Here is a 59,834-nt window from a genome sequence, read left to right as displayed (position 1 = left end):
AGAGCCTGGAGCCTGTTTCAGATTCTGTGTCTCCCTCTCTCTGACCCTCCCCTGTTCATGCTCTGTCTCTCTCTGTCTCAAAAGTAAATAAACATTAAAAAAAAAAAAAAGTTCTCTCCCAACTAACCCTTGCCCTCTGCACTCTCCACCACCCCACTTTTCTCTCTACCTTATTGCTTTGCCATCATGCCACCTATCTGGCTTCTCGCACGAAATTTCCTTTTCTCAACCTGTTCTTCCTGCATTGTCCTCATACCACATTCAACAGTGTGCTTTCCCCCTTGAAAGTATTCAGTATTTTTTTACTGCCTGCAGGATCAAATTGGTGAAAAGTTAATTTAGGGGGCACAAACTATATTGGGCAAGCCCCAGGTTCTCCATGCCTGACCTAACCTACTTTTGTAGCCCTTTTCCACCGTTCTGGTGAGCCAGCCAGGGCGGTGAGCTGTGCCCTCAGCCCTTTGCTTGGCCCCCTTAGGTGCTCACACAGTGCTGTGTCCAGGCCACCTCCCCTCCTCTTCTTAGAAACTTTCCCTTATTTTTTTTAGTACATGTGCTGGTGAAGCAAGCACCTCCCTATGTTTTTTTTTTTAAGTTTATTTATTTAGAGACAGAGAATGAAAGTGGAGAAGGGGCAGAGAGAGAGGGAGAGAGAGAATCCCAAGCAGGCTCCATGCTATCAGCGCAGAGCCCAGCGTGGTACTCGGTCCCATGAACTGTGAGATCATGTCCTGAGCCAAGACCAGAGTCAGACGCTTAACTGACTGAGCCACCCTGGCGCCCTTCCCTTATTTTTTTTTTTAATTTTAATTTTTTTTTTAACGTTTATTTATTTTTGAGACAGAGAGCATGAACGGGGGAGGGTCAGAGAGAGAGGGAGACACAGAATCCGAAACAGGCTCCAGGCTCTGAGCTGTCAGCACAGAGCCCGATGTGGGGCTCGAACCCACGGACTGTGAGATCATGACCTGAACCGAAGTCGGATGCCCAACCGACTGAGCCACCCAGGCGCCCTGCTTCCCTTATTTCTTAAGACCACTTCTAGATCTTCCAAGCCAGGCTGGAATGGCCTTGCACATCTCTGAACACTTACAGTATTCACTATCTAAGCATCTCAATTGCAATAAAATGGAATTTGAGAGTTCTTTAAAAAGTTTGCTTATTAAGAACTCTTTGGCTACTTGGGCGCCTGGGTGGCTCAGTCGGTTAAGCACTTGACTTCAGCTCAGGTCATGATCTCATGATTCATGAGTTTGAGTCCCACTTCAGGTGAGCTTGAGCCCCACTTCAGGCTCAGCCCTGACAGTGCAGAGCCTGCATGGGATTCTCTCTCTCCTTCTCTCTCTATCCCTTGCTCACTCATGCCTGGTCTCTCTCTCTCTCAAAAAAAAAAAAAAAAAAGAGAAAAGGAAAAAAAAAAAAAAACTCTGGCTACCCAATTACAAAAACTAATTTTAATTTGCTTAAGACAATAAGTCATAACACCCCAAAACAACAGCAAGAAGACAATAAGTCAATTCATGAAATATCCCTTTGGTACCTAAGGTTGAGAATGAAGTGGGTCACTGTATAGTCAGGGCTTCAAACCCCACCAGAACTCTCTGCTCTCTCTCTTGTTCTGCTTTATCCATCTCTCTTGCTACAAATGATCTCTCTGTTTCCCAAACCACATACCACATGACAGTAAACATGACTGCAGATCAGTCCCAAGTGTTATGTTACAGACAAAATCTGTAAAGAAGCTAAACAATCTCTTCTTTGAGATAACTGTAGAGGGGCGCCTGGGTGGCGCAGTCGGTTAAGCGTCCGACTTCAGCCAGGTCGCGATCTCGCGGTCCGTGAGTTCGAGCCCCGCGTCAGGCTCTGGGCTGATGGCTCAGAGCCTGGAGCCTCTTTCCAATTCTGTGTCTCCCTCTCTCTCTGCCCTTCCCCCGTTCATGCTCTGTCTCTCTCTGTCCCAAAAACAAATAAACGTTTAAAAAATAAATTAAAAAAAAAAAAAAAGATAACTGTAGAGGTCAGGGCTCCTGGGTGGCTCAGTTGGTTAAGCGTCCCAACTCCCTTTTTTTTTTTTTTAATGTTTATTTATTTTTGAGAGAGATAGAGTGAGCTGGGGAGGGGCAGAGAGAGAGGGAGACAGAATCTGAAGCAGGCTCCAGGTCAGCACAGAGCCCGATGCAGGGCTCCAACTCACAAACTATGAGATCATGACCTGAGCTGAAGGCAGATGCTTAACCGACTGAGCCACACAGGTGCCCCAGGGTCCCAGCTCTTGATTTCAGCTCAGGTCATGATCTCAAGGTTGTGGGATCGAGCCCTAAGCCCCGCGTCAACCTCTGCATCGAGCCTACCTCTTGTCAAGCCCTGCAGGCATAGAGCCTGCTTAAGATTCTCTTTCCCCCTCTGCCCCACCCCCACTCATTTGTGCACACCTGAGTGCTCTCTCTGTAAAAATTAATTAAGGGGCACCTGGGTGACTCAGTCCGTTAAGCATGCGACTTCAGCTCAGGTCATGATCTCAAAGTTCATGAGTTCAAGCCCCATGTCAGGCTCTGTGCTGACAGCTCAGAGCCTGGAGCCTGCTTCAGATTCTGTGTCTCCCTCTCTCTCTCTCTGCCCCCCTGCCCACTCATGCTCTCTCTCTGTCTCTGTCTGTCTGTCTCTCTCTCAAAAATAAACATTTTAAAAAATTAAAAAAAATACCTATAAGGGAAATTAAATGACCTATTAAGTCAGGGGCCCATCCTCAGGTAATCAACACTACCCAGGAGAATAGCATCACATTTTAGGAACATGGTAGTCCCCACCAGGTGAACGGTAAGAGAGAATGGGGGTTCCTGGAAATGCAGTAATGAAGAACTACAACAGTTGTATCACTGCATCCCACCCTTTGATGTCTGGGGACGTGCAGAGGCATACCATTTCCCATTCATTCACATTTTTTCCTTTTTTTAAAAAAATATTTTGGGGCGCCTGGGTGGCGCAGTCGGTTAAGCGTCCGACTTCAGCCAGGTCACGATCTCGCGGTCCGTGAGTTCGAGCCCCGCGTCGGGCTCTGGGCTGATGGCTCAGAGCCTGGAGCCTGTTTCCGATTCTGTGTCTCCCTCTCTCTCTGCCCCTCCCCCGTTCATGCTCTGTCTCTCTCTGTCCCAAAAATAAAATAAAATAAAAAAATTAAAAAAAAAAAATTTTATTTTTTCATGTGATCTCTGCCCCCCAGTGTGGGGCTCAAACTTACAACCTCAAGATCAAGAGTCACATGTTCTATCGACTGAGCCAGCCAGTTGCCCCTAAATTTCCCCCTTCTAAATATGGATCAATAATCACGTGTCAAACTATAAATGCACTTATCTTCCCAATGTGAGATAATTCAACGTCATGACCAGATACTGCAGCCAGAGGCAATGACAGGGAGCCTCTGTTATCCAGATAAAGATTACTTTTTTTATATGTATATATCCTGTCCTTCTCTCCTTTGGTCCCAAAGAGTTCCAGATGTCGATACTCATAATTCTGTATCCCAGTGCTTAAATAATTAGTATTACTACCCCAGTACTCCCCAAATACTATTTTTCTAAATTCCATTTCGAAGAGAGAACAGGTGAAATATTATCTATTGGCCAATAGTCTAACACATAGAGCACACCTGGCTCAGTCAGAGGAGTCTACTACGCTTGATCTTGGAGTTGTGAATTCAAGCCCCACGTTGGGTGTAGAGATTACTAAAAAAAGGAAATTAAACAGGGTGCCTGGGTGGCTCAGTAGGTTAGGCATGTGCCTTTGGCTCAGGTCATGATCTAATGATTCATGGGTTTGAACCCAGCATCAGGCTCTGTGCTGTCCCAGCAGAGCCTACTTTGGATCCTCTGTCCCCTTCTTTCTCTGCCTCTCCCCCACTTGCATGCATGCACGTGCTCTCTCTGTCTCTCTTAAAAATGAATAAATAAAAACTTTTTTTAAAAATCCTAAAAAAAAAAATTTTTTTTTTAAAGCTAAATATTTTAGTCAGTATCCATTTGTTTACTAAATTCTTTGGCAGTGTAGGGAGCAACTTGGTCAGGCAAATGGCTGCCCCAAGGCTGGGCTTGCCGGAAGAATTTCCCTTGCCTGGGATCCTTCAAGTCCTATATATGGAGAGAACGGTGCCCAGGAGCGCCCCTGGTGGGAGGGTGCTCTGGAAGTCTATTCCTGTCAGGGCTGGAACCAGCAGGGACCTTGTTTTTGTTCTCAGCTGCATCCTGGCTGCCTGAAACTGTGGCCACTGGCACAGTCAGCACTCCCCACGCGTTTCTAGGGTGACTAACACTTGGGCCAATGGATTACCTGAGGTATTGAGCAAGTACGAACTCTGTTGCCAAGTTTGGGATTTGGGGAGTGATGACTCCTTTAAAACGTTCACTGGCTCACTGTCAGTTTCCTCTTTGTTGACTCCGTTTTGCTAATGTGTTTACTGGCGCCAGAAATCTTGTGTGGCCCAGTCCTTGAATACTAAGTCTGTCCAAGAGAACTGCCTGGCCTGGGACTTACAGTGGCATGGCCCAGTCCCATGGGGTGGGGGTGCTCTGCAGTGCGTGCCCACACTACACACCAACAGGCAAATGCACTTAGAGGTTGGAGACATTATCACATCTGCCTCGTGAAAGCACTATGGCCCTGGGATTCGGGTGTCCCTAATTTCTCTGAATTCTCTTAAATACCCCTATTCCAAAATCCAGTGAACCACAATTTATAAACTAGTAATTTTGTTCTAGAAAAAGCAGGGAATATGGCTGCAAGATTTTCAATTATTTGAATCTCTGCTTTCAGACTGACAGGGTTTTTTAAATGTCCCATTGTTTCTTATCTACTTTTAAGGTGCCGTTCCGGGATTACAACACATCTTTCTCTCATAACAACTTTGTGAGTGTCTCAAAGAACAGCTGACACACTTTAATTTCCTGACATTTTGTGCCTGAGTGGCTCAGTTGCTTAAGCGTCTGACTTCGGCTCAGGTCATGATCTCATGGTTCGTGAGTTCGAGCCCCTCATAGGGCTCTGTGCTGACAGCTCAGAGCCTGGAGCCTGCTTTGGATTCTGTGTCTCCTTCTCTCCCTGCCCCTCCCCCACCCACACTCTGTTTTTCTCTCTCAAAAATAAATAAACATCAAAAATTTTTTTCCTGGCATTTTCCCACAAGTTCCCTAAAGCTCCAGCTTTTGGAGGCACGTGGTTGGAGCCTCAAGAGTGACTGGGGGCACCACACAAGAACTGCCAGCCTCTCAGCCTGGAAAAGGGTTTCTTCACAGCCTGTTCCCTGCTTTCTCTGAGTCCATGCTTCAGGTTTATAATTTGCAAATCCTCCCCTCTCCTAGTTTAGGGGATAGAAGTCTCTTTTGGTTGGGAGTATCAGAAACACATTCTAGCAAGTTAAGCAATAATGACGATTGACAGGACTGTTGAGTGTCTCACAAAATCCAAGGACAGGAATGCAACTGGCATCCAGGAGTGAACTGGAAACTGGGATTTTAAACAACATTAGGACTATCTCCGTCTTTTGTTTCTCCTCCAGATATCTTTGCTTCACTTTTCTGTTTCTTTCTCTGCAGACCAGCTTCCTATTTCTCCAACAGATCCAAGTTTTATACATTCTGGGTCCAAACACCATGTTCGAAATTTCCAGTTTCTCAGACAAAAACTTTGGTGTCTCCTTAACTAGTCCCTTTGTCTCTCACATCTGTTCTGTCAGGAAATCCTGTTGGCCTTGCGTTCAACATACACCCATAATTAAACCATTTCTCACTCCCTCTCCACCCATATACCCTGAGCAAGCAGCCTTTTTACCTCTTGCCTAGATTCCTGCAATAATTTAATTGATCTTTCTGCTTTTATCTTGAGCCCTCTGTTGCCTATTCTCAACACAGCAGCCAAATAGTCCTGTCAAGAGCATGTCATTTCTCTGCTCAAAACTCTCCAGTTGTTTCTCTTTTCATTCAGAATAACAGCCAAAGAGCTTCCAAGGCCTTACAAGGTCATGCTTCTGCCCGTTATCGCTCTTTGTCTTTATTGCACATCCCTGTTCACGCTTCCTGGCCACCTCACTGTTCCTTCAACTCACCAGTCTCTGCTTACAGGGTCTTTGCACTTGCTCTGCCTTGAGTGTGCTTTCCCACAAACCCGCATGGCTTGCCCTCTCACCTCCTCTGAATGCTCAAGTCACCTCAATGAATCCTTTCTTGGTTAAGCCACCAAACACCCACCCCACTGACATTTTCCTATCTTCCTTCCCTTCTACATTTTTTTCTCCAGAGAATTTATCAGTATCTGGTTTAGGATTTACTTATTTCATTTTTTTTAAGTTTATTTATTTATTTTGAGAGAGCACACACATGGGGGGAGGGGCAGAGAGAGAGAGAGAGAGAGAGAGAGAATCCCCAAGCAGGCTCCATGCTGTCAGCTCGAACTCATGAACCATGAGATAATGGCCTGAGCCAAAGTTAGATGCTTAACTGACCAAGCCACCCAGGTGCCTGTTTTACTTATTTCATTTATTGCTTGTCTCCTCCTTTAAAATTTAAGCCCCTGACAACTAGGATTGTACTCTTTGGTTCAGTCTTCTATCCCCAGATCTGGAACAGTCAGTGCCTGGCACTCAATAAATTTTTTCTGCATGGGTCAATATACACCAAGAGAACTGATCTCTCTCTGGTCTTCCCCAAAACAAAACCCTTGGAGACAACAGAAAATTGCCAGCAGCCTCAGGGACCAATGAGGAGCATGGGAGAGGAAGGGGACCCTAACACAGCTTGAAGTGAGCCTGGAGAAAGACTCCTCAGAGCTCAAGCCAGCCTCCATGGGAGCACCCAGAGAACTCTTCCTGACACTGCCCCACTGGGGTCAAACAGGACCTCCCTCGCCCAAAAAAAAAGCTGCAATAATTACTATTATTGTAGCTTTGACTTTTTGACACCGTCCCTGACTTTTTGACACCTGCTTTCCATATGTATCCATTATACATAAGCCCCGAGACTTAAAGCAGCTTAGTCTTTCAACAGGATCATAGGAAGTTCAGAAAACACATTTTAAGAGCCAAAAAATAACTTCAGAACATTTCTGTGTTTTATTGTGGTTCATGGGCCTGACAAGAGGCGTTCCTAGTCCATAGCAACTCTTAAAATCCCGGTTTTGTACCATCAGCTTCCCTCACCACCGCTTCCAGGCTCTTCTTCCAAATGTCCCAGAACTCCTCTCCTTGAGCCTAGTTTGGGCCCGTTGTCCTTCTCTCTCATTGCCTTTCTTCCAATCTCAATCCCCAAAGTCCAAAAAGTTTCATGAAGGAAAAGTAACGGAGCCAGTTGGCAGTATTGATCCATTAATAATGTTCTGTCCCAGTACATGTAAGGTTTCTCATACCATGAGATGAGTGCTGTTCTGATCATGTCATAGAGGAGGAAACTGGCCTGCGGAGGCTCATCAGGAGGGTGGCTCAGGCCAGTCTCCACTGACACCCGTGTTCTCTCCACTCTGCTGCGGTGGGCCACAGTCCAGGACACAGGCACCACATCTGCCTCGGCCAGCCATCTCCCTGAGGAGCCAGCAGCCTGTGTCCCAGGGACCCACCAGCAGAATGTCCAGCCAGGATTTGAGGTAAACTGGCTGAGATGGCCAACTCTCTGGGCTGGGTTTCTGTGGTAACATGTGGTAACAACACATCATTCAGCTTCTTTACCAGATTCCTGAGTCCTGGGGAGGAGCAAGCGAGACTCATTTCCCCCCAGTATACTATGTGTGTGTGTATATATATATATATATATATATGTGTGTGTGTATGTGTATATAATATATAGTGTCATTGTTTGAACTACATCTTCTCAGACTGCAGAATTTCAGTCACAATTCTATTTGTTTTCACAAAGTTGCTTGTTTGTGAAATCAGGGTTCAGATGTGAGAAAATCTATTATCTATTCCTACTACTTCCAGGTAATCTACCTCCAAATATTTTGCTCACAGCTGCCCTTGGCCTGAAAGATAATGAGATATTACTAGGTTCCAAGGAGACTGAGGAAGCTTTATTTTCTGTTTTCAGTCTTTCAGTTTCTATTTTCAGTCTTCTAAAATTTCTGGATAAGGGGGCTCACATTATGTAAAGTGTGACTTTTTTTTTTTTTTTTTTACTTTTGGCTAGAATCAGATAATCTCAATACTTTAACCCTGGTTATCTTACGCTGACTAGAAGCAGGTTCTCTTATTATAAATAATAGCTATCATTTACCAAGTGCATTAACTTATTTAATCCTCACAAAATCCCTTGAGGCCAGTTTTACAACGGGGTGGGGGGCGGGGTGGACAAAGGATCAGAGAAGTGAGGTAACTTGTTTAAGTAAACAGCATAGCCAGGATTCAAATTCCATTCTGAGTGACCTTATGCCAAAATAAAATTGCAATCTGTTTGAAAACTTCCTTATGTGGCTCTAAAGGTGGGGATCAGCTGAAAAACAGGCCCTGGGTGGAAGCTGTGAGGGACTGCTCTGAGGTGAGCAGGGCCCCAGGGGGCAGAGTTGGCACTCTGGACCTCCTTCCCAAAAGCCTTTGCAGCATCCTAGCTTGAGGACCATTTTCCTGGAGGGGTTAAGATGCCTAAGTCCTGGTGAGTGCAGAGCCCCTGGAGGGGGCCCTGGCCCCCAGCCCCTCACCTGTCTCTGGGGGAGGGAGCCCCAGGTTAGGTTGGCCAAGGAGGTGCTGCAGTCAAGGAAGCAGGCTAAGAAGAGGGGTCTCTGGTGTGGAGCTGAGGTGGGGCTGCTGTTCCCACCCTCTCTGCCCCCACCCCCACCCCCACCCCCCATCTAGTCCTGGCTTTGTGCAGCTTTCTGCAGCCAGCCTCCCTCAGAACTCCTGTGTCTCTCTGCCTCCCTCACTTATTCTTTGCCTCCCTCCTCCTCACGGACTAGTATTACAGCAAAACTCATCAATGGAGGTGTGGCAGGGCTTGTTGGGGTGACTTGTGTGTTCCCCATCGACTTGGCCAAGACTCGGCTGCAGAATCAACATGGAAAAGATATCTACAAAGGAATGTAAGTATTGGTGAGGGGAATGGGGTGAGCAGGGAGAGGGGGACTCCCAAGGGAGGAATATGGGGCCTCATTCTTTCCCATCTCTTTATTTAGAGAGTCATGCATTGTGGGGGTAGAGTGGGGTCAGGGGAGGTGGTCAACTGGGGTGTGACCAGCAGGATTAGGACACGGGGGTAGGGGAAGCGGGGCTGATAGAGCAGCGTCTTGCTCACCACTGACTTCATTTTCTGGCCTCTGCTTCTAGGATAGACTGCCTGGTGAAAACTGCCAGGGCGGAAGGCTTCTTGGGCATGTACCGAGGTGGGCTTATCATGCATCCCTGGGGGAAGGCTGGCTTGGGTAAAGTGAGAACAGAGGGTGCAGTACAGGACACCAGACTTTGTGGGTTTATAGAACATTGGGAATTGGTGTTTCTTCTGCCCAGGGAGCTCCTGGGGCAGGGCCTGGGCTACCACGTGATCCTAAGCCACATTTGTTTTTCACAAGCCCCCCCACCCCCCTCGTTCCTTGGTGGAGACAGAGGCAGTTATGGTGAGGTTTTAGGGAGCACCAGTGAGCACACTGGAGCAACCCAGGAGCCCTAGTTTTCATCATGGCACCACTACTGTCTCACTGGGTGATGCTGGCCCCCACATTTCCCTTCCCCCCCACTTCTCATTTAGGGCTGAAGGGGGAGAGGCTGACAGGGAAGAGAATGGAAAGGGTTTTGAGCTCCTGAAAGGGAGTTACTGGATGGCTCTTCCCTGACACAAGCCAGTGCTGTCCCTGTACCTTGCAGTGTCCCCGCACAGCCATGATTACAGATTGGAAAGTGGATACAAAACTGGCGTTGAGAAGGAGCTGATGTAGAACCCCTGAGAAATAAAGTAAAAACCTCTGTGACTCAAAGAGCTGCCAGTGGGACTGGGCTAGTAAAGCACAGAGTAATGGAAACCGATCCCTGTCCCCCAGGACCTTCTTATTGGGGCTTGATTTGGGGAACTGTTCACTTATCATCAGAGATGGGCAGCACTAGCAAAGACAAAAATACCTTCCTTATAACTGCACTAATAAGCCCATAAAGGAAACACATACGTGAAAAAGGGAAATGTGGAGGGAGGGGAGTCAAAGTAGGGAGATGAAAAAAAAAAAATCATGTTTCTATAAAATAGGCAGAGGAGCCCTCCTCAACACCCCTTCCTCCCAAGACCCCAGTTACTCCCAGAAACCTACCTGGCTAGGTCTGAGAGGAGGTTGTTTATATGAGTGGAAGACTCAGATAATTGTTCCTTTTTAAAATAGTTTTTATTTAAATGTTTACGTAAACTCTACACCCAACGTGGGGCTTGAATTTGAACAATCCTGAGATCAAGAGTCATATGCTCTACCAACTGAGCCAGCCAGGTGCTCCAAGAATTGTTACTTTTCAGATGGCCTTAGCTCATCCTGGTTTTTTACTTGCAGGGGCTGCAGTGAACCTAACCTTGGTCACTCCAGAGAAGGCCATCAAGCTGGCAGCCAATGACTTCTTCCGGCAGCTGCTAATGGAGGATGGGTATGGCCAGGCCAGGGGGCTGTGGGATGGAAGTCCTTCACCCTATGTCTGTAGTTTGGGGGAAGGTGACAGGGAGAGGAATGTGCTGGTTTACCTGTCTTCATGTATCTAAACGTGCACACAAATGGCTGAAGGTTGGCTGCAGATGTTCGGGCAAGTGCAAACTCAAGGAGAAAATGAACTGTTGTAATTTGAAAGTTCTAGATGATAGGTGATAGATGATAGACCATTATAGAATATATATACACATATATTCATCAACTAGCTGATGAACATCTTTTTGGTTTTATTGAGCCATAATTGCAGTACCACACTGTATAAGTTTATACAGTGTGTAATGTTTGTGCCGTATAATGACCTGAGGTAGATATACTGTGAAATGCTTACAATGAGTTTAGTTAACATCCATGACTTCATATAGTTACCAAAAAAAGTTTTTTTCCTCGCAGTGAGAACATTTAGGATCTGTTCTCTTAGCAACTTTCAAATGTACCATAGAGCAGTGTTGACCATAGTCATCATGCTGTCATTACTTATTATAACTGGAAGTTTGTGCCTACAGACCACCTTCACCTAATTCCTGTCCCCCACCTCCCACCCCCAGCCTCTGATAACCATAAACCTGATCCTTTTTTCAATGAGTTTGGCTTTTTTTTAGATTCCTCATGTAAACAAGACCATTGAGTTATTCGTTTTACTCTTGTCTGCCTTATTTCACTTAGCATAGTGCCCTCAAAGTCCATGTTTAGATGGCAGGATTTCCTTGTTTTATGGCTGAATAACATTGTATTGTGTTATATATATATATATATATACACACACACACACACACACACTTTCTGCATCTACTTATCTGTCCATGAACACGTGGGTTGTTTCCATATCTTGGCTGTTGTGAACATGGGGGTGCAGATATCTTGTTGACATAGTGTTTTGTCTCCTTCGGATATATACACAGAAATGGAATTACTGGATCATGTGGTAGTTCTGTTTTTAACTTTTGAGGAACCTCCATACTGTTTCCCATACTGACTGCACCAATTTACATTCCCACCAGTAGTGCACAGGGTTCCCTTTTCACCACATCCATGCCAGCATTTACCATCTGTCTCTTTGATGATAAACATTCTAACAGGTGTGCAGTGATATCTCATTGTGGTTTTGATGTGCATTTCCCTGATGGCTAATGATGTTGAGCACCTTTTCATGTACCTGTTGGTCATTTATCTTCTTTGGAGGGGAGCCTGGGTGGCTCAGTCAGTTAAGCATCCAACTTCAGCTCAGGTCATGATCTCACAGTTCATGAGTTCGAGCCCCACGTCAGGCTCTGTGCTGACAGCTCAGAGCCTGAAGCCTGCTTCAGATTCTGTCTCCCCCTCTCTCTCTTTCTGTCTCCCTCTCTTCCTTTCTCTCTCTCAAAAATAAAAAGTTAAAAAAATAATATATTCTTTGGAAAATATCTCTTCAGGTCCTTTGCCTATTTTTAATTGGATTATTTGTTGTTCTTTGTTATTCAGTTGTATGATTGCTTTGTATATTTGGATATTAAGCCTTTGTCAGATATATGATTTATTTAATTACAAATATTTATTTCCATTCCATAAGTTGCCTTTTCATGTTGTTGACGTTCCCTTTGCTGTTTGAAGTAGCCACACTTTTTTTTTTTCTCCTGCTGCTTGTGTTTTAGGTGACCCATATCAAGGGGCTTTGCCTGTGTTTTCTTCTAGGAGTTTTATGATTTCAGGTCTTACATTTAAGTCTTTAATACATTTTGAATTAATTTTCATAAGTGGTGTAAGATAGGGGTTTAAGTGTCATTCTTTTACATGTGAATATCTGATTTTTCCCAGTACAATTTATCGAGGAGACTGTCGTTTCGCCACTGAGAATTCTTGGCTCCCGTGTGAGATATTGGTTAACTGTATATTCGGGGGTATATTTCTGGGCTTTCAATTCTGTTCCATTGATCTATGTGTCTGTTTTTATGCTGATAAATTTTTGAAAATCAACCCAAACACTTTCTAATACTCTCTGTGCCTCCCGTTGCCCTAGTGATATTGCTGAAGGGATCAGGGACAATCAAATCCCTGCAATGGGTAGTTTCATTTTACTAGTTTCAACTTCTATGCAGGTGCTACCTCCCTGGCAGCCTGATTTAAAGGTAGTTTCATGTTTTAAAGAGGCTTAGTTTGAGGGCCAGGTGATTATTCACCCAGCTGATCTGAACACAGCTAAATACCATGCATGGAAAGCCCCAACTACCAAGGGAAGGTAGATGGGGCCAGGGTGGGTGGCAGGGCTAGCCTGACGCTGAAAGAGCCTGACTCATGGTCCCACAGGATGCAGCGGAACCTGAAGATGGAGATGCTAGCTGGATGTGGAGCTGGAATGTGCCAAGTGGTGGTCACTTGCCCCATGGAAATGCTCAAGATTCAGCTGCAGGATGCTGGCCGCTTGGGTGAGGTCTCTCCCAACTCCACATGAGATTAATAAAGGGCTGTGATCAGAATAGATTCCCCCACATTCTACACTCATTTGCTAGACTGTGTTATTGAATCAGCTTTCTGGGTCAGTAGAAGTCTTTTTTTTGTTTATTTATTTTGAGAGAGAGGGGAGAGTGAGCACGAGTGGGTGAGGGTCAGAGAGAGAGGGAGAGAGAGAGAATCCAAATCAGGGTCCACACTCTCAGCACAGAGCCTAGCCTAGGACTCAGACTCACAAACCATGAGATCACGACCTGAGCTGATATCAGAGTCGGATGCTTGACCGACTGAGCGACCCTGGAGCCTCTTTTTTTTTTTTTTTTTAAGATTTATTTATTTATTTAAGCTTATTTATTTATTTGGGGGGGGAGGGCCAGAGAGAGAGAAAAAGAGAATCCCAAGCAAGCTCTGCACTGTCAGCTCAGAGCCCAACATGCGGCTCGAACTCACAAACTGTGAGATCATGACCTGAGCCAGTATCAGGAGTCAGACATTTAACAGACTGAGCCACCCAAGCGCCTCAAGATTTTTTGTGTTTTTAAGTCATCTTTATACCCATTGCAGGGCTCAAACTTACAACCCCAAGATCAAGAGTCACATGTTCTACTGATGAGCCAGCCAGGCACCCTTAGAAGTCTTATGTTAACCATCTTAACAGTTTGGTCAGATGGTCTTAATAGTAACCATCTATTCTAGATTTCAACACTTCCAGTTCAGAAAAAATAGCAGAAATGAGAAACTTGACTCAGAGGGACAGAAAATTCCCTCATACCTCTATCATATCACCATGACATTTAGGCTTGATTTTCTAAAGATTTTAAGAAGTGTCAACATCCTGATCACAAATATTTCTCTCAATAGACATTCTATTATGCTACAGAAGCTGGCTGTTAGTGGGAAGGCATAACAAGGGACAAGAGAACCATTTCTATTGTTTTTGTTTTCTCTGGAAGAGAATTTTCCTAAATCCTGATCCTTTCAAAAATATAGAGTGGTGTAGGTACCAAGGCATACATTAAGAACAAGCTAATGCTATCTGGTAGAAGGGAGGCCAGCCCCAGGGGTGGAGCAGAGGGCTTCTCCTTAGAGGGAAACCACAATGCCTGAATTAAATGAGTCAATGTGTGACGTGCCTAACATGGCACCTGGGAAGGTCGTCAATGAATGTGGGTGTCCTTCCCCTCCTCAAACCAACTATGCACGTGTGTGCTAGAATCAACTGGCTTTCTGGGTTGGATCAGACTAGCCTGAAGCACATAACACTGCAGCAAAAATAAAGTTTGGGCACTGGAAAGAGTGTTTTGATCTACAAAGAGTAAAAGCTCTGGAAGATTTTTTTTTTTTAATTTTTTTTTTCAACGTTTATTTATTTTTGAGACAGAGAGAGACAGAGCATGAACGGGGGAGGCGCAGAGAGAGAGGGAGACACAGAATCGGAAGCAGGCTCCAGGCTCTGAGCCATCAGCCCAGAGCCCGACGCGGGGCTCGAACTCACGGAACGCGAGATCGTGACCTGGCTGAAGTCGGACGCTTAACCGACTGCGCCACCCAGGCGCCCCGAAGATTTTGTTTTTTAACTCAGATGAGAGTTTTCAGTACTCCTAAAACACATAAAAAGTGAAAGGCTATGAATGAATGGATGAATTATGTACCTATCTAAAGCAGACAGTGGGGAAAATAATGTCCATTGATTAATTACCTTTTCTTTTAATAAATTTATTTTTGAGAGAGAGAGAGAGAGAGAAAGAGAGAAAGGAAGCAGCAGAGAGAGAATCCCAAGCAGGCTCCATACTGTCAGCATGGAGCCCAAGGTGGGGCCTGAACCTACAAACGGTGAGATCATGACCTGGGTGGAAACCAAGAATCAGATGCCTAACTGATGGAGCCACCCAGGTGCCTCTGATTAACTACCTTCTTAAAGCTAATTGTTTGAGGCCTGCACCTAGATTGCTACCACAAGAAAATGTGTGGTAACTAGCTTTCTTAATATGAAATGTTGCCCTGCTAGGTATCAAACAAAATTGGGATATGAAATAACTTCTTTTTAGCAAGGACCTAAAATCTAGACAAAGCTTCTCAGACAGTGAGAAGAAAACAAATACACAATTTCAGTGTGTTGAACCCTGTGGTCATTAAGGAGACTCACCCACATATGAAATGCTTGTACTTGAAATGCTCAGGAGAAAAAAATTCCATTCTATTTATTAGATGTTTAACTCATCAAATTGCAGGCTCCGAATTATTCAACTAAAATGAAGAATCAAATTCTATCAAATGGTGAAGGGTATAAAGACCACGTTCACTTAATTTTGGAATACTGGATCAAGGAGGCACCTCTGGAAGTCTGAAGGAGAAAGCGTTTGGACAAAAAGAATTTGCTGCTTTACACATTAGGCAGAAGGCATATGGGACTCCAATGTCCCAAAGTGCCAATAGGATCTCTGTAAATAGCTCAGAGATGGTTTAGAAATGGCAGCCAGACCAAAAGCAAGTTTTAACAGGAGGATAAGGACCTGGCAGGTAGGGGCAGGTGCTGCTATAACTTCCTATGAAGGGAGCTGGGCAGGCTGTGGCTGTGCTCTTACGAAGCACCTTGTACAGTAGGAACAACAAATTAGATAATAACCATCTTAGGAAGATTTCCTTGGAGCCAAAAACTAATGTTCTAAAATTAGGACAGGGGCGCCTGGGTGGCTCAATTGGTTGAGCATTGGACTCTTGGTGTCAACTCAGGTCATGATCTCGAGGTTTGGGGGATGGAGCCCCACATCAGGTTCTGTACTGACAGTGTGGAGCCTGCTTGAGATTCACTCTTCCTCTCTCTTTCCCTCTGCCCTTCCCCGCTCGCTTGCTCTCTCTCTCTCTCAAAATAAATAAACATTTTTTTTTTTTTTTTTTTTTTAATTAGGACAATCCAGGGCTCCTGGCTGGCAAAGTCGGTGGAGTGTGTAACTCTTGATCTCGGGGTTGTGATTTCAAGCCCCACATTAGGTATAGAAATAGTTAAAAATAAAAATCTTTGGGGTGCTTGGGTGGCTCAGGCAGTTTTGTGGCAGACTCTTGATTTCAGCTCAGGCCATCATCCCAGGGTGGTGCGATCGAGCGCTGCATCGGACTCCACACTGAGTGTGGAGCCTGCTTGAGATTCTTTGTCTCTGCCCTTCTCACTCTCTTTCAAATTAAAAAAAAAAACAAAACTTAAATAAAAATTAGGACAAGCCTCAGAATTCTATCAGGATGTCAGCCTTGCCCCCAAGGTGTCCCAGGGGTAGGAAGTGGGGGGTACACTCCTGTGAGTGTTTTGCAATACCTGCTGGGGCCTGGCTTGTGACAGTGTCTGTCCTCTCCCTTTCAGCAGTTCATCGTCAGGGCTCGGCCTCAGCGCCTTCCTCCTCCAGGTCCTACACTACCCCCTCGGCTCCCACCCACAAGCGCCCGTCTGCCACCCTTATTGCCTGGGAACTACTTCGCACCCGGGGCCTGTCTGGTCTCTATAAGGGTCTGGGCGCCACTCTCCTCAGGTGAGACTTTCTTCCTGAGCTTGGGACACAGAAGGGTCCCAGTGAACAGGAAGAGGGGCCAGAGGGCCAGAGGCACTGCTGCTCCAATCTGTCTCTGCATTCTTCCTAGAACATTTAAACCCCAGAAAGCAAACTATCTTGATGCTTCCTATTTTGTCCAGAATTGGGCAGAATTGCAGAGGATGGGTATAACCTGGAAGACTAGTTTGAGGCCCCTGCTCCAGTATCCAGGCCCACATGAGTATTGGGTGTTCTGTGGTCCAAAGTCACCTAAGAATGCCCTGTGTACAAAGGACTTTGGGTCATTTATAAGCAAATGAGTGCACAGATCCCTCATTTTACTTTGCTACTTGGCCAAAATCCTTAAAGTTGGTCTGAAGTGTCCCAGGCCAGGGGATAGTTTCCTTGCATCAGATCTCATTAGGAGATCTATTACCTAATAGATAAATGAACTTCACCCTCCTGCCTACCCCATCCCCTCAACACTTAGCTTGGATAGCCCTTCACCAGACACTTGCTCAACTCATTAACTCTAACGTAGCCTGTCACCCTTTCTCACTGAACGCACTGCCAGTCTCTGCACCCGCTGCTGGCTCCTCACAGAATGGCTGCGGGTGGGGAGACAAACCCATCGTCTCTCTTCCATCGTCTCCCTTACACCCTGCATTATCACAGGGTGCCAGAGAGGGAACAGGTAACTGTGGGCTTGTCTTTGACCATCTGCTGGGCTCTACAGCTCTTGGAAAGGCGTACCGGGTGACCTTGGGTGGGAGCCCCGGAAGCAGCAGGTAGCTCAGTGTTTCCTCTTGCTCTCCTGCAGAGACATTCCCTTCTCCATCATCTACTTCCCACTGTTTGCCAACCTTAACAACCTTGGGTTCAACGAGCGTACCGGGAAGGCCTCCTTTGCTCATTCCTTTATGTCAGGCTGTGTTGCGGGTTCCATAGCTGCTGTCACAGTAACACCTCTGGACGGTAAGTGCATCAGAGATGAGGGTCTTCAAGGGTTGCTTTACAAATTAGGTAGCTGTATAGTTGTCTATAGGATAAATAGGAATCTTCCACTTTCAGGACAGAAATGAAACAGTTCCAACCTGAAACCCCTCTTGGGTCACAACCTGTGGTCACTGGCAGAAACTCACCAAGAGTCTTCCCAGATAAAGTGGCAACAGTGAGACCTTTGCTCTATTTCTTATCACCGACAAATCCCTTCACCTCCTAGGTGCTGATTTCATTAGTTTTTTGTTCCTCGAGGTGGGGGCAGTTAAAATCTAAAAGGCTAAAGGCAGGAGTTAAGCAGTATGGGAAGAACGGGCTTCTCCTATCCTCAGGGCTATACTCGGCTGCTCCAACAGGCAGGTGGACCCTCACACTTTTCCTACAGAAACTATGTCATTTCTAATTCCTCCAGGAAGATCTTCTATTCCAGATCACACAATGGCAGAGCTGGCCTCAGGATTCCGTTTTCTCTACACTGGCTCTGCTAGGAAACCACTTCGTGTGGAGGACAGGATGCCAAAAGCAAGACGTTCATTACTTATTTTAACTTTTGCTTGATTTAGTTTTGAAAACTCGAATCCAAACCCTCAAAAAAGGCCTGGGTGAGGACAGCTACAGTGGGATCACCGACTGCACCAGGTGAGAGCCCTGTCACCCCTCATAGGCCCTCACAGGCTGTATCCATGTCTACCTACACCCCACCTAGGGCAACAGTTTATCACCGCACTACGCTGAGCTCTGGATTTCTTTGAGATCTGCTCCTTCCCCTAACCTCTCAACAGAAACAGGATGTAGAGGGAGCTTTTTTCTCCTTGCATCCCTGCAGCATCTTTCTCCCAGAAAGACAGATTGAACCACTTTCCCAGGGCTCAGCCCGGCTGCTTAGTAACCAGACTGCACACACATGATGGGTGGGGCAAGGCTCCCACAGGCCCGGGAGGTGCTATTGCTGTGAAAAATGACATCTACCTTCCGTGGAGAGATGTGCACATGTTGGAGAGCGGATCACTTCACACCGTCTGCAGTGCGCTCCTGTCAATCAGCTCACAGGGCTCTTCTCTCTCTGCAGGAAAATCTGGATTCAGGAGGGACCATCCGCCCTCATGAAGGGAGCAGGCTGCCGGGCCCTGGTCATAGCCCCTCTCTTTGGGATTGCCCAAGGGGTCTACTTCATTGGTATTGGAGAGCGGATCTTAAAGTGTTTCGAGTAGAGAGCTGGAGCTCAAGTCCCTTTACTTGCTGCCAGCTCTCTAGCATATTCTACTTAGATTAGAGAGGGATGAGCGAGACGCCCCCCATGTCATACTCTGTCCTCTAACCTGTAGTGCTACCTCACTCTCAGAAGACACACTCTTATCCCAATAAGCAAGCTGGGTATGGTCCCGTTCTCCCTTCGTGATATCCGCATCTGTTTTTTGGCGGGGTTATAGCTACCAGGGAGCTTCAGAAGCCCTTAAGCACCTACTTTTCAACAGCAAACATAGTATGTGCTTGGGGTGTATTAACTGCGGGACCCAAACACATAGTAAGATAGAGGGGTTGTTTCTCCATTTTACATTTCTACTTCACACTCAAACTCCATACACTTGAGTCAGTTTGAAGATTTAGTGTTATTTCTGAGTTAAATAACTTATGGTTAGTTCTAGCACTGATTTGGGGGAAAAGGAGGATCAGAAGTTCAAGGGGACCATGAAAGCCCTCAAAGTCAGCACCTTGTTCAAAACCAAGCAGCTGAGAGATTAGGCCGATGAGCGGCCTGGGCCGTCAGGGCGGCTGTCCTGCACCACACAGACTCTCACAGAACAATGTCCATGGAACATGGTTTTAAATAAAACTGATTAAACTCTCGTCTTGTAATTAGTGGGAGCAGTAGACCCGCTGCAATGGATTGTTTTCCCTCCACCTTTCCCCATCCATCCCAGAACCAAAATGCATGAAAATGAGCTCTGAGGCAGGTCTTTAGCACGTACCCTTCAAATCACCACTCATGAGGTCAGAGGACAGCCATGGGGATACTTTATCTTTCAGTTACACTGGGTTTGAAGTCTTGACCCCATCATTTCCTAACTGCATCACCTTGAGGAATGGGATCCACTGTGACAGTTCCCATGCACCAGTGCCTTCGCCGGAGGGCTGCCACAGGGAAATGCTATCAGCATGCAGGCTCAAGTCTTAGGTAAAAAATGCCTGTTCCGAGAATTGGTATTTACATTAGTCCCCATCTAATCTCACTTATGTTAATGAAAAAACGGCCAGCCTCAGTAGCCTCATTCTCTCTAGAGAAGCCCACATTGGAGTCTGGCTGCAGAGACAGACCTGAGTTAGATTGCAACTCTGCCTACCGGTAAGATCTTGGGCAGTTATTAGTCGTCATCTGAGAAAAAAATAAAGAACGAGGAGAGGAAGAAAAGGCCCTTTGTGAAAGGGTTTAGGCCTAACACACAGTAACCCTTCTCCTCCAATAAGCCCCTAGATGCTTTTCTTTTCTGACTCTGCCAAAGCTAATAAAACTATTTCCTCAATAAAGCTGTCGAACCCTCTGGAGGACAGGTAATATTGAACACCTGTGCGTGTGGTGTGTGTGAAAGATCCTAAGGGGCTACAAGGAACACCTCTGGATAAGGGCCTGGTAAAAGTGAGCAGGAAGTGCCAGAGGACACAGAGGGTTAATGGTTTCAAGTAGTGACAGCTGTCGACCAGCAAATGCTATGGGATTAGGAAAATGCTGCTTATCTAGATACCTCAGGAAGAACTGGACCCTCTAAAACGACAAACTTGTAGAACCTTGCATAATAAAACACAGTGAAATCCATGTAAACCTTTTGTTTTAATAAATAAAACATATTCATGGCTTAGATTTTAAATCACATTTACAGATGAGGAACACTTCTAGGCCCAAACAGGTTAACAGTGAAGCTACTACTGCTGGAAGGAATGCGTGCCCCCACCCCCCACCATGCATTTTAAGCCTAAAAGCAGAGATTTAATATCAGAGAACACTATACACGTCACCCTCTAGACTGGAGAACTGAAATCAGAGGAAGAGCAAAGACTTGGTGAAGCTCCCATAACCACCATCTGATACCCTCACCTTCATGCTACAGAAGCAAATGAAAGCTGTGCTACTTTTAGAGTAGCTAGAAGGAGGTTTCCTGATTACATTAAGTGGAACTTGCTCTCATTGTTAACAATTAGGCCATAGGCATTAGCTACAGAAGAGTATCCACTGATAAATACAGAATATTAGAACAGTGAAGAGGAATCCACACAGATATCTTGTTTCTTCAAATATTAGAAACTTCCACATCACAGCCAGAGAGCAGTGGATCAACTCCACCTCTCCCAAAGGCTTAGTCCAGAAACTTCCTGTTGGCATTTGCACCAAATAAGGCTCCCCGAACTTCTGGCATCATCTGTGAAGAAATAAGTTCTTTAATAGGGAAGTGTTGTCAATTGGAAAATATGGAAAGAACTGCACATCTTAACTGCAAGTGGAGAGTCACTGACCCTTACGTGGCTGGGAAAGAAATCACAAAGCTACATGCTTTGTGTAAGGACCAATCTGTCCTTACTTATCCAAAAAACTATTAACAGAATCCTTGGCAAGAAACTTAACCAATCGCAAATTTGTGGTTATGACTGACTGCTTAAGGGGATGAAGAAAAAAAACTATAATTAAAGCCATTATCGTTTAAGGCATCTTTTTTTTTTTTTAAAGTAATCTCTACATCCAATGTGGGGCTCGAACACACAACCCCGAGACCAAGAGTCCCACACTACCAATTGAGCCAGGCGCATGCCCTTATGGCTTAAGGCTTCTGTTACTCTGTGATGTAGGGAGAAGAGAAGATCCCTTAACAATACTCTGGATCAGCTATGTTTCTTTCAACAGTTACTGAGTGCCTACTATGTGCCAAGCAGAACACACATAATGCCAGTTTGTAATGAGGCACTCATTCGTACGGCAACTGAAAAATCCTTAGGATGTAAGTTCAAACTTCTAAGGCTATGCTGTCCGACAGAGGCCACTAGCCACATTTGGTTGTTACTGTGCATTTGAAATATGGTCAGTGCAACCATGGGACTCATTTTTTAATTCTACTTAATTTTAATTTATTCATATGTGGGTAGTGGCTACTCTAATGGGAAACACAGCTTTACGGTGTAAGTTACCAGCAGATGATACTCTAGGTCAAAGTGCTTTCACTGTAAGACAAGTTAGCAGCCACAGCAGCAGACTACCACTGCTGAAAGAGGCCCCACATTTTGAGATAACTGGATTTTCCTGGCTTGTTTCCTAGAGCTCATTTGTGCAAACCTGGAAACATCTGGAGAGCCAGCAGCCCTATGGGAATTCCTTTAAACAATATTTACTTTAGATCCCACCATTATTACTGGAGAAAAGGACTCTGCTCAGCACCTCTACGTGTAGTAAAATGTTTACATTAGAATCCTAAATAAACCTTCATTCAACCCTAAATCCACTCTCATGTAAATGGTATCACCTCAGTAAATGCCACTAAGTGCCCACTGCCCATTCAAGAAAATGCCACAAAATGTGGAAAGAGTGACAAACCCCAAATACCAGGGAATGGACATATGTTCTCTGTACCACTTCAAAGTAACAACAGACCAACTAATAAGAAGTATTCCCACACTCACCTGCTGGGCTATGAGATCCAGCCGGCTTTCTAGGGTATTGGAAACTTTTATTTTACGATCTCCATTATAGATTTCAACTCCACCAGCTCTACAAAGAACACAGGAAATAACAATTTTTATAGATTTGAGGAAGACAGACACATGGTACATTTACTTTCTTCCCTTGGAAGAAAGCTGTTTTGGTGTATGGAGCGTCTAAATACTATAAGGGACCAATAAACATAAGCAATAAGCTTAAAAGTAATTCAAAAAGCCTCTGAGGATTTAAGGTATGGATGGTGATAATAACTGTCACTTACCAAGTGACTGCTATGTGCCAATCTGATTTTATGCTTAGCACCTAACTTAATTCTAACAACCAGCCCTCCTCAACAAAATGGAAAGGGGGAGGATTTGGTCCCATTTTGCATATCAATGGAGTCCTCCTCTGAATATTTCTTAAATGCCCAATCCTGCTAATTACCAGCAAGTACTGATAAAGCAATATTCATAACTGCACTGTATATCAGATTAAAGGTACAACGGCAATATTGTGCCAAACTTGCCCTTAGAAAATTCTGCCTCTAGGGGCGCCTGAGTGGCTCAGTCAATTGAGCACCCAAATTCAGCTTAGGGCATCTCACGGTTTGTGGGTTCAAGTCCTGTGTCGGGCTCTGTGCTAACAGCTCAGAGCCTGGAGCCTGCTTCAGATTCTGTGTCTCCCTCTCTCTCTCCCTCTCTCTCTGCCTCTCCCCCACCCACACTCTCTCTCAAAAATAAACAAACATTAAAAAAAATTTAAAAATTAAAAAAACAAAGAAAGAAAGAAAGTCCTGCCTCTAGAGGCACCTGAGTGGCTCAGTCCATTAAACATCCAACTCTTGATTTTGGATCAGGTCTCACGTAACCTCATGGTTGTGAGACTGAGCTCACGTAATCTCATGGTTGTGAGACTGAGCTCCGAGTTGGGCTCTGTGCTGAGTGTGGAGTCTGCCTAAGATTTTCTCTCTCTCTCTCTCTCTCTCTCCCCCACTCCCTCCCTCCACCCTTTCCCCACCTAGGCAAGTGCACTCTTTCTCAAAGAAAAAAAAAAAAAGGTCTGCCTCTAGACACAACTCATTTCTTCTTCTTGCTTTGTGTTTATTTTTGTTTAGTAATCTTTTTTTTTAAGTTTATTTATTTACTGAGAGAGAGAATGAGGGAGTATGAGCAGGGGAGGGGCAGAGAGAGAGAATCTCAAGCAGCCTCCACACTGGGTATAAGGGGCTCCATCTCATGACTGTGAGATCATGATCTGAGCCAAAATCAAGAGTCTGACGCTTAACTGACTGAGCCACCCAGGTGCCCCAATTTTTGTTTACTCTTGTTTAGTAATCTCTCCAACATGGGGCTCGAACCCACAAACCCAAGGATCAAGAGTCACATGCTCCTTTGACTAAGCCAGCCAGGTGCCCCAAGCCACACCTCACTTCTGTCATTTCTAAAGTTTCTAGCACTTAGAGGCTTAAGGCATATAATAGGCCAACTCTTAAAAGGAGCTCCCCGGGAATGACATTCTTTTACTACATTAGAGTTTTATGAAATAATTTTATTAAATGAGCAAGCTATATGACAAAGCCTGGGAAAAGGTTTTGCAAATTTTCTTTGAAAAATTTTAATGGACTATTACGTTAATATTATTTTCTTACTCTGTCCTCCCTCCCCCTGGCATTTCTTTGTTTAATCTACCTTTGGTTTCTCTAAACAGACTATATCCTTCATAAGGACATGGTTGGTTCTTTGCCGAAATCCTGACCCCAATGTCTGTGAGAGAATACTTTGTCCTCACAGAGGGAGTAAGGAGGAAGACCACCACTGTCTGAGAATATCGACTGTGTGCCAGGCACTCATAGAATGGAAAGCCAAGGGCTGCCCACAACTTCTGTCTTCACAGCAACCCCACCAGTGTCTTGGTATCCTCACCATTTTACAAACAGGAAAACAGGTTTAAAGAGATTCAATAGAATGAACTGATTGAATAAAACAACAATATTTAAAATTCTACTTCAAATTAGCACTAGAGTAAGTCTGCAGTTCCTTATCTACATTTCTGAAATTCAAAAAGCTGTCAGAACAGAAGTCTAATTTGTGTGTCTCCACAAGCTGAACTGATCTCTAGTACTTGGCAGCTAATGACTTAGTGAATCTTTATGTATTTATCCCTTGTAGTGTGAATATTCCTAGTTTCCCATTCAGAAATATTAATGTATTTGATCACAGGTGTGATGCCTCAGACCCTGTTGGAGATATTATGTAATGTGTAGCATATGCACTTTATTGCTTTTCTAAACGCATATTCAAAACATCTGGCCCCCAAAGGTTTCAGGACTGAAACCCATTATTTACCAGACTCTGAACCAAGTGTCTTATGTCCTGTCTGCTTAATCTCCACAACAATGATCATCTGCCAGTTGAATAACTATGTATATTGCATGTACCAGGCATTGCATTAAGTGCTGTATGGACATTATCTCATTTAAGCTTCCAAGAATTCTGTGAGGCAAGAATTCATTCCAATTTAGAGGTGAGGAAATAAGTCTCCGTGAAATTAAGTAACTAGTCCAAGAGTACCTAGCTAGTATGTGGCAGAGTGGAGAATCAAGCCTAAATCTGACAATACTGAAGCTTTTGTCACCAGCTTATACACCTCGGTATATAAAGCATTTTCACATGTACTATCTCATCTCTTTTCCTCAGTTCATGAAACAAAAAAGCTAAAAGCATTGGCCCTATTTTACAAATGATGGCAATATTTTACAAATGATGGCCCTATTTTACAAATGATGGTCCCATAGCTAACAAAAGGCTGACTCGGAACTCAAACCTACATCTGGTGCTCTTTCGACTAGGTTCACATGTCTCAAGGACTTTCTGCAATGTTAGTCAATGTGTGCCTACGCAGCATCAGACACACAGACGCAATCAAGGAAATGACCTTGGCTGACCTTGTCAGGAGTTCCTGTTGCCTATCCCAATTGCACCAAGCTTATTAGGGATGCTGAAGAAATGTCCTGTCATTTCCTCACAGCAGAAGTACCACTGGTATTTGCAATTCTATATCTAAGGAACCTAACTATTAGAAAGTTCTATTAGTCTATACAGTAGTCACTATTATATGGGATTACTTTCCTTATTTCCAAGAAACTTAGAGGTAACAATTCTCTTCCTTAGCATCTGATACAGAGATGTGGACCCAGCTTTGAGTTCTGGGTAAAGAATTAGTGCTACCTCTCTGCAGAATAAACTAAGTGCCCATAGGAAGCAGGATGTTTAGAGTATGTCCAGCTGTTTAACAAGAGGGAACAACACAGTAGTGACAGGAAAAAAAAACAGCAATAATTACAAGTGGAACACCACCACACCTCCATTCTTGTAGTAAAGAGTGCCTTGGAGAAAACTTTAAGAAAGACTCAGCACAGAAGCCATTCTCATAGTGAAAGAAGCTTAGATGTTAAAAGCAGAATACTCCTTACATTTCCTCAGGCAGATAGGCCTCCTGATCAATTTGGACATCAACATCTTTTTTGGTGGCAATTTTGTACATAGGAATCGCTTTTTGCACTGCAGCCTGAAAAACAGAAAACAAGAGGTTTTAGTAGAGACTCAGCAACAGGTATCAAAAAAAAATCAGCCAACTATACAAGCAAGGGTATTCCTATTTATCCAGTAAAAGAATAGATGCACTGCTGGTGGGAACATAAATGGTGCAGCTGCTGTGGAAAATGGTATGGCAGTTCCTCAAAAAAAAATTAAACTCTGAATTACCATATGATCCAGCAATTCTATCTCTGAGTATATATCCAAAAGTGAAAGGAGACACTTGAACAGGTATTAATACAACCACGTTCACAGCAGCATTATTCAATTGCCAAAAGGTAGGTAGAAACAACCCAAGTGTTTAACAGATGCATGGATAAACAAAAGATATATGCATATAATTCAGCCTTAAAAAGGAAGGAAATTTGGGGTGCCCTGGTGGCTCAGTTGGTTGAATGTCCAACTCTTGATTTCAGCTCAGATCATGATCTCATGGTTCCTGAGTTCCAGCCCTGAGTTGGGTTCTGTGCTGACAGCGTGGAGCCTGCTTGGGATTCTTTGTCTCCCCCTCTCTCTGCCACTCTCCTGCTCATGCTCTCCCTCCCCTCCTCTCTCAAAGCAAATAAACATTAAAAAAAAGGGAGGTGGGGGGGGAGGTAATTCTGACACATGCTACCACATGACGAACCTCGAAAACCTCACAAAAGGACAAATACTGTACGATTCTACCAGTAAGAGGTACACAGTGTAGTCAAATTCAAAGAGACAGAAAGTAGAATGGTGGCTACCAGGGATTGCAGATAGGGGAATGGGGAGTCAGTGCTTAATGGGGACAGAATTTCAGTTTGGGAAAATGAAAATGTTCCGGAGAGGGATGGGGTGATGGGGTGATGACTGCACAACAGTGTACACGTACTTAAGGCCACTGTACAGCTAGAATGCTAATTTTATACCAAGTACATTTTATAATTTTAAAAACAAATGAGCACATCAGGAGGAAAAAAATGCTATACTGCAATTAGGGTGATAAAATGTAATTAGTGGAAAGTCCTATCTAAATAACATTCTGCGGGAGTAGACATGTAAATAACATTTTCTAAAAGGAACTTTAGTTGGAAGCTCAGACCTGCCTCCATAGAATGCTTATCACCCTGGCAAACTCTCCAGTATGTCTAGCTTTCTGTTTTACAAGTTCATACATGAGGCTGTCAGCACAAACATGAGTTCAGGTTACTGGGATGATTTATAAACTAGAATCACAATTTATTTCTTTTATTTTAGAGAAAGAGCATGTGAGTGTGCGAGCAGAGGGGTAGGGAAGCGCGCAGAGAGAGAGAGAGAGAGAGAGAAAGAGAGAGAGAGAGAGAGAGAGACTATATTAACCACACGCTGAGCGTGGACCTGACTCAGAGCTCAATTCCACAACCCTGGGATCTTGACCTGAGCCAAAATCAAGAGTCAGACGCTTACTTACTGAGCCACCCAGGTGCCCCTAGAATCACACTTAATTAATTTATAGTGGAGAGTGAGAGGAATCAACACCTGTGTTCTCCAGCTGGCACTTTTTCTTTCCTAGAAGACAAGTTGCTTGAGAAACAAATTATAGTAAGAATGCAAATATATTATGTACTATTAAGTGTACTAATTTACAATAAGAAATATAATTGCTAAGGAAATGTTAGCTAGGGGAGGCTGGGTGGCTCAGTCGGTTAAGCTTTGGACTCTGGCTCAGGTCATGATCTTGTGGTTTGTGATTTTAAGCCCCACATCTGGTGAACTCAAGCCTGTTTTGGGTGAGCCCCACTTCTCTCTCTCCCTCTCTCTCAAAAACAAAACAAAAAAACAAACAAAATAAATATAATTGCTAAGGGATCAAGCACTCAATCCTTTCCTGAAAGCAAACTGCATGGAAATATTTTATTTTTTTAAAGTTTTATTTAAGTAACCTCTACACCCAACATGGGGTTCGAACTCACAATCCCAAGATCAAGAGTCACATGCTCTTCTGACTGAGCCAGCACTCCACATGAAAGAATTTTAATCTGAAGAGCAACACAATGACACAGAATCAGAGCTAGGAGAGCTCATTCTGATTCAAGGTCCTTTGGTCTAGAGCATCCTTCTAATGCTACAGCCTGTATGTACCTGCCATGGTGCCAGCAGTCACCCCTCACACTGGGGCATATTCTCCGTTGGACAGGACGTGGAGGAACAACTTAGTATTTGCCTCTGGGCCTGCAGCTATATTTTCACTGCTGACCAACCTTTTTTTCTGGTACCCACATTATTACTTCAAGTATAGGAATATACTGGGTTACAGCCAAACTTTGCTAGTCTGGGAGTAGTGTGCCTCTTTTAAAATTTTTTTTTTTTTCAACGTTTTATTTTTGGGACAGAGAGAGACAGAGCATGAACGGGGGAGGGGCAGAGAGAGAGGGAGACACAGAATCGGAAACAGGCTCCAGGCTCTGAGCCATCAGCCCAGAGCCTGACGCGGGGCTCGAACTCACGGACCGTGAGATCGTGACCTGGCTGAAGTCGGATGCTTAACCGACTGCGCCACCCAGGCGCCCCTAGTGTGCCTCTTTTAGATGGTACTGTCTGCCCATCTTTGTTCCAATCCAGTATGGACTGTTTTTATTGCTGAACTTTCAGAACATTATGGTACTACAATGTTCCCAGAAAGGGAAGAGGGTACTAACTCAGATGGGGCTATTTGACCTCTTTATGAAAAGAAATCAAGAGGCTTAGGTACACTTAATGTCCATAATGTGTTAAGATACCCCTAATTTCCATGGTTGAGCTATCATCTATTTAAAGCATGCAATATAATCTCTAACATTTCAATGTATTAAAAAAAAAAAAAATAGATGTCTTCTTTAAGCTCTTTACCTTTACCAGAGGGAAATCCTGTTTCCTGCAACGAACAATCATTCGTGGCTCCAACAATTGGTACAAACCCTTTAAAACACAATCAGATTCAATTAGTAGGAAATGCAATTCATAAAACCCAATACCAAACAAAGTATTTTTATAATTCTTTCATGTAATTTGGACACAGTATGAGAACATGGTAAAAAGCTTTTGATATCACAAACGAGATAAATACACCCAACACTCCAGTGGTAGAAACAAAATTTATATGGGAATCTTCTCTTACATCAACTAGGCAGAGGCCAAATGTTATTGTAATTAACGTAAGTAAAATAAGAATTCACAAACAAGCAGCAAACATTTAAGATGCATACTGTCTCTGGTCTGAGCCTCATAATTTAAAGCAAGTGTTTTAGTGGTGCAATCAAATTAAGGAAGTTTAAGGCTGGAGGTTGCAAGCATATTTGACCCTTGAGTTCTAAAGGACTAGTAAGACTATATAAAAGAGTGGTAAAGTCTGGAAGTCTTAACCACCAGACTTTACTGTCCTCCCATGCATTTGTCTATTAGACAAGGAAAAGAGCGAAAGGAAGAAAGCCGAGATGACGAAACAGGAAAAAACAGAGCTGGTCTCTTAACACATCTTATTGATAACCTATAAAGTTACCTGGAGCACCAGACCATCCAGCAGCACCTGGTACCTGGTTGTATCTTTTACCACTTTGCTGAGTCTTTGTTTTGCTTCATTTAGTAGGTCCTACAAAGAGCAGAGAAGAATAAGTTTCTGGGTCATCAGCTCAGAACCCACCGTGAGGATGGTCCTGGCTCACACCCAATTGCTTCACATTATGTTACTGTTTTCATTCAAAACACATTCCAAGACAGATGATAAACCAGATGTCGTACCAAGTCCTATACGTCAATACAAGGAAGCATGAAGAATCATCCATAACTCCTGGGGAGTTAACACTCAAGCAGAATAGCCCAGATTATCAATCAATTCAGAAATCTACAAAACTACCATAGAAAGAGCTACATGGTAAAGATTTTAAAAGCAAGCTATTAGGACAATTGTGCAATAGGATTATATTTTTTATTAGGAAAAACACAAATAATATCTGGATAGATAGCAAAGCATCAACAATGTTTACCTCTGGGAGGCTAGGTTATCAATGATTTCAATTTTCTTTTTTAAGTGTTTATTTAAATTCCAGTTAGTTAACATACAGTATAATAAGTTTCAGGTGTACAACATAGTGATTCAACATGTCCGTATAACACCTGGTGCTCATCAGCAGTGCCCTCCTTAATTCCTATCACCTACTTAACCCATCCCCTCACCCACCAATGATTTCAGTGTTCTTTATGCTAGTTTGTATTTTCTAAGTTTTTATTTATTTATTTTTGAGAGACAGAGAGAGAAAGAGCAGAGGAGGGGCAGAGAGAGAGGGACAGAGAGAGAATCCTAAGCAGGCTCCACACTGTCAATACAGAGCCTATTGAGGGGCTTGAATTCACAAACCATGAGATCATGACCTGAGCTGAAACCAAGAGTCCGATGCTTAACTAACTGAGCCACCCAGGTGCCCCTGTATTTTCTATAATAAACATTGACTTCTATAATAAAAGTAACTAAAATAAAAATTAAAAGGGATTATTAGGAAACATAACAAAGAGAACACATTGGAAATCATTAAGTAACAAGCATTTATTGGCTTACTGGCAAAAAACGGAGTCTCGTCTTTTAAAAGGCAGAGATAATGCCTCTTAAATTCTCCGACACAGTCTATTCTAGTTAGTATAATCCTTGGAAAGTTATGTTTTTTGGTGTTTTAAGGAGGAAGGAGAGACACATGCTCACCTAGAGACCAGAGTTTGGGGAGAGAGGGTGGAGGGGAGGAAGTGGCCCTCTATGTTGAAAAGCCCTTTGTTCTGAGAGTCACCCTTCATCCCCACCCCTCTGAGAACCACTGCCATGCAGGACACCTGCGGTGAGCTCTTGCTCCACAATGGGCGCCTAGGTGAGGGCATTCGGTCTGACATTCAAATCACACATCTAATTTCAAGCAAACGTTTCTTTCATCATTTGACATTCACTAAGTGCAAATACACCAAGATTTATTAAAAAAAAAAAAAATCAGAAGTATTCACTTTAGTGCCAATTAAAAAAAAGCTTTTAATAGAAAGTAAAATAAATTCAAAGACTTCAATAGCACCACTTCAATCGTATCATGGTATGAGCCTGGGTGGCTCAGTTGGTTAGGTGTCTTCTCAGAAGACTGGCTCGGCTCATGAGCTCACGGTTCATGGGCTCGAGCCTCCCGCGTTGGGCTCTGTGCTGACAGCTCAGAGCCTGGAGCCTGCTTCAGATCCTGTGTCTCCCTCTCTTTCTGTTCCTTCCCTGCTGGTGCTCTGTCTCTCAAAAATGAATAAATGTTTAAAAAAAAATTTTTTTTTTAAGAAGAAGAATGGTGGCCCTTCACCTGTACAGACTAACTTTGCAAGCAATTTTCTGTCAATTTTGCCATTAGACAACTAATCAAAGTTCAAACACATACATGCTTTCATATGAAGACTGTTTCTAACATACTAACAAATGAAAAACTAAACAATACGAGCATGCACTACTGTGGAAGATTTTTTTTCATTTTAGTCAATATACAGTACAAAATTGGTTTCTGTAGATTTCTTCTTTTTGTTTTTTTAATGTTTATTTTTGAGAGAGACAGAGCGTGAGCAGAGGAGGGGCATAGCAAGAAGGAGACACAGAATCTGAAGCAGGCTCCAGGTTCTGAGCTGTCAGCACAAAGCCTGACATGGGGCTCGAACTCACGAGCCATGAGATCATGACCTGAACCAAAGTCGAACGCTCAAGCCATTCAGGTGCCTCACTGTAGAAGATTTCTAATCTGTGGCTGGACACCCCCAAAAATTTCATGAAGGTGTTCTGAGAATCCATGTCATTAGAGTTTATAATGCGAACTACTTAAAATTTCTCTTTTTCAAAAGCAAATAAAATACTGGAAAAAAATTCTAATTCACATATTATTATACACCTTAAGATTATCTTCACTGAATTCAACATCTGTACAAAAAACCTTATACTGATTACAATGTCTCTAGAACATCCAGAACTAAGGGAAAACAAAAATACAGTGGTAGTATATCCAAGTTGACTTTCTGTTTATCTGAAAACAAAGACTAACCACACGTACAGTGAGTTATTTGCAAAGAAATGCTTGTTATAAAGCTGCCCAAATGCTCTTATGTTGTTATTAGAGCGCTTTCCTCCCCAAATTATGAAAATAAATGGGTTGATCCAAAATGCAAGGATTCCAAACATCAAGTGATGACTGCAGTTTGTCTCCTTTAGAAACTTTTAACATGAATATAGTTTACCTATTCTTGTATTTCAGTCTATGTTACAATATATACTCTGTCCCCAAACCAAACATGACCAAATGCCATTCACTGGTCAATGATTCATACTTTTCACCTATAACTGTGTATGTGTATGCGTGTATATATACACATATATACATATGTATGTATGTGTGTATATATGTGTATATATGTATATATGTGTATATATGTATGTATACACATACATACATGTACACACATACATACATATGTGTATATGCATATATACACACATATATACACATACATACATATGTATATATGTATGTGTATGTGTATATATATGTATATATATATACACATACACATATTTTAATGTTTACTTATTTTTAACATTTATTTTATTTTTGAGACAGAGAGAGACAGAGCATGAACGGGGGAGGGTCAAAGAGAGAGGGAGACACAGAATCTGAAACAGGCTCCAGGCTCTGAGCGGTCAGCACAGAGCCCGACGTGGGGCTTGAACTCGCATACCGTGAGATCGTGACCTGAGCCGAAGTCGGACGCTTAACCGACTGAGCCACCCAGGCACCCCGTTAATGTTTATTTTTGAGAGAGACAGAGTGTGAGCAGGAAAGGAGCAGAGAGAGAGGAAGACACAGAATCTGAAGCAGGCTCCAGGCTCTGAGCTGTCAGCACAGAGCCCAACACAGGGCTTGAACTCGTGAATTGCGAGATCATGACCTGAGCCAAAGTTGGATGCTTAACCGACTGAACCACCCAGGTGCCCGACTTATATTTTTAAAAATTATTAATTTTGAGAGAGAGAGAAAGAGAGAGAGAACACAAGTGGGGAAGGGCAGAGAGAAAGAATCCCAAGCAGGCTCTACGCTGTTAGCCTGGTGCCCAATACAGGGCTTGAACTCACAAACCATGAGATCATGACCTGAGCCGAAGTCAGACAGTTAATTGACTGAACCACCCAGGCGCCCCCACTTTTAATTAATTATCATATATATTTTTTTTAAGTTTATTTGAGAGAGAGAGAGAGAGAACGTGCTCGCACACATGGGGGAGGAGTAGAGAGAGGGAGAGAAAGAATCCCAAGCAGTCTTCTGTCAGCACAGAGCCGGAGGTGGGGCTCAACCCCCTGAAATATGAGATCATGACCTGAGCTAAAACCAAGAATCAGATGCTCAACCACCTGAGCCACCCAGGAACCCCAGCATAATTATATTTTAACTAGATTATACCACTTGTTAAATGGAAGATAGGAGTATTATAATTGTTTTAAACTTTAAAATGCAGTTTTAATATACTAATTTTTTTTCCCTAAAAGAAAAAAAATCACTCTTTTATTACATTCTGCACAAAACTGAAAAAGTAGTTAAAATTCCCAGAGGAGTTTGCAAGATTCTAGTTCGTTAATAAATCAGAAAAGGATAGAAAGTTCTTTTACTGTTTCCCTGCTTATGACCCAAAGTAGGAGTCCTTTCCCAACAATGCCCTATTGAGAGATGGGCCCAAGTAACAGCAAAATAGTATAGTTTGAAGCCTGAAACAAGTTAACAGGCATGTTTTGCTAAATTTACCTAAGCAAAACCAAGTACTTTTTTTTGTTACTGAAGTACAGTTGACATACAATGTTATATTCCTTTCAGGTGTGCTACCTAGTAACTGGACAATTCTACCCACTACTCAGTGCTCACCACCGTTAGTCACCATCTGTTACCATATGACATTACATTATTGACTATATTTCCTACGCTGTACTTTTCATCTCCATGACTTGACTTATATCTGTACCTCTTAATCCCCTTCACCTCACCCAACACCCTCCCTTCTAGCAACCACCAGTTTGTTCTCTGTATCTGTTTGTTCACTTGTTTTTCAAATTCCACATATAAGCAGAATCAAATGGTGCCTGTCTTTCTCAGACTCATTTCACTTGGCACAATAGTCTTTTATCTATCTACGTTGTCACAAATAGTTAAGACTTCTCTCTTTATGGTTAATATTCCATTGTGTATATACACCCCCTTCTTTATCTATTCATTTATCAATGGACATTTGGGACATTTGTCTTGGCTATTGTAAATAATGCTATAGTAGGGCTGCATATATCTTTTTGATTAGTGTTTCCATTTTCTTTGGGTAAATACCCTGTAGGAGAAGTACTGGATCATATGGTATTTCTCCTTTTAAAAATATATTTTTATTATTTTTTAAGGTCATCTCTACACCCGATATGGGGCTTGAACTCATGACACTGAGATCAGAAGTCACATGCTCTACCAACTGAGCCAGCCAGGCATCCCTGGATCATATAGTATTTCTATTTTTAATTTTTTGAGGAACCTCCATACTGTTTTCTAGAATGGCTGCACCAGTTTACACTCCTTCCAACAGTGCATGAAGGTTCCCTTTTCTCCACACCCTTGCCACCACTCACTTCTTATCTTTTTGACAGTAGCCATTCTGAAAGGTATGAGCTGATACTGTGGTTTTGATTTACATTTCCCTGATGATTACTGATATCGAACACCATTTTAAAAATGTCTATTTAGGTCCTCCACCCACTTTTTAACCAGATTATTTCAGGGAGGTGGTGTGGTATTTAGGTGTAGAAGTTGTTTATATATTTTTATATTTACCCTTTATTGAATGTATTACTTGCAAATATCTTCTCCCATTCAGTAAGCTCCTATTTTGGCTGTTTTGTTGTTGTTGTTTTTTAAGTTTATTTTTTAAAATTTATTTTGAGAGAGAGAGAGTACATGGGAGGAGCAGAGAAAGGGGGAGAGAGAGAATCCCAAGCAGGTTTTGCACTATCAGCGCAGAGCCCAGTGTGGGGCTTGAACTCACAAACCATGAGCTCATGACCCGAGCTGAAGTCAAGAGTCAGACGCTTAACTGACTGAGCCACCCAGGTGCCCCCCTATTTTGTTTTAATGATGAAAAACAAATACATTTAAATTAACAACAAGGGCACCCAGCTGACTCAATCAGTGGAACATGCAACTCTTGATCTAAGGTTGTGAGTTTGAACCCCAACATTGGGTATACAGATTAAAAATAAAATCTTAAAAAAAAAAAAGTTAACAACAAAATGTCAAAAAGGACAATCCTTTTCCTTCTTCTAAGTATGTAATTATTAGACGATAGTCACTTTCTTTTTCACATTTTCCCCATGGTGGTATTATCTCAGTGGTTGTATCAGGTTGGCTTTATTTCCATTTGTTACAGAACATCAGCTAGCTTTTGCTTTAAAGCATTTATCTGACAGAGGTATTTCTATGGATAACCACTAATAAAGGAATCTACTAAAGAAACTGTAAGACTATTACCCTTTTAATACACTGAGTGTGATTAGCTTTTAAGATTTTTCTAGTCCCTCCATAAGAGACTCTTAGTTTAGTGAACAAACTGAGGGCTGATGGAGGGAAGTGGGCAGGAGGATGGGTTAAGTGGGTGATGGGTATTAAGGAGGGCACTTGTGATGAGCACTGGATGATATACGTAAGTGATGAATCACTAAATTCTCCTGAAACCAAAAATCAAATAAAAACAAAAACAAAAAACAAAGCCAAATAAAATAACCAACAAAAATGACTTTTCTAGTCCCTGAGGGCTCAAGAGAAAGTAAACCCTCAAAATCTCCCCCACAGCAACAGTCAATCTCAAATATATTCTACACAAAGCAGACTAAACCCTCAGAGCAAGAAATATTTAAACAGTAATCCATCTCCTCACAAAGACCTGGAGTCTGAAGACAGGGTTATAATTTTGAGTTAGTCCAGACACTGAAAGACATGATGACAGCAGTAATGTAAAAAACATTCTTTAAGTTCAAAGGAGGAAGAGCATAGATTTAAAAAGAAAAAAAGAAAGAAAGAAAGAAAGAAAGAAAGAAAGAAAGAAAGAAAGAAAGAAAGAAAAAGGTGGATCAATTTGTGAGGGGTTGGTGGGGGGGTTAAAGAAACTGGGTGGAATATGATACCCTGACAAAACAATTAAAATTTCTTCCTTTTTTTTTTTTTAGAATTAAAATTTCTACGTGAACATAGTGAAACTATTAAGAGGTGCTCAAAAATCAACCTCTAATTTTTTAATTTATTTTTAATGTTTTTATTTATTTTTGAGACAGAGAGAGACAGAACATGAGCAGGGGAGGGGCAGAGAGAGAGGGAGACACAGCATCTGAAGCAGGCTCCAGGCTCTAAGCCGTCAGCACAGAGCCTGATGTGGGGCTCGAACTCACAGACCGTGAGATCATGACCTGAGCTGAAGTCTGATGCTTAACCGACTGAGCCACCCAGGCGCCCCTCAACCTCTAATTTTAAGTGTCCATCAGAACAACCTAACCCCGAGAAGTATTATCACTTCAATCCGAACAGTCTGGTTAAGAAGTCATTTAAGGCTTCACACAATCTAGGAAGCTTATGAGCACAAGGATTTAAAGCATACACTCTGGGGCGCCTGGGTGGCGCAGTCGGTTAAACGTCCGACTTCAGCCAGGTCACGATCTCGCGGTCCGTGAGTTCGAGCCCCGCGTCGGGCTCTGGGCTGATGGCTCAGAGCCTGGAGCCTGTTTCCGATTCTGTGTCTCCCTCTCTCTCTGCCCCTCCCCCGTTCATGCTCTGTCTCTCTCTGTCCCAAAAATAAATAAACGTTGAAAAAAAAAATTAAAAAAAAAAAAAATAAAGCATACACTCTGTAAGGTGTTTGGCTGAAAGAAACTGTAGCCCCTCCTCATCGTGGAATCCCTCAAGCATTTTTCTCTGGGCTGGAATTGACCAATCAACTATGGTCAAGCAAAGAGGAGTGGAGTATGGAGATAGGTTTGCTGTAAGAGAATAAAATTAAATAAAGACGACTTGTAAAGAGCAATACTAGCCATCTGTAAAAGTAGCCCACTATGAAAAATCTGGAAATAGGTTAAGTGAGGACTTTTAACACCATCTAAAACTCCAATCAAGGAGGCAGGGAAGCCAGAATAAACCCAAACTCTAGCTAAGAAGGCTGAAACCTGACTGACATAAATTATACTGTCCCTTGAGTATTCCTGTAACTTAAAAGATATGTCATCATAGGTGAAAGAGGCAAATTATGATCAACAATGGTACAAACCACTAATATCTTAGTGACACTCTTTGATACTAAATTCAAACTTTCTGGGGCACCTGGATGGCTCAGTTGGTTAAGTGTCCAACTCTTGATATTGGCTCACAGTTTGTGAGATGGAGCCCCACATCAGGCTCTGTGCTGACAGTATGAAGCCTGCTTGGGATTCTCTCTCTCTCAAAATAAATAAACATTTAAAAAATAAATAAATTCCAACCTTCTGATTATCATCTGGCTCCCCAAGCAGCTTTTCCAAGGAGAGATGTGTAAATTACTGCAGTTCACATGTCAGTTTACATTTTATTATCAGTATTTTGGAAGGACATATCTGCCCACTTGAACCTGACTGCCTCTAACCTAACTGCCCTCTTAAACCTGACTGTTTTATAGGAAACAGAAGGTTCAAAGTGCTTAAAAAATTTGCCCACCGAATAGCTGATACCAGGAAACAGAAATTCAAATCTCACAGGAATTCCAAAGCTTGTGCTCTTAAACATCAGGGCAGGCAAGGAAAAAGGATAAACATCAGAGAAAATAACTACTAGAAATAAAATGTTTTCAAATAGCGAAATCCATTTAAAGCAGGTATGTATGCTTTGATGAATATGTAACCCTGTCTGCTCTGTTTCCTCAGCCCTCTAGGCCTCTTACTGTGTTTGCTAAACTGTAAATTACTTGATGGTAAGAAGTTAGACTTGGCAAAGCGCTAAGGAAACACATGTCTTTAGAACTAAAATTATAGAAATGTTTATTTTCACAAAATTCTCACTATAAATTAAAAAAATAAAAGCTCAGCTGTACACTGAACTCAAGTTGCATACTATAGAATACTTGTAACTTTGTATCTGAGATCAATGCACCAGCAGCTCCCACAGCCCGGCTCCTTAGGAGGCCATGCACATGCCTCCAGTTCCTCACCACACACTTACTTACACCACACACTTTTCAGGCCATTACAGTCTGGCTTTCTGCCTTCATTAATCCAATGAAAGTGCTCTGGCAAAAGTCAGAAATGACACCTTGAATGCCAAATCTGTGCTCTACCTACTCTGATTCTTAGAAGCATTAGCTGCTATTTTAGATTCTCATTTTGTTCAAGTTTTCTGTTCCCTTAGCTTCTTATTCTTCTCCAACACGACTGCTTTTTTCTTCATGTTTTCTTAGCAATCCCTTATCTTCCTGCCTATTAAATATGATGCTTCTTGGGGGTACCTGGCTAGCTCAGTTGGTAGAGTATGCAACTCTTGATCTTGGGGTCATGATTTAAGCCCCACATTGAGTGCAGAGCTTACTTAATTAAAAAAAAAAAAAAAAGATGCTTCTCAGTTTGTTTACTTGGCCCTATAATTCGACATCCACAACCTTGGTGATCTCATCCATTCCTTCAGCTCCACCTGGAATCAGTGTGCTGTCCATATAGAAGTTCCAACCTCTCAGGACGCCTGGCTGGCTTAGTCAGTGCAGTGTGCAACTCTTGATCTCAGGGCTATGGGTTCGAATCTCACAATGGGTGTAGAAATTACTTAAAAATAAAATTTTGGGGGCGCCTGGGTGGCTCAGTAGGTTGAGCGTCCAACTTTGGCTCAGGTCATGATCTCGCAGTCCGTGGGTTCAAGCCCCGCATCGGGCTCTGTGCTGACAGCTCAGAGCCTGGAGCCTGTTTCAGATTCTGTGTCTCCCTCTCTCTCTGCCCCTCCCCGACTTGCACTCTGTCTCTGTCTCAAAAATAAATAAACATTAAAAAAAATTAAAAAAATAAAAAATAAAAATAAAAATAAAATTTTGGGGGTGCCTGGGTGGTTCAGTTGTTTAAGCATCAGACTCTTGATTTTTGCTCAGGTCATGATCTCAAGGTTTGTGAGTTCGAGCCCCATGTTGGGCTCTGCAGTGACAGTGCGGAGCCTGCTCAGGATTCTTTCTCTCTGCCCCTCCAGCTCTCTCTCAAAAAAAAAAAAAAAAAAAAAAAAATTGGGGCGCCTGGGTGGCGCAGTCGGTTGAGCGTCCGACTTCAGCCAGGTCACGATCTCGCGCTCCGTGAGTTCGAGCCCCGCGTCGGGCTCTGGGCTGATGGCTCGGAGCCTGGAGCCTGTTTCCAATTCTGTGTCTCCCTCTCTCTCTGCCCCTCCCCCGTTCATGCTCTGTCTTTCTCTGTCCCAAAAATAAATAAAAAACGTTGAAAAAAAATTAAAAAAAAAAATCAATCAACTTAAAACCACAACTCATACATAGCATACTAGGATATTAAATTCCACAAAAGCAGGAGCTAAATTTTATTATATCTCTAGTAATTAGAATCGTGCTTGCACCTGGTAAGAATTCAAATATTTGATAATAAATGATTAATCTAAATTTTAGATATTAATGGGGTGCCTGGGTGGCTTAGGCGGTTAAGCAGCCGACTTTGGCTCAGGTCATGATCTCAGGGAGTTCAAGCTCTGCATCAGATGAGCTCCAGGCCCACTTCGAATAGTGTGGAGTCTGAGTGGAATTCTCTCTCACCCTCCCTCTCTGCCCCTTGCTTGCTCACTCACACCCTCTCAAAAATAAGTGAATTTTTAAAAATCACTTAAAAATAAAAACTAAATAAATAAAAAGTACAATTTTTTTTTAATTAAAAAAACAATACATGCTATAACCCTTGGCACTCATATTGAGGCCTGCTACTGAGATATTTTAAGTTACAGGTCTCTAAACTCTTGACTATACAAATAACAGCATCTACACAGTAGCTGACACAGTTGTCATTTTTGACTCCAGGCATATATCAAAGATGTAGCAACTTAAATAGTTCAGGGCTTTCTGAGCACTGGCACCAAACAGCTGGGAGAATATTTCAACTATCCAGACCAATTAAGAGAAGGGTCACCACAGGAGGAGATGGGGTGGGGAAAGTGAAGTAACACTTCTTAAACAAATACTATATGCCAAGTGTTAAGCTAGAGTATTTAAATGCATTCTTGCATTCGATCCTTATGAGAGCCTAAGAACCCTGTGTTTCAACTGGGCCAAGAGACTGATATTTGTTGGTATAAGCCTTATGGATTTGATTCCTTAAATTTTAAATTTTTATTTTTATTTTAGAGAGAGAGTGCACGTGTGTAAGACAGAGGAGGGCAGAGAGAGAGAGAGAGAGAGAGAGAGAGAGAGAGAAAATATCTCAACCAGTCTCCACACTTAGTACAGAGCCCAACTCAGGACTCGATCCCACAACCCTGGGATCATTACCCAAGCCAAAACCAAAAGTCAGATGCTCAACCAAACTACCCTGGTATCCGATTCTTTAAATTTTTAATGTGCATGTAACACTACGTAAAAATAAATTTGATGTTTTAAATATTTTATTTAATTTTGAAGTTTATTTACTTTAAGAGAGATAGAATAAGTGGGGGAGGGGCCAAGAGAGAGGGAGAGAGAGAATCCCAAGCAGGCTCCATGCTGTCAGTGCACAACCTGACATGGGGCTCGATCTCACAAACCACGAGATCACGACCTGAGCCGTTATCAAAAGTTGGACACTGAACCAACTGAGCCACACACATGCCCCTTTATTTTTTTAAAGTAGGCTCCACACCTAACTTGGGGCTTGAACTCACGACCCCAAGATCAAGAGTTGCATGCTCTACCAACTGAGTCAGCCAGGTACCCCAAAATAAATTTTACTTTTAAACAGTTTAAAAATTATTTTTAAAAAGAGAAAAACCCAGAGGCACCTGGGTGGCTCAGTCAGTTAAGTGTCTGACTTTGGTTTAGGTCATGATCTCACAGTTTGGGAGTTCGAGCCCCATGTCAAGCTCTGTGCTGACAGCTCAAGCCTGGAGCCTGCTTCGGATTCTGTGTCTCCCTCTCTCTCTGTCCCTTGGCCACTCATGCTCTGTCTCTCTCTCTCTCACTCTCTCTCAAAAATAAACAAACCTTAAAAAAAATTAAAATAAAAAAGAGAAAAACCCAGCCCTCTGAACCAAGCACCATAATTAATACATACCAAAGAGGAAATTGAGGGTCAGAAATAATAATTTACTCAAACTAATATGGCAAAGCTGAAATACTTGTAAGCCCAAATTCTTTTACAACAAACTACCTTCCCTAAGCACATACTATTATTTTAAGAGAAGCGTATAAACCAGGTCAATCAATTCTGGTTGCTAAAGAAATCTGAATCCTGTGGAAAAAAATCAACCACTGGTTACTGAAACTCAACATTTTAGTGAAGACACTAGGTAACAACTACCCTCAGGTGTTAACATTTTGCAGTCAACATTTCCACAAAAAGCTGTCTAGTCCTCCTTTTATATTTTATAGAGTATGAATTATTCATTCCCATGTAACAAGATCATTTAGCAACACATTCCCTATTTTCCCATATTCCTAGAATTTAAAAGCATTCACATTTGAAGTGCTATGAAGGTTATGTTAATAAGCAATCTCTGTTGTCCTGAACTTCAGCCCCTCACTTAACATCCTGACAGACACATCCAACTGGAGATTTCTTGGCCCCTTAAAGTATGTCCAAAAGTAAGCTAGCTATTCTTTTTTTTTGTTTTGTTTTTTGTTTGTTTGTTTGTTTTAAGCTAGCTATTCTTAAAAGACCTTGCCCTCCAGGAGCACCTGGGTGGCCCAGTCGGTTAAGCATCCAACTTCGGCTCAGGTCAGGATCTCACAGTTTGTGAGTTGGAGCCCCAGGTTGGCTTCTGCACTGACAGCTAGAGCCTGTAGCCTGCTTCAGATTGTGTCTCTTTCTCCCTCTCTGCCCCTCCCCCACTTGTGTGTGCACATTCGCTCTCTCTCAAAAATAAACTTAAAAAAAAAAAAAAAGAGCTTGCCCTCCTAACTTCCCATTTCATTAACACAATCACCATTCTCCTAGTTAACCACATCTGAAATTCAGTATTTAGCACTGAACTTGGAAGAAGAAGAGTTAGTCAGTAGTCAATGTCTGGAAAGTCTTCCTGCAAAATGTGTCAACACTGACACACTTATATTCGTTTGTGTTTTAATCTTCTAAGAAAGTGGTATGTTTTTAGGGCACCTGGGTGGCTCAGTCACTTAGGCATCCAACTCTTGATTTCAGCACAGGTCATGATCTCAGGATCATGAGATTGAGCCCCCACATCAGGCTCCGTGATGGGCCTGGAGCCTGCTTGGGATTCTCCCTCTCCTTCTGCTCCCCTGCTTGCATGAACAGACACACTCTCTCAAACAAACAAACCAAAGAAAGGTATGTTTGCCATTTATTCAAATTTTATATTTTTAGTTTTATAGCTTTTTCATATGAATGCTGGCTTATTCACTAGCATTTACCCATAGTTTTTGTAACCACTACAAAGGAATCTACTTTTTATTTTACTTGCTAATTGGTTATTGTTGGTATATAGAAAAACTATTCATTTTTTATACTCTCTTTATAGCCAGTCACCACTTTGAACTAATCACTAGTTCTTACAGTTTTTCAGATGTTATATTTTTTGTATAGGCAATCATATCTGCAAAAAAAATTATTCCTTCTTAATTTGTGTATAATTCCTATTTCTCCACCTTAAAGGAATCTAAGGCCTCCACCACAATGAAGAACAGTGGAAACAGCAGGCATCCTTGTTGGTTCCTGAAATATAATTTATATGAATATTTTTTTTCAGTAAACACTACACACAATGTGAGGCTCAAACTCACAACCCCGAGATCAAGACTCACATGCTCTCATGACTGAGCCAGTCAAGAGTCCCTAATTCAAATACCTTTAAACTTTCTCAACTAAATGTATGTTTCAGTAGGTTTCTGCCTTCTTCCTCAGATGACAATACTTCCCAAATGGTTATCTTGTGTCTAACCTCTTCCCTCTTATTTTTTTTTTTAATATTTATTCATTTTTGAGATAGAGTGTGAGTGGGGGAGGGGCAAAGAGAGAGGGAGACACAGAATCAGAAGCAGGCTCCAGGCTCTGAGCTGCCAGCACAGAGCCCAACACAGGGCTCAAACTCACGGACTGTGAGATCATGACCTCACCTGAAGTCAAATGCTTAATTGACTGAGCCACCCAGGTGCTCCTAACCTCTTCCCTCTTAAATTTAGCCTACATACTCATACCATGAATCCAATTTATGATAATTCTCATAAAATAAAATAAAAACTTCAATAGCTTCTACTGAAAATAGGTGAAGCTCTTTTAGCCTTGCACTCTTGGCCATAATTTTACTAATTTTATTCATCCCTATCACCCTCACATACTGTATGGTCCACCCATAATGTGCCGTATAACCAAAAGAGTCTATACGCTCTGTGAGATCAGAGGGCCTTTGAAGACATGGCAATATCTTATTCACTTTGTATTTACTACAACACCTAGTATAATGATTTGCTGACCAAATGTTTTCTAAAAACCATTCACCTCCTTAATTAGCTAATGCTAACTAGTGCATTCTCTATAATAGGTAAATAAACACTTTACAATTTTATAATAGGGGCTAATTACTCACTGTAATAAGGTCATCTCTCGCTCTGAGGACTTTGAGCCTTGCTTGATTCATCAAATTAGACATCTGACTGCAAAAGATATGGAAAAATAGTAGCAGTACAGCATAAAAATACAGAAACTGTAGAAAAAATACACAGCTTCCTACATACGCACAAATACTCCTCTTTGCGTATACTCGAGTGGCTTCTATAAACTTATTTTCAAAGATAAAGAAGCACTTTTATATCAGTTATTCCAACTTTTTTTTCAATAATCCTGTGAAGCTTCCATTTTCACAAAGGAAGGAAAATAATTAAGCAACTTGCCCAAGGTGAGAAAAGTGTAAGTTGGTCCAGTTAAGACTTGAATCCATACCTCCCTGACTCCAAAGCACATGCTCTGTCTTTTGTCCCACTGACTTTTCAAAGCTTCCTTAGCTAATATTGTGACCAGGATCTACTTACATTTTCTTCTGCTGCTCAATCTGCTTTTCTTTCTTCTCATAGTATTCCATAATCTTCAGTCTTTGGGTTTGCACAAGACGACCTTTCTCAATGTTGAACTCTTCCTCTGCCTACCAAGGAATTAATTATTGTTAATTCATTACAGCAGATCTGGAGTTTTATTTTAAGCAGCTGGTAACCAGAGGTACTTGCTTATAATTATCGTTTTCCATATCAAACATAGGAAGTTTATTATGACTTGTCTTCAAGAATTATTTCTAATTTACTTAAAAGAGATAACCATTGATTTTCATCATAAATGATGAACCAGAAAACTAAAAACCTGATCAAAAATAATCATACCCAGTGGTGCCTGGCTGGATCAGTTGGTAGAGCATGCCACTCTTGATCTAAGGGTCCTAAGTTCAAGCCCCACGTTGGGTGTAGAGCCTACTTAAACTAAAAATTAAAAAAAAAGAAAAAGAAAAAGGATAATAGTACCTACCCACAAAGTCATAAAGGATATATTGATAGAAGGTTTTGTATGTGAAAAAAATCATTGGGGCGCCTTGGTTGAGCATCCGACTTCCGCTCAGGTCATGATTTTGTGGTTCATGGGTTTGAGCCCCACATCAGGCTCTCTGCCATCTGTGTGGAGCCCACTTAACATCCTCTGTACCCCAGCCTCTCTCTGAACCTCCCCAATTCACACTCACTCTCTCTCAAAAATAATAAACATAAAAAAAAATCATTATGTATTCTAAATTTAATCCATTTGCTTACTAGGGGGCTAATGAAAAGAACACAGAATTTGGAGTTTAGAAGATCTGGGTTACTGCCTAAAGAATCTGGTCAAGTAATCTCAGTTTTAGTCCTCCCTTATAAAAATAAAAGAATTATAACAGCATTCTTGCCTCCATTGATCAGAAAAATAAGATGAATCTAACAGTCGTTTTAAAATTATAAATTAGGGGTGCCTCAGTCAGTTAAGTGGCCAACTCTTGGTTTCGGCTCAGGTTATTATCTCACAGTTCATTGAGTTTGAGACCCGCATTGGGCTCTGTGTAGACAGTGTGGACCCTGTTTAGGATTCTCTCTTCCTCCCTATTTCTCCACCCCTCCCACGTGCTCTCTCTAAATAAATAAACTTTTAAAAAACTTAAAAAGAAAAAAACAAGCACAAATTAATGAAAAAGCAAAATAACAACATAAAAATACTACACCTCTTTAAAAAAAATTTTTTTTAATGTTTATTTATTTTTGAGAGAAAGAGAGAGACAGACAGAGTGTGAGCAGGGGAGGGGCAGAGAGAGGGAGACACAGAATCTGAAGCAGGCTCCAGGCTCTCAGCTGTCAGCACAGAGCCCAACATGAGGCTCAAACCCATGAACTGTGAGATCATGACCTGAGCCGAAGTCAGACCCTCAGTCAACTGAGCCACCCAGGCGCCCCAATACTACACCCTCCTTAACCAGCTATCATAATTACCCATAGATACTAAATGTCTAGATTCCAGATTCCATGAGAAAATTAACCCATTACTTTTCTACTCCCTACCATAAAATTTCAGGACACTTATTGACAATCAGGATGTTTAGAAAGGAAAGTTTATTTTTTAATATTAAAGATAAGAGCTATTTGGAGTGCCTGGGTGGCTCAGTTGGTTAAGTGTCCAACTTTGGCTCAAATCATGATCTCATGGTTCCTGAGTTCAAGCCTCACATTGAGTCTCGAATCACGGCATCGGGCTCTGCTGTCCACACAAAGCCTGCTTCGGATCCTCTGTCCCCCTCTCTCTCTGCCTCTTCCCCGCTCATGTTCTCTCTCTCTCAAAAATAAACATTAAAAAAATATTTAAAAAAGAGAAAAGATATTCTTAGCAGTCCTATGTGATGCGTTGTTAAACAACTAGTAAAATTACTCCTTACCAAAGCAAAAACAATACGAAATTTTGATAATTTCTTAAACCTGGAAAAGGAAATCTCACCTTTGCATCTATTTCTTCTGCTTTCTCATTGGCTTCCTGTTCAATAAAAGCCATCATATGCTTAATCTGTAAGAAAAAAATGAAAAGATTATTTTATTTTTGAGTATAACAAGAAAAGAAAATGTACCTATCTTTTCTGATTCATTCAACAATCAATCATTATTGAATTATTATGTGCCAGGCATTGTATACAAGGATAAATGAGATAATTTCTGGTCTCAGATATCTTATAATCTGGAATTTGCTCTAGCAAATGGACCAGATGCAATATTCAATATCACAGAACATTATCCTATTCTCAAAGAACTTAGAGTTTATGGGGGAGGATGGACTAAATATATACCCTCCTCTACTTCATACCCCTTTTAGCCAGGACCCTCTTTTTCTCTTTTCCATTTCTAATAAAATGGATCAAAGACCTATTTAGATTTACTTTTTCAACTTTTTAAAAAAGATTTTATTTTTAAGATTTTTTTATTTTTTATTTTTAAGTAATCTCTATACCCAACATGGAACTTGAACTTATAACACTGAGATCAAGAGTCACATGCTCTAGTGACTGAGCCAGCCAGGTGCCCCATACTTTTTCAACTTTCTTACCTTCTACTCTCAACATACTTTAATTCACTTCTACCCCTTCAGTCCACTGAAATTACTCTCATAAAATGACAATAATCTCCTAGTCCTTAAATCTTGGCCTTACCTTAATTGACATTTCAGCATCTCTTGTTATGTTGACCAATCCTCCCTTCTTAAACAATCTCTTCCTTTTGACTTCCTTGTTCTCCTTCAGTGCCTCTGCCTCCTAGACTGCTCTTTTTTAGATATCCTACTCACAGCAACCTAAATCCAAAACACTCACTGATGAACTGTTAACCACTCCCTGCCCCCAACTTTGATCTCTATCTGGAGGATTAGTGCAACATTCAACTTTGACTCTTCCTTGTACCTCAGTCCTCACATCCAATCAACCACCAAGTCCAATCAATTCTCTCTTCCAATGGTTCTTTTATTTGTCCACATCTCTCTATCTTCTTAGCCACTATCCTAGTCTTTGCTATCACCATCTCTCAGCTGAATTATTACCACAGCTTCCAAATCTGTCTACTGGCCTCCAGCCCTGTTTCCTCTTTCATCAACTCTACACTGCAACCAGAAAGATCCTTTAAAAAATGTTGGTCTCATCACATATCACATTCCCCCACACCCCAACTTGCTTTATGATCAAGCTCAAAGATTTTAGAAGGTACATGATCTGGTCAATGCTTACCTTGCCAGCATTATATGAAAAATAACTTTCACCACTCGCCATTCTTCAGACTCTTGGTTCCTATCCTACTAAACTTATTTCAGTTTTTCTGTTCCTTGAGTTCACCACTCTCTCCCTCATTTCCGAGATTTCAAATATGTTGTTCCTTCCACTTGGAATACTCTTCCTCCTGCTTCATCTAGCTAACTTCTTGGGATTCAGCTTGCTTAACTGCCTTTGGAAAATCTTTTCTGAATTTCTCACCTACATGCATCTAGGGCACTCCACACTTCCTCCACCTAAATACATATTCATAATTCCTTGCTTACTTGTCCCTATCCACAACTAAACTATAAGGTGAGGTCCTTGTTAAAGGGCTTTAGAGCTCTGGCTACAGAGAATAAAGTCCACTGAAGTCTTCTGAATGGGGCTTGGGGTGACTGATCCAATTTAGACTCATAAATGAAGTACTGTCTCCAGTGAAGATGTAAAATACACCCAAGTGAATATACAAGTAACACAGCTCACCAAACTCACTAGTAGTTTCATTTCATAGGGGCTCTATATGAAAGAAATGATGAATAAAAAAAAAAAGCTGATTTTAAAAACATCAATAAGCTCTAGGTTAATTCATTGTGTTTATTAATTCTCCCATCTAAGGTAAGCTCCATGAGTACTGAGATCTTGTCTTTTATATCATCATAACTTCAGAAGGGAACAACTGCCACTACAGTGGGTAATCAATAAACATTTGTGAATGAATGAGAACCTGCTGGGTATTTTAAGCCTGTTGAGATATCCCAAGTACTTTTTATTTTTATATAAATATATTTTTTTACTTAAAAAAATTTTTTTAATGTTTTTATTTATTTTTGAAGGAGAGAGACAGAGCATAAACGGGGGAGGAGCAGAGAGAGAGGGAGACACAGAATCTGCAGCAAGCTCCAGGCTCTGAGCTGTCAGCACAGAGCCCAACGCGGGGCTCGAACTCACGAACCATGAGATCATGACCTGAGCTGAAGTCGGATGCTTAACCGACTGAGCCACCCAGGCGCCCCTATATTTTTTTAAATGTTTATTTATCTTTGAGAGGGAGAGACAGTGTGAGTGGGGGAGGGGCAGAGAGAGAGAGAGAGAGAGAGAGACAGAGACAGAGAGAGACAGAGAGACAGAACTCGAAGCAGCCTGAGCTGTCAGCGCAGAGCCTGATGCAGGGCTCGAATCATGAGATCATGCTTAGTTGGATGCTTAACCAACTGAGCCACCTATGCGCCACCCCCCCAGTACATTTTAGAGTTTAACAATCTGGAAACAATTCCCAGCTTCTCCATATACCACAAAGATATCATAAAATTAAGGTACACACAGATATACAAAAGTGAGTCAAGATTTGTTTTACAATAAGGTGAACATACTTAACACTACTGAACTATACACTTAAAAATGGCTGAGTAAGCTTGTTTTATATATTTTTTAAAAAGTGTATTAATAGGGGCACCTGGGTGGCTCAGTCGGTTAAGCGTCCGACTTCGGCTCATGTCATGATCTCGCGGTTCGTGAGTTCAAGCCCCGCATCGGGCTCTGTGCTGACAGCTCAGAGCCTGGAGCCTGTTTCATATTCTGTGTCTCCCTCTCTCTCTCTGACCCTCCCCCGTTCATGCTCTGTCTCTGTCTCAGAAATAAATAAACGTTAAAAAAATTTTTTTAAATGAAAAAAAATAATATAATATAAAGTGCATTAATAATACAAGCTCATGCCATCAAAGTCTTAAAGAAAACACAGTATGGTTTTAAAAGGTAAGATTTCCTTTTTATCAAAATTCTTAGCAGCTACCCTATGCTTGAGGAACCAAAATAAGTATGATAATCAGAGCCTATTTCATAGATAATACAATACTTATGAAGTCTCAGGCCTTGAAATATTTGTAGTACCTAATCCAGAGGTACATTGTATAGAAAAACTGTGACCTTGCTAAAAGCATTAACCCCCACAGATTTGTGTGTGTGTTCACGGTAAGGAATCTTATCTCCACACGTTCAGTTTGAAGCCTTACTGAACTCAGTTTGGAATTTTAAAGTAGTTAGTTTAAATACAGTAATCAAAACAGGTGTTTATAAATGCCACAAGGCATGGGCCTGTAGAGGTGAACTCTGATTCAAACCTGCATTATCGGCCTTTATCACTCATGGTGGACCCTCTGCTACCAGATTTGACTAGATCAGCACAGCCTAGAGCAAAACACACTCATTTTAACCCAGGTCAGAGAACCTGTTTACAGCCAACATGATCATATTCTGTCTTCAGGAGTTCCAACAAGAGAAATAGTGAAACCCTTCAGGACATTTAACTCCGCCCCTAAGGCAGAAAAATCTGGCCTTTAGAAAATACTTTTCTTCTTCCTGCTAACCCTACTAGGTTTTAAGTTTTTTGAAGTCAGATTCCTTCGAAAATTTAATAAAATAACCATACTCCCCACATAAAAACAAATATATATAATTTTTTTTTTAGATTTGTTTATTTTTGAGATATAGAGAGACAGAGTAAGAGCAGGGGAGGGGCAGAGACAGAAGGAGACACAGAATTTGAAGCAGCCTCCAGGCTCCCAGTTGTCAGCACAGAGTCCCATGCCAGGCTCGAACTCACAAACCGTGAGATCATGACCTGAGCCAAAGTCGGATGCCCAACCACCTAAGCCACCCAGGCACCCCTTCATAAATATTTTAATACAATAGGGAAGACATCAGGGAATCCTCTATTTATAAACACTTACTACATGCTTCGTGCCTGGCCTATTCACTGCTGCAAATACAGGGAACAAAATACACTGCCCTTATGGAGCTTAGAGTGTGGAGAGGCAGAGAACAGATTTCTTCACCTTTCAATTTTACAGAAAAAACAAATAGTTTCAATCTAAGGAAATATACCACTTTATCTTTATAATATATTTTTCCCGGGGAAGCCTTATTCTTCAATAAATAGGGTAGGAAAAAGATGAAGGAACAAGTGGAAGAAGAGAATCAGCACTGTAATTGTGACTACTAGAAGGTATGGAAGGCACAGTACTTTTCCACTGCACCAAGTTTCTCCTATAGTAAAAATCATAAATAGCAGTTTATATGTTAAAAACCCCATTGTTTTGTAAGAATATTAAGATTTCTTAATCTTCTCCATAGACACTATTTTTGTTACACGATTTCCCCTTTATGATTAGCATAAGACCACTGATGAAGAAACACTTCATTCTTAGTGCATACTAGATTAAAATGCAGAGTCATTTCCTAGGAAAAGGAAAAAATATTTTATTGGTCACTTAAGATTCATAAGGCAGTGAGTGAGCTTTAGTCAGAGAATTTTCCTAGTACTTCAAAAAAGAAATGGACTTAGTTCTCTAAATTACCTAAAGATTAAATTGCAGGCTTAAGCTTCTTTCTCTGAAAAACCTTTTGGCAATATGACTACTAAATTCAAGGACCCTGGTTGCAAAGTATCTATGCAGGGCAAATGGAAACCACTTTTTCCTGTTACTTACAGGCCTATCAATGCCAATATATTATCCTGGGAGACTTTCAAATTATAACTTTCTCAATGCCTACAAACTCGAAGGTATGACACCTTAAAAATACAAAAACAAAAAACCCTTAAAGTTTCCCAGGACTGTTTATACACTTGCAAAAATAATGTAGGTTCACGACTTCCATCATTTTTTTCCACTGACCTGGACTTACTTACTTTATGCCAAACACTGGCGCTGGAGTTCATAAATGTTAAGAGAGGAATTCTGCATTATGATTAATAAATATTTACAAAATATTAACGTACACACTTACTGAGAGAGCAACCATTACAATTCATTATGATAGAGGGGATTCTTCCAAGATGAAGATAAACAGTTCATAAAATGAATGACCTCAAAACAACATTGGAAGCAGCGGTCTCCCATCAGCACTTTATCCTACTGTGAACCCTTCTCCCAGGGTTAAAAATCAAACGAAAAAGAGGTTTTTAATCCTTGCATTCAATTTGCATTTCAACCCTTGTTTTCAATTCTCTGCTCTAACAACCACAGCGAGTACCCTGGGAAAATAGGGAATGCCGAGGTGGGAGGCAAAAAGCCAGCAGCACATCAAGGAGGCGGCACGCGAAACCCCAGCTGAAGACATAAGGCTGTGAGTCAAACCTCCCTCCCGCAGACAGACCACTAAGCCCCGGGGACTTGAGGTAAGGGACCCCTCCTTCGGCATCTGGGCTGCCCGAGGCCCGCGTCCTCCCTGAGCCGGGTTCCAGCCCGTCACCCCGGGACCGACGCTGCGACCACGCCAGACCCAACCGCAGGCCCTCACCTGCTTTTGCACGTCAGCATCGCTGAGAGCCATAGCGAAAGTGGTGCTAGGCCGGAGGGACACTGGCTGGAACGCGATTAGAACAGGGAGGTAAAAGGAAGGGGAAAAGAAAACCCGGCGCAGGTTTCGGCTTCCTTTGCTTTATAACTCCAGCTTCCGGTTCCTGCCAGGTGACGGCACACTCCCGCCCTTCTCAGCCAGTGGGAAAAGAGCTGGTTCGGGGAAGTCCCGCCCTGGCCCCGCCCTTCCCTGGCTGGGCGCCTGCGCGGGCAGTCCTTCTTGGTTCGGTCCCAGTTCCTTTGGTCACTGGCTCGTGACTTCCGAGCTGTTTTCTTCAAAAGCCTCTTCCTCGGTAGAAGGGAGAGAATGGGAGTTCTGGTGTCTGCAATTAGTTGAATTATGTGAGTTTTTGTAGCCTTATAGCCCTTGAATTTTTTTTAGGTTTAAATTTTTAGCACAAAATCAGAACTTATTATTTTGCTTTCTTGGCCTTAATAAAAGCAAATTTCACCAATATTTTATTAATGGATTTTATTTTTAGAACAGCTTTAGATGTACAGAAAAATTAAGCAGATGAAACAGGGTTTTCGTGTATCTTTCTCCCCCTCACACACTGGTTACTGTATTAACATCTTACATTACTATGGCACATTTGTTCCAATTAATTAAGCAATATTGATGTATTGACCCAAGTCCATCATTTATTCGGATTTCTTTAGTTTTAACCTAGTGCGCTTATTCTTTTTCAGGATCCCATCCAGGATACTGTGTTTTATTTAATTGTCATGTCTCCTAAATTTGGTGGGTGTGAATGTTAACTCAACTTTTCCTTTTTGATGACCTTGACAACTTTGAGGGATACTAATTAGGTATACTATAGGATGTACGGCTCTTGGAATTTTTCTTATGATTGGTCAGTGGTTTCGGTTGGAAGATTACAGGGGTAAAGTGCCATTTCATCACATAATACCTAGGATTCATGCTGTCAGTATGATTTTTGAGGGGTGCCTGGCCGGCTCCCTCTGAGGAGCATGTGACTCGTGGTCTCAGAGTGGTGAGTTCAAGCCCCACACTGGGTGTAGAGATTACTTAAATAAAAATTTAAAAAAATTTTTTTTAATTTTTTTTAATGTTTATTTTTGACATAAACAGAGCATGAGTGGGGAGGGGCAGAGAGAGAGGGAGACACAGAATCCAAAGCAGGCTCCAGGCTCCCAGCCGTTGGCACAGAGCCCAATGCGGGTCTCGAACTCACAGACCGCGAGATCATGAGCTGAGCTGAAGTCGGACGCTCAACCGACTGAGCCACCCAGGTGCCCCCGAAATTTAAAAATTTTTAAAAATACTATTTTTGATTGCTGATGCCTACTTTGGTCACATGGCAGCTTTCTCCGTTAAAGTTAAACGTTTTTCCCTTTCCATACTGTAATCTTGGGAAGGAAGTACTATGTGAAGTGCACACGTAAGGAGTGAGAAGTTATTCTCCACTTCCTTAAAGGTGGAGTATGTACAGAATTTATTTGGAATTCTTTTTTTTTTTAATTTTTTTGTAACGTTTTTATTTATTTTTGAGACAGAGACAGAGCATGAATGGGGGAGGGGCAGAGAGAGAAGGAGACACAGAATCGCAAGCAGGCTCCAGGCTCTGAGCCATCAGCCCAGAGCCCGACGCAGGGCTTGAACTCACAGACTGTGAGATCGTGACCTGAGCCAAAGTCGGATGCTTAACTGACTGAGCCACCCAGGCGCCCCAAGAATTTATTTGGAATTCTGAATGAGCCTATGCCTTTTCCAACATCATTCCCAAGACCCGCTTAAAGGGAATTATTCAGAAAATTAGGGCAGAAATTTCCACAGATTTGTTTGCCTCAAGCCCCATTTTCCCCCCAACTGTAAGACAAGAACTTTTGAGGGGCACCTGGGTGGCTCAGTTGGTTAAGCATACCACTCTTGATTTCAGCTCAGGTCATGATCATACAGTTTGTGAGTTTGAGCCCCGGATTCTCTCTCTCTCCCTCTCTGCCCTCCCTGGCTCGCATACCCTAAATGAATGAATGAATGAATGAATGAATGAATAAACAAACAAACACATATGTACATACATACATACACTAACTAACTAACTTAAATGGTAAACAATTTTATAGGGGTGCCTGGATGACCCAGTCGGTTAAACTTCTGACTTTGGCCTTTGGCTCAAGTCATGATCTCACAGTTCGTGAGTTTAAGCCCCGCTTTGGGCTCTCTGCTGTCAGTGCAGAGCCTGATTCAGATCCTTTGTCCCCCTCCCCCACCTCTCTGCCCCTACTTCACTCTGGAGCGGGTGAGTGCACTTGTGCTCCCTCCCTCTCTTTCTCAAAAATAACTAAAACATTAAGCATTTTTTTAATCTTTATTTAAAAAAATGACTTTTGAAAATTTGTTTATTTTTAGGACAGACTCCTAGCAGTAGAATTATAGGTCGAAAGGTACATACATTTTTATTACCAACTTTTTATTTTGAGGAAATTTCAAATATAATAAGTTGTAAGAACAATGCAATAAACTCCATTCATCTGCATTCACCAATTGTTAACATGTTGCTGTATTTGCTTTATCACTTTTCATCAATCAAATTCAGGAAATTTAACAAGTCCATTATCAGATTTTGCCATATGTCCCACCAATATCCTCTGTAGCATTTTTTTTCCTGATCCAGGATGCAGTCCAAGATCACCTACTGTATTATCATGTCTTTTTAGTCTCCTTTAATACAGAATGGTTCTTCAGACTTTGTCTTTCCTGATAGTGACATTTTTGAAGAGTTCCACACATTTGATACTGATACTTTTCTCATAATTAGATTCAGGTTATGCATTTTGGAAGGAGCACTACATCTGTGATATTGTATCCTCAGTGCATCACATCAGAAAACCACATTTCAGTTTGTTCTTTAATGAGAATGGTACACACATTTTTAAGGCTCTTAATACATGTTGCCAAATTGTTTTCCAGCTGTACTGGTATACAGTGATCTTTATAGTATGTGATGGATTGGTGCACATATTTGAAAACATTGGTAATGTTGGATAAGGGAAGGATTCGGCCACTAACAGAGCAATAGAAATCCGTGCAGTTGACCTTAACTTGATCAGTATTGTAATCAACTGAGCTAAACCAGTTGATAGGTGTATTTCTCTCATCTTGTTAGTTATTGTAGTAATAACTTCATTCTTTGCCATCTCAGAAGACAGATTTCCAGGATTATGCCTCTTTCTAGCATCCCTAGGGCAGGGTGAGGTAGTATTCATTCATTTGAATTACAATCCCTCTTCCCATTTAATTTTTACAATGTTCTGCAAATAACAGGGTTGGGAGTGAGAGCAGCAATCTAATGCCACATGTCTAATCATTTGTGAAATTAATGTCTGTAACAGATCAATGTGTTTTGGGTTTATGGAAAACAGTGTGCTGATTTTTATGATTTGTTATTAATTTGAGACAATAAAAAATATAGAAAAATAAAAGAATAATTTCAATATTCATGTAGCATGTACCAGCACCCAGAATCAACAAATAATATTTTTCACATTTACTTTAAGACTTCATTTCTAAAGTTAAATAGTGTTACAGATATAGTTGACATTCCCTTTTGTGCAACTTTCTCCTCTATGTTAATGCTCTTTATAACTAGTTTCTGCAGTATTTTGCTAATTCACCAAGGAATGGACCAGGTCCTGTCTGGTAAGAATATGTGTAAGCTTCATAGAGACAGTCTCTGGAGTGGAAAAGTTATTATAAGTACAATAAAAGGTTAACTAGTTGGTAGTTTTCTAAATCCAATCTCTTAGGTCTTGTGAAGCTTTTTTATTTTATTTTATTAATGTTTATTTTATTTTTGAGGGAGAGCGCATGAGGGAGAGAGGCAGAGAGAGAGGGGGACAGGCTCCTTCAGGCTCTAACTCAGGAACCATGAGATCATGACCTGAATCAAAGTCAGCCGCTCAACCAACTGAGCCATCCAGGCGCCCCTTGTGAAGCTCTTTTATATTGATTGATTGATTGATTGATTGATTGGAGAGCACAAGCAGGGGAGGGGCAGAGAGAGGGGACAGAGGATCCCAAGTGGGCACTGCACTGACAAGCTGACAGCAGCGAACCTGATGTGGGGCTGGATCTCACGAACTGTGAGATCATGACCTGAGCCAAAGTTGGACACTCAACTGATTGAGCCACCCAGGTGCCCCGGAAGCTTTTTTAAAACAGCTTTTCAGATGGGGGCGCCTGGGTGGCTCAGTCATTTGAACATCCGACTCTTGATTTCTGCTGGGGTCATGATCCCAGGGTCAGCCGTGGGATTGAGCCCTGCGTTGGCCTGGTGCTGAGTGTGAAGCCTGCTTGTGATTCTGTCTCTCCCCCAACCTCTCTCTCTCTCTCTCTCTCAAATTAAAAAAAAAAAATTTAAAACAGATTTACAGATAAATTCCAAAAATCCCACTCCTAGATGAGCCTAAATATATTTATGGCTTCACAAAATCACTGTCCTAGATTCCCATCGGGTTAGTCACAGAAATTGTCTCACCTGCTCCCAAGCTGAGACTTCAGTCTGTGTCTTAGATGTTGAATCAGCAGAATAGATAAAGTAACTCTTGAACTGGTTTGCTGGGGAGGACACACAGAGAGACTAGAGGTAAATGTAAATCCTCTTAGGGTACCTGGCTGGCTCAGTCACTAGGGCACATGACTCTTGATCTGGGGTTTGTGAGTTTGAGCCCCATGTTAGGTGTACAGATCACTAAAAAAAATAAACTTGGGGTGTCTGGGTGGCTCAGTTGGTTAAGCCTCTGACTTCGGCTCAGGTCCTGATCTCACAGTTCATGAGTTCAATCCTCATGCCGGGCTCTGTGCTGACAGCTCAGAGCCTGGAGCCTGTGTGTATCCCTCTCTCTCTGTCCCTGCCCCGCTCACGCTCTGTTATTCTCTCAAAAATAAATAAACATTAAAAAAAATAAAAATAAACTTAAAAAAAGTGTAAGTCACCTCTCTCTTTGAATGTTGAAAAATTAGGTGTTCTTTTTAAGACTTTATTTTTAAGTAATCTCTACAGCCAATGTGGGTGCGGCTCAAACTCACAACCCTGAGACCCAAGAGTTGCATGCTCTATCGACTGAGCCAGCCAGGCGACTCTTGAAGAATTAATTTTAAAAAGAAAAAGCAAATGATACCAGAACACAGTGAAACTCTAATTTAGGTGCCCACACTTCTTACCCCTTTCCAGCTAATTTCCTACATAACAGAAAGAGTGGTTTAAAACCTAGATGGCAGAGCACCTGGGGGGCTCAATCGGTTAAACATGACCCTTGATTTTGGTTCCTAATCTCACTGTTCTGGAGTTTGAGCCCCACCTGGGGCTCTGTGCTGTCACATCATGGGGCCTGCTGGGGATTCTGTTTCCCTCTCTCTCTGCTCCTCCACCTTCCTTCCTCTCTCTCTCTCTCTCATTCAAAAATAAGTAAACATAAAAAAACAAAACAAAACTAGGGGCGCCTGGTGGCTCAATCGGTTACAGGTCCGACTTCGGCTCAGGTCATGATCTCACAGTTCGTGAGTTCAAGCCCCACATCGAACTCAGAGCCTGACAGGTCAGAGCCTGGAGCCTGCTTCAGATTCTGTGTCTCCCTCTCTTCCTGTCCCTCCCCCATTCACACTCTGTCTCTCAAAAATGAATAAAAAAAAAAAACAAAAAAACTAGATGGCATCTAGTAACTCCCTAATTTATAACCCTCTAATGGTTTCCAATTGCTTGAGAACACTTTACAGCTCACATGGTCTGTGTGAGTGCTGCCCAATCTGACCCTGTCTGCTTCTCTGACCTCATTGCTCCTCTTCCCTTTGCTCACCACCTTATAGCTTTACTGGTTTCTTCTCAACTCCTGGAAAACACCAAGCTTTTTGCCTGAATTATTTTCCTGCACTTCTCACTTAGCTTGTTTTTCCTTCTTTAAGATCTCAACTTAAAATATCACCTCCTTAGAGAAAGCTTTTCATAAAGATCCTTTCACCTTCCTTTCTATTCCAGCCCCTTGTTTACCTCAGGACATGCCACAATTAAAAAAAATTTTTCTCTTTTTGATTTTAGGTTTTTATGTGGTTTTCCAATGAAAATATCTGCTTCATAGCAGAGACTATGTATGATCTACTCATCACTGTTTTTGCAAGAATCCAGCACACTGCCTGGTAAATAGTAGGGGTTCTATAAATAATGAAAATGAGAAGGAATAAAATGACGAGTCTAGAGTTTAGATTTTATTTATTATTATTTTTTTTGAGTTTAGGCTTATTAATCACATCAGGCTACAGAGTAGACTTCTGTGTAACTTATAAGATCTGTCAAAAAAAACCCAAACAAAACCCCACAAACAGGGCACCTGGGTGGTCAGTCGGTTGAGCATCCGACTTTGGCTCAGGTCATGATCTGGAGGCTTGTGAGTTTGAGCCCCGCGGTGGGCTCTGTGCTGAGAGCTCAGAGCCCGGAGCCTGTTTCAGATTCTGTGTCCCTCTCTCACTCTGCTCCTCCCCTGCTTGTGCTCTGTCTCTCTCTCTCTCTCTCTCTCTCTCAAGAGTAAATAAAACATAAAAAAAATTGCTTTAAAAAACACAAAAAAACCCATAAGCTGCTGTGATTAAAGTCAAATAATACCTGTAAAAGGACCATATTATTCTATACCATTTACTGTAAAGACTATCCCTTTTCCCATTGAATTGTCTTGACACCTCTGTCGAAAATCAGTTGCCCATTCTGGACTTCTATTCTGTTCCATTGACCTACGTTCCATCCTTATAGTATACATTCAAAAAAAAAAATAATAAGGAAAAACAGCAAACCTTAAAACTGGAAGCAATTTGAAAGAAATGAACCTAACCACCTATCAAATTTGTAACATAACCATAGAGAATTATTTCATGTGGCTTAAAAAAATTTACATACAATAATCTGCAGAGACTTACAAAGTACAATTAGATGAATTCTGATGCCTGTGTGATCAAGATACAGACTATTTCCACCACCCTAGAAAGTTCCTTTCTAGTCAGTCCCAGACTCTCTGCCTCCAGGCAGCAGTGTGCTGATTTCTATAACCATTGACTAATTTTGCTTATTCCTGAAATTCATGTAATTGGAATTACATAATTTGTACATTTTATGTCTGGCTTCTTTCACTCAACACAATGCTTTTGAGATTAATTCATATTGTCACATGTAATATTAACCTTAAAAATAAAACTGTCAGGGTTTTTTTGTTTGTTTTGCCAGCAAAAATGGGATTATTCAGAAATTGCAGAGAATTGCAATTCAGGACATTCAAGCTCTGGCAAATCCAGAGAACAAAGGAGAGGACTGCTCTTTATTATAGAGGAAAATGGCTAGATGGGATATTATACTGGCTCAGTCAGAAAAGCATGAAGCTCTTGACCTCAGGGACATGAGTTAGAACCCCATGTTGGGTGTAGGGATTACTAAATAAAAACAAAAAACAAAGTAACTCCACTCAGTAAACCGGGAGTTCCAAGTATAGTAGAGTAGCTTTTCTTTAGCTAAGTTGTGACCATCTCTCATTGGCTCATTTGTTGCCGAGGGAAGGGAAAAACCTATCCTTTTTCTACTGGGGTAGTAAGGTAGTATGGCCTTGCAAAGTACCCCCTCTTCCTTTTTTTTAAATTTTACTTTTTTTAAGTTTATTTATTTTGAGAGAAAGAGAAAGAGCAAGCAGGGGAGTGGCAGAGAGAAAGGGAGAGAGAATACCAAGCAGGATTTGCACTGATAGCAAGGAGCCCAACACAGGGCTTGACTTCAGGAACCATGAGATCATGATGTGAGCAGAAACTAAGAGTTGGACACTTAATTGACTGAGCCACCTAGGCACTCCTTGTTTTTATTTTATTTTAAAGATTTTAAGTAATTTTCACACCCAATGTGGAATTGGAATTCACAATCTAGAGATCAAGAGTCACAAGCTCTAACAACTGAGCCAGCCAGCGCCGCCCCCCCTCCCCCCCCAACCATTGGATCAGCAATTGACAGATTGATAGGGCATGAGAGCTCCCCCTTCTGGCTTCTTACTCTATTTTATCTATTTATTTTTTAAGGTTTTTGTTTGTTTTGAGGTTTGGGTTTTGTTTTTGTTTAATAATCTATACACCCAACATAGAGTTCTAACTCACGACC

The 59,834-nt window shown here is 41.9% G+C and overlaps 2 protein-coding genes and 1 non-coding gene across 3 annotated transcripts; 1 reads left to right on the top strand and 2 right to left on the bottom strand.

Moving 5' to 3' along the window:
- The first annotated feature begins 7,603 nt into the window (after positions 1–7,603).
- On the top strand, positions 7,604–18,796 carry SLC25A18 (solute carrier family 25 member 18). Its single transcript, XM_047067353.1, has 9 exons — positions 7,604–7,623; positions 8,926–9,048; positions 9,293–9,348; positions 10,492–10,582; positions 12,922–13,040; positions 16,421–16,586; positions 17,407–17,561; positions 18,149–18,224; positions 18,655–18,796. The coding sequence occupies exons 1-9, from the start codon at positions 7,604–7,606 to the stop codon at positions 18,794–18,796; spliced, it is 948 nt and encodes a 315-aa protein (XP_046923309.1).
- A 1,603-nt stretch (positions 18,797–20,399) lies between these two features.
- Positions 20,400–51,769, bottom strand: ATP6V1E1 (ATPase H+ transporting V1 subunit E1). Its single transcript, XM_047066238.1, has 9 exons — positions 51,632–51,769; positions 46,042–46,107; positions 44,076–44,185; positions 43,634–43,700; positions 29,344–29,433; positions 28,695–28,763; positions 25,739–25,833; positions 22,248–22,335; positions 20,400–20,998 (listed from the first exon to the last, which is right to left on the bottom strand). The coding sequence occupies exons 1-9, from the start codon at positions 51,662–51,664 to the stop codon at positions 20,936–20,938; spliced, it is 681 nt and encodes a 226-aa protein (XP_046922194.1). The 5' UTR covers positions 51,665–51,769; the 3' UTR covers positions 20,400–20,935.
- On the bottom strand, positions 34,280–34,352 carry TRNAR-UCU (transfer RNA arginine (anticodon UCU)). Its single transcript has one exon. It is a non-coding gene; the product is annotated as a tRNA-Arg (tRNA).
- Positions 51,770–59,834: the final 8,065 nt, after the last annotated feature.

This window comes from Lynx rufus, unplaced genomic scaffold (genome assembly GCF_022079265.1).
Source record: "Lynx rufus isolate CCGP_SWC_20201006 ecotype Redwood Valley unplaced genomic scaffold, mLynRuf1.p SCAF_7, whole genome shotgun sequence".
Taxonomy (NCBI): domain Eukaryota; kingdom Metazoa; phylum Chordata; class Mammalia; order Carnivora; family Felidae; genus Lynx; species Lynx rufus.
Note: the sequence above shows the minus strand (reverse complement) of the source record. Positions and strands in the feature narration are given on the sequence as shown.

Bases quoted from the DNA above. Each gene is read 5' to 3' on its own strand.
- ATP6V1E1 (XM_047066238.1), bottom strand. From the start codon at position 51,664: ATGGCTCTCAGCGATGCTGACGTGCAAAAGCAG. The intron at 44,186-46,041 runs GTGAGATTTCCT...ATTCCTTGGTAG, and splicing joins CAGAAGAAATAGATGCAAAG to GCAGAGGAAGAGTTCAACAT. The intron at 20,999-22,247 runs GTGAGTGTGGGA...ATTTCTTCACAG, and splicing joins TGGATCTCATAGCCCAGCAG to ATGATGCCAGAAGTTCGGGG.
- SLC25A18 (XM_047067353.1), top strand. From the start codon at position 7,604: ATGTCCAGCCAGGATTTGAG. The intron at 16,587-17,406 runs GTGAGACTTTCT...GCTCTCCTGCAG, and splicing joins CTGGGCGCCACTCTCCTCAG to AGACATTCCCTTCTCCATCA. The intron at 17,562-18,148 runs GTAAGTGCATCA...TGCTTGATTTAG, and splicing joins CACAGTAACACCTCTGGACG to TTTTGAAAACTCGAATCCAA.